Source organism: Rhipicephalus sanguineus, unplaced genomic scaffold, assembly GCF_013339695.2.
Source record: "Rhipicephalus sanguineus isolate Rsan-2018 unplaced genomic scaffold, BIME_Rsan_1.4 Seq365, whole genome shotgun sequence".
Classification (NCBI taxonomy): domain Eukaryota; kingdom Metazoa; phylum Arthropoda; class Arachnida; order Ixodida; family Ixodidae; genus Rhipicephalus; species Rhipicephalus sanguineus.
In genome coordinates, this window is record NW_023615108.1 from 47,268 (window position 1) to 119,356 (window position 72,089).

A 72,089-nucleotide genomic window follows, 5' to 3' on the forward strand; every position below is an offset into this window, starting at 1 on the left:
GACCTAGAAACTATCGAAGAATCCATTTGGCTAGAAACCAACCTTGAGCGCAGTGAAAAATTGTTGATTGGATGTTTCTATTTACCGCCCAGCATGTCCCCTGCCTCGTTTCATGATGTCATGTCTTCCATTGAACTTGTGGTATCTTCTCATAGTGGGCACAGAATTATTGTTCTTGGGGATTTCAATGCACCTGGAATTGACTGGAGCACGCTTACTTTTTCTCATTACAATCATTTCATAGAGAAAAAGTGCAGCCTGCTCTTGGACTTTCTGGCGTTTAATTCCCTACTGCAACATAACTCAGTCGTCAATTCCAGTGGCAACGTCTTAGACCTGTGTGTGTCAAACGATCAACCCCTTGAAGTTTCCCGCTCCGACATCTCTCTTGTACGTCCGGACAAATTTCCACCCACCACTTAACGTAAGATTATCCGCATCAGCCGAAACAACGAGCTTCAGCAGTTACGTAAACAAATCTCCGAGATTTGCCTTCAAGCGAGGTGATTACACGGGCCTCTATCATCACTTGTCCTACCGTTGAGTGGTCACAGGTTACTGACAAACCAAATGTTGATGAGCAGGTTGATCGGTTACGGAGCTTGTACTGAGCAGCATGCGTAATTTTATTCCCCAATATACCACCTAAACAACGTAAATATCCCCACTGGTTCTCATCTGAACTTATCAGTGCACTCTGAAGCATAAAGATCACGCACACAGGAAATCTAAATGTTCTCCATCCAGCGAGTGGAAGGAAGAGTTCAGCTTCCTTTCGAACTCTCTCTAAAACGCCATATAAACGGGATCATAGTTCGATATTGAATTCTTAGAAAAAAGCGCCTCTGACAGGCCGGCTGAGTTTTGGAAGTATGTACGTAAACGGTCCAGCAAAAGCGGAGAGTCCTTCAGACTACTGGACTCAAATGGGGTAGAAGTGCATGCCGTCGCTGACTGTTTTGCCACGCATTTCTCATCCGTTTATAAGGCCTCAGACTCTAGCACTGATATCAGACAACAGCCCAAGGCGGTTAGCTCATCCAGTGCTTTGTCGCTGGATGAAAATCTTATCTGCGAATGCATTAAGCGCTTAAAACCATCCTTATCATGTGGGCCAGATGGCATCCCCTCCGCCATACTAAAAGCTTATGGTAGTATATTTGTCCCAGTACTAACTACGATATTTAATAACTGCCTGGACACTTCCACATTTCCAAGCATGTGGAAAACTGCTCGTGTTTTTCCAGTATTTAAGTCGGGCTCTAAAACAGATGCTTCTAATTATCGCCCGATTTCTCTACTATGTGCCACATCAAAGATCTTCGAGCTGGCTCTTCACGACATATTGTCTTTTAGTGTGAAAAACTCATTGATTCCTAATCAACATGGTTTTCTCGCTGGCCGCTCAACTACCACAAATCTTGCTAGTTTCATGACGCAGATCTCCACACCTATTTCTCAGAGAGGACAGGTTGACGTAATTTACTGTGACCTGAGCAAGGCTTTTGACGTAGTCAGCCACACGCTGATTATGGTTAAACTTGCGCACTTTGATGTTGACTTGTCAGTTGTGAATCTCCTGCAGAGCTATCTGCTCAATAGATATTGTTATGTTGCCGTAAATGGCCAAACGTCTTCTTTGTATAAAGTGACTAGTGGGGTCCCTCAAGGGTCGGTATTAGGCCCACTCCTATTTTTAATTTACGTTAATGATGTTTCTTTTGCCATTCGTAATTCTTCTTTCCTCTTGTATGCCGATGACATCAAGATTTTTAAGGAAATTCATTCAGTTAACGACTGTCGCTTGCTGCAGTCAGACTTGCGCTCTTTCCGAATGGTGCGACGGTAATAACCTTTCTCTGAATACCTCGAAGACAAAATTCATGTCTATCACTCGCAAAACATCTAGCGTGTCATTTCAATACTCTGTCAATTCTGTGCCGTTATGCAAGGTTTATGAAATCAGTGATCTTGGTGTTGTTGTTGACAGCGCGTTAAAATTTCTTCTCACGTTAAGCGTGCTGCTATGCGGGGCCTTCGTTCTCTCGGATGTGTTTGTAGAATATCTCGAGAATTCAGGTCTCCCATGGCCCTACACAATTGTACACGGCAATATGTCTTCCGCACTTGAGTATGCGTCCGTGATTGGAATGGCATTGCTCAATCCAGCGGTAACACATTGAACGAGTCCAGAAAAATTCCTCAGCATATATAACCATCGCTTTGCTAAAATGACTCTGGATCTCGTTCCAAGTACTGCTGACTTATATCACTGCCATCACTTCACTGCCGACGAATCGGCTCTGATCTCTTATTTCTTTACAAGCTAGTCCACGGTATCATATCCTGCCCTGTACTTCTCAATTGTGTAAATTTTCGAATTCCGCGTAAGTTAACCAGAGAGAACAGACCGTTTCATGTACCCGCCTGCTTCTTCCAACACTCTACCGTTCACAGAATACAAAGTCTCTATAATGTTAATTTTCTTGATCTTGACGTTTTTCATAGCCCACAATCATTGTTTTTATCCGAGCTTTGCACTGTTTTGACATAGTGTGGCACAATGTACAAAGTCTTCCCTTCTCAGTCTTTCCACATAGTTGTATATATGCAATCTAATTTTTTATGCCCCGTCAATATTTCTCGTGTTGTCTTATTTTACTCCTCCCCTTTTGTGTTCATTTCTCTTTGTCTACGTGTTTTTGCTTTTTATTTCTGAAAACTGTCTGTATTGTATTGTTATTTTTATTGTTTTTTTTGCGTGCGCCAGCACAAAGACCTTACGGTTGTTCCTGGGCACGTTAAATAAATCATTGATTGATTGATTGATTGATTATTATTATTATTATATTATTATTATTATATTATTATTATTATTATTATTATTATTATTATTGGGGGTTGGGGTTCAACCCCCCCCGGAAAAAAATTTCTGGCTGCACCCCTAGAAGTTGAGACGGCCACTTGCCTGCACATTGCATAGATTGAGGTTGTGACTGTTTGATAGGTGCACCATTGAGTCGGATTACCCTGATGAACACGCTCGTTTGATTTCAAAGTGCGCGTGAGCCAGCCATCTTTGTCACTTGCTCAGAATGAGATGTCGTTCTATCTATCTGACTAACAAGCACGTTCTACCGCGCATGTACCCCGTCCCCCTTTCCTTTACCTGAGCAAGAGGCGTACTTATATGCCGCTTTAGGGAAATAAAATACTTGGGTGTTAGTCAGCGCCGTGGTTTCTCTTCTCTCCTTTGAGTGAGAAAAAAAGAGCGAGAGCGAGGGAAAGCTATTCTGAACCCAGTACTGAATTTTCAATAATATCAATTTCTGTCCATTGTAACCGATTGTAACGATGACAACTGCGACGCGAAAAGCACAGGGTTGACGAAGCAGCCAACAGGAAGTGCAGGAAGTGAGCAAACAATGCAAACTCTGAGCAGAGCACGGTGTCTTAGAAGTTATGTAGGTCATCTAGGTTGTCCGTTCCCTGCGCATTATGTGATGTCCCTGGTGTTGGTTGTACGGCATTGTACGGGCACATCGAACATCTAAGCTCGCATATTTTTTTGTGGTTCTGTTTGTGGATTTGATTAGCGTGAGGTACAAATTGCCTGTTTTGTTCCTAGCATCGCCATTTTCCAGAGGAGCACGCGCACGTCAAACGCTCTTCCGAGCGTACTGCATAGTGATCAAACATTGTGTCTACTCTGTTGCCATCTGTTCTGCTCTTGGCATTTCTTGTGTCAGGTGTGTGTCAGGTAAATTTGAAGGAACATGAGGCTCCAGCAGACGTTTTCGCAGTTGTCATCAACTGACGTGGAACTGAGTTGAATGTCTCATAAGTGCTTGTCAGCGCGCGTCGTTGATTTGAACACTTGTAACTCTCCCGCACATGCACGTTGCACACGTGTAACGACTGTTGTAGACGCTAATAGCTTTCCGATTTGCTGTTACAGAGATGACAATTTCAACAGCTCAAGGTGATCGAGTTCCACGCACTGTTTACATCATATTATATATCTTGTCATCGACCTCTTGGGATTTACCGTGATCCTGCCACTCTTGCCATCTTTATTGGATTACTACAGCCATCACGACAAGGTGCGTGTAATGTGTTCCGCGTTTACTGCACACTGCGTGTGCTTGCGTTAACTATAATTGACCTTTCGTACATTCAGCGCAGTTACCATTACTATGGTGCCATTTCACTTCGAATTACGCAGAGGTCTGATCTGGCGTTTTTTTTTTTGTACGCATACAGAAAAGTCAGATATGTGACGCAATGCTGGATGATTATTTTCCTTTATCGACTGTACCGTATTAATATCCGGACAGTGTAGGCTGTTTTGTTGTCTTTTACGCACCTTGCCCCAATATGTCATTTACCTTTAGCACATTTGTTGGCCATATATCAAGCTTCATACACGTGAAGGTTCCTGCATATTTAGTTTCAAACTTGACAAAAATGTAGTGTCAAATAGAAGCTATATGTGTGCACGTGTTCTGCGTTTAAATTTAGCACTTTTGAGGAACGAGGAATTTGGCATCGCAGCTTTATTGTCTTACCTGCATCTTTTATATCCATGTTTGTACTAAAAAAAAAAGAAAATACATCCATGTTATGTCACAAGATATTAGGTACTTTGAGTGGTAGCTTTCACATGCGCCTAAACTTCTATTTTTGCTACTGAAACATTAATTTGATGCATAGATGAAACATTCATACAGCTTTAGTTCTGCTGTCATTGGCTAATATCAGTGATTAGTGATAAAAAAAATTCAACTAGACGTACATTTTTTTTGTGATTTGTGTTGTTAAACATGACCTTCAGAACAATTGCATCTTGCAAAAGAAACTGTGCCAACTGCTCATTGTAGCTAGTTAAGCCGCAAGTGTGTGCTTCTCATGTAACAATCATAACTCTTTAAATTCTTTTAGCTATGATAATTTTGCTTTGAACTAGTTTATGCTTGCAACCATGCACTGTTTCGTGTCTGCATGTTTAATTTGAATTTGCAACCATTTGCTTTTGACGTGTGGGGTTTTACGAACATATATACAAGGGCTTATGCTGAATGCGCCCTGACTTGTGAATTTTTAAAAACAGGCATGAACCTAATTACTACTTCTGTTGATCCTGTGCGAAGACTAGTGTTTTTAGTTGTATCTTTTTATTCTTCCTTATTTTTCATATCTAACAGCCCAATCTGATATCAGGCATGTCATTTATAAGTTTCCATATTTCTTGGTGAGGGGTAGAACTAGATCGATTTGCTTCCACTGTGGTGGCTCGATGGTTACAGTAGATTAAGGGAGTAACAGCATGAACACACACCCACAAGAGAGACGACACGGACACACATGCGCTGTGTGTCCGTGTCATCTCTCTTGTGGGTGTGTGTTTGCACTGTTACTCCCTTAATCTACAATGAACCAACTCGCCCAAAAAGAAGTATTAATGAAATGGTTACAGTGCTTGGTCGTTGACCCCAAAAACACAGGCTCGATCCCGGCCGCAGCAGTCACATTTCATTGGAGGTGACATGCTGTAGGCCTTTGTACTGGGGGATGTCTGAGCACATTAAAGAATTCTGGGTAGTTGAAATGAGCCAGAGCCCGCCACTCAGCGTCTCTCATAGCCCAAATCTCTTTAGGATATTGACCCCCGTAAACCAACCTAAACCAGTTTGCTTTCAAATTAAAAGCTGGTCCAGAAAGCCTCAACTGATTATGTTATAATTTAAAGAATGTAAGTCTAGGTTTGTCGGTATTCCATTTAGCTATAAAGTTAAATGGAATGCCATTATGCCAAAATGGAACACTTTGTCGATGTATTTTACTTCCCATGCGTACTTTCTGCACTACAGTGTTAGGTATGTTGGTAAAACACATCTTATGTTCTCTTGTAGTGTACCAGTTTTAGTGCACCGTAGTATAAACCAAACTGGAAACTGCTGTTGGGTGACAAAAATCGAGCGCATAGGAAGTGTAGCTGTTCTTTCTCATTCCAGAAGAGATTATTACTTCTGCACATGACCCAGGTAGCAGCAAACTGCATTGCTTGCCAAACTATAGTCTCTTCTTTAGCAATGTCTGATGGATGGAGGCGAAAATGTTTGAGGCCCGTGTACTTAGATTTAGGTGCACGTTAAAGAACCCCAGGTGGTCGAAATTTCCGGAGCCCTCCACTACGGCGTCTCTCATAATCATGTCGTGGTTTTGGGACGTTAAACCCCAGATATATTATTAGCAATGTCTGATGATGAATTATTTCATATAGATTTGCTTTTCCAAGGCACTACATTTAAATACTTGTATTCACTTCGTATATTTGCAGAGTGGGGGGAGAAAATTTTATATTCAAGTAAATGTAAGTTTTTCCTAACCAAATAATGTGCTCTCAGTCTTCTTCATTGGTCTTTTCATAGTATTCTTTATTTTAAACAACTGGGGGTGGGGGGGGCTATTTTGTAAGCGTTCTGTCACAGAATGGAGGCGGTCCGTTCTATCGGGCTGCACGCGATTGGTGGAGGCTCGTTTGACGCACAAGACGTTAGAATTGGCTAGAATGGTCATAGAACGGTTTCAGGCTCTGTTCTATCGATAGAACGGACACAAAACGGTCTCCGGATGACTTGGATTGGATTGAAACATAAGCGCTGGGGCCGGATAATAGGAATTTTGATCCAATCCAAGTCGTCCGGAGACCGTTTTGTATCCAAGCTATCGATAAAACGGAGCCGGAGACCGTTCTATGACTGTTCTTGCCTATTCTCACGTCTTGACCGTCAAACTAGCCTCCACCAATCGCGTGCGGCCCAATAGAACGGACCGTCTCCGTTCTGTGACAGAACACTTACAGAATAGGCCCCCTGTGCTAGTTTTGAAAGTTAGCAGTCATGCTGCCTTTCAAAGTAGGGAGCTTGGTGTTGGTAAGTAATTTCCTACCATTGCTTTTTAATCAACAGGTAATAAGACAACCCTTAGCAACCATCATGATATGAATAACTATTTGTCTATTTATTTGGTTCACAATAAAAAGAACGAGAAGTTATGGAGGAACACTTTGTCTGTAACGACGCTTTGCATATGGTTTCTCGTAGCAATGACAGCAATGCTGCATTATTACTGTGCTTGTCTTTAACAGGATGGCTTGTATCCATGGCTAGAAGGCTGCATCCAGCATCTTCAGAATCTCATAGGAGCACCAAGCAGCCTCAACAAAGTCCTTTTTGGAGGTTAGTATGCAAACATCTCAAAATTATCTGCAACGTACTCTCTACTCACTGTCATTGACAGGCACCTGAGGCATTGCATTCAGGATTAAATTGTGGATACTTTGCTCATCATCATAATGTATACTGACATGAACACACGAAAAAGTTGAGATAATGCCTTTTTACTTTGTATTCCTGTAGCAAAAAATGGGATTGCTTTTCTCTTTTTTATTCACTCACACATATTATAAATAGGAAAAAAATGCAGGCTTCCCAATGGTTGGTTGTGAAAATCAAGTATTAAGTATTAATGTCAATATTGCATTGTTGCCATCCTCGTTATTATCCACACCAATGTCTACTACATGCTGCACACCCTGAGGATTTAAATAAGCTATTTCATGTTATCCAGTGAGAAAAAATGTTTTCACGTGTATTTTTTGCTGAACGTCGAACAAAACAGTAAACGCAGAAGTTACGCATGAAAGGCTTGCATCTTTTGAAAGGCCAAAAAAACTCAGTGCTTATGTTTGTTGTCATAGGCTATATGTGGAACGGTGTTTCTCAAGTGCATTTGGTTTTAGCTAGAACACTTGTGCATTATGCATTATGGTTTTTGTCTGTGTAGGCAGGACTTCTGGGTCTCTACGTCTTCAGTTAAATTAATCTTTCTTGCCTTTTCTTGACTGCAGGTTGCATTGGGCTTTGTACTCATTCCTTCAGTTTCTGACTGCACCTTTAATTGGCTCGTTGTCGGATGTCTATGGACGAAAATGGATGCTCACATTAACAACGGTATGTATCGTGGAATAACCTGTAATATTTATTACGAGTATTTATCATCTAGCCTCCTGAGTGTTTTTCACTGCCTTCTTCAATAGCAGTTAAAATAATTGTATGTATTGTAGCAAAGGTGCATGGGAAACAGTTCAGCAGATTTAGTATTGAAAACATGTGTTCAGTTTTCAAACATAACTGTGGTCATTCCATGCCAAACTTCCCAGCCGTTACGGCGGCCACTTCAATTTTTTTTAAATTGTGCTTGTTTACTACATTAATAACAGTTTGTTGCTAGAATATTTCGGACAAAAAAATATTTCTGGTTACGTGGGAGCCTTCCAACTTTTGCATAATACAGTCTCACTGATTCTCGTCAGAAAATTTATTCTGAGAGCATCGTTGGTTGTGCCAGTAACCATATTGGCTTACATATCATTCACCAAGCATATTCTTCATCATGTTTGAACTTGAATAATGATGTTGCAATTTTTCTGCTATGTATGCCTCCAGAATCAGCTAGAATGTGACATATTTTGTGTTTAAAATATTTTTCACCCACTGAAGTTTGCAATTCTTACGAAAAAAAGTATCACAAATTTGAGAAAATCTTCATTTTGTTCTGCATCGAGATGCAATTTATGCCATGTGGTGCCCCAATAAAAAATCTGCTTTATGCCTCCATTGCAGCACTATTTGGCTAGTTTATCATTACACCTTTTGTTTTAAGCAAGAAAATCTTTGAAATTCATCCTTGGTTGCAATCTTCCCATTTGTCAATATGGCATTGTGTTATTATTTGATTACATTGCATTTAATTATAAATTAATTATTTGTGTTTCAAGGGAGCCAAATACTTATCATTGCAGGTTTCAAAAAATTTGAGTCAATTTGGCCATTATAAAAAAATGCATATAAGTATGTGACATTATTTCAGGCTTTTTATTTTATTTTAATTTATTGCATTCATTATTTTTTGCACTTTAGCTACTTGCATTTGCTAAAGGCAAATGCACGTAGCTGCATTTGCATTTCACTTATACATGAAACTTGTGAAAACATATTTTGCTTGCCTTGTTGCATTATTTCGTGCATCCTACTTACATTTCATGCATCATACTTGGGAGTCGGGGCATTGTGGCCAGCCCTAATGTCTGCGCGTTTGCATGCTTCCTGCTTAGACTATGGTTACTTGATACGAGTACCGCCACAGCTGTGTCACTGTCACATTTCATCATGAATTAGCTGTTATGTAAATGTGATTTGATCATCTTCGTGTAAATTCATTTCTTGCTCTTTGCTTTGTTTTTTTCAGTGTGGAGTTGCACTCTCTTATGCCTTGTGGGCTGTGTCCAACAGCTTTGCACTGTTTGTGCTCTCACGCATCATTGGTGGCATCAGCAAGGGTAACATAAGCCTCAGCACGGCTGTTATTGCAGATGTCTGCAATTCCAAGCTCAGAGGCAAAGGGATGGTAAGCAGCTCCTACATTTTTTTAGTAGTTATGAACTTAACCAGAGTTAGCGTTAGCTGAGGTAGGCGCAGTAACAGTACTGTATATTCTTCAACTTCAAGCAGATGCTTTTGTCTTTTATATTACAGGGATAGAAGAGCCAGGGAATGTAATCAAATGTAAGCAATCGTATTGTGTCCAAATGTAGTCTGTGAACCCTTTAGCTGTTTTCACGGAGTATTGGAGAAGGGTTCTGTATCACAAGCAGGCTTAGCTGTGCTGAAAGTTTGTTACTCGATATTCAAGAAGTAGAATCAGCTGTTCAAGTGTGCAACGACATGCGAATGGGCACATTCAAGGAAGTTTGGTAACCCATGTCAGCGGTAGCTACCGTTTGGTTTTTATTAAAAAAAAAGCTACGGTTACCACCTGCATAAAGAAGTATAGTACAATTTTAACGATTGAGACTATGGTAGTATAAGGTGGGCTTTAGTTCCCACAATTGTATTATCTTTTTATACACAAGGCTATACACTGCTCAAGCTGTCTCTTTCATACCTACATTAAACCATGTCCTTTGAATCTGCACACTTGCATCCCTCAACTTCTTTCATCCATCTCTGACATATCCAGACAAGTTGAATCAAATGGGCTCATTGAGATTGTATGTTATCGAGCAGAACTTGTTATGGAGACGTGCAACATAGCGTGCACCCTGCACCTATGTTTGACCTGCTGAGTTCTACATTACAGCGGGTTCCTTGTATTGTACTGAGGTGAATGCAAAAAGAATGACAAAACTTGATGTGGCAAACAGATGTTATTAAACTTACAAATTTAAAATAAAAGCAGACAACAATAAAAGGCACACCCTTTCACATCTCACCAATCCAGTGAGGGCTAGCGCTTCATCCAATCAAACGCTGCTTTCATTGAGCAGTAATGAAACCAGTTGTTCATTGTGGCTTTTCTGTAGCCCCGTCATTATGATGGGCAATATACCTTAGTCAAGTACTGTTAATGATACTATCTGTTGTTTACTGAGGATTTCTTCAACTGCAACAACTGATAAACATTATGTTGTGTGATTGTTCTCGTAGAAGGGTGGAAAACAAATTAAACTCTAGTACATGCTAATGACTTTGGCTGCTGACAACTTGGCACTAGTAGAAAGTTAGAACTTGATCGTAATATTTATCTTCCGTGCTGTAGGAGACGTCAATGCCATGAGGTGGTGCCACCAGTGCCGTTGTGTACTACCAGACCCAGTGCAATGTGAAACTGCGCCAGAAATTTGTGTAAACTGCTGGGCATTGCGCAAGTAGTGTCATTTGTAATGGCTTTTATGTGTATTGCACATTGCTGAAAATTCTATGTGAAAAGACATTTTATAGTTAAAATTTGTGACTACTACTTAAGGCATTGCATTGCAAATATGTTAAGTATTGCCTCTGTGCCTAACCAATGGAAACAAACAACATAAGCCTTGACTTATGCCTCACATTCATTGCCTCAAGTTGTCGATGAACTATGGCGCTGGCGGCAAGAAAACCAATTTCTGGAGCAAATTAAAATATCATGTGATTTGTTATAGCAGAAGAGGGCAAGATACAGGGCAGTGAAATACACAGGACTCAATGCTTTGTTGTGTACTGTATTCAGCATTGTGTCCTATGTGTTTCATTGTGCCGTATTTTGCCCTGTTCTGCCATAATGTTCATGAGCCAACTAGCAAACCTAAGAACCCTGGTGCATCATGTGATTTGCTCTAGGCATTTTCACCTGTACTGAAGCATCATCTGACCCACCACGGGGGTCTAGTGGTTATGGTGCTTGACTGCCGACCAATAGGTCGTGGTATCGAATCCCGGCTGCAGCAGCCACAGTTCGATCGAAGCAAAATGCTAGAGGCTCGTGTGTTTAGATTTAGGGGCACATCAAACAACACGAGGTGGTTGAAATTTCCAGAGCCCTCCACTACGGCGTCTCTCATAATCATATGTTTAGGGACGTAAAACTCCAACAATTATTATTATTAAGTGCATCAGGTTCTGTAGTAAACAGAAGTAGAATAAAAACAATGTGCATAATTTGGGGTACTGGGTTCAGTAGTGGTTTTAATGTAGCAAAAGGCATGCACTGTATGAATGTTTTAATGCCGCAATTTTATCACTGTGAGAGGGGTCTGATGTAGGGCCTGATTGTGTCTGTACATTTCTTGTAGTTTCGATAGCATGCACTTAACTTCTGCCGCATCCACTTGCAGGCACTCATTGGTGTTGCCTTTTCCATTGGATTCATTGTGGGACCACTCATTGGTGCACAGTTTGCTGTGGCAAGTAAGGGCTCCACCGAGTTCTATGTTGGCCCTGCACTCTTTGCCCTTACACTTGCCCTCCTGGACATAGTGTTCCTGAGCATTATGTTTACCGAGTCATTACCTCGGGAGAAACGCGTGAGTATACTACTTGCATAGAGATTTTTGTAATGTTCCCTGTAGAATCTTTTGATAGCGCTTTCTTTTGCAGTTGCATAAACAGTACAGCATTCACATCCAAAGCATACTTAATTTGTGTATATGTGAATATTAGTGAATATTAGACGTGAAGGCTGATTAACCTGTGCATTTGTAATTAAGGTGTGGATGCAGTGCTGGAGTAGACACAGCAGGTATGGCTACTTGTAATCCCATCTGCTGTCCAGCTGGCCACATTCAACATAGCTTTTCTTGACTACCTACAAAACCTTCCTACAGATGCGCAGGCTGTCATTGGCACTGGCGTCTGAGTGATTTGTTCAGCCAAAAACATCGCGGCCCCTAACAGGTCACTGTACTCAAGACGTCAACCTCGTCACTCTCACGGCCAACAGAGTTTTTGAGAAACAAACCAAGCCGAGACTAGCCAGGTCGAGCCACCTAAATGCAAAGGCGATACGTTGGTCACACTGCTAAAAATTGGAGAATTTTAGTTTGTGGTTTCGGCTTATCGGAGTTACCGGAGCCGGTTGCAGAGCTAGTAGCGACATCCTGTGACATATTGTACAACTGCAACACTTTTGAATTTTTAACAGTTGCGTCAGTGTTCTCACCGAAGGAAAATTATGAAAGTACTGCGGGTTAATGATTATGTCACTGCAAGTGTTTTATACCAGCAGTCAAACAAAGCATGCAAGTCACAACAATATTAGCTTTGTGTATATCTGACTAAGCTCTACATCAGTGGTTCTCAGCCGTCGATGTGTCGGGGAACCCTTGTGGAGTGGTCGAAGTGATGGTGGACCCCTTGATGTGACGAACAGGGACGGGGGGGAGGGGGGTGGGCTGATGTAGCAGGCTTAGTTTTTAATTGAGGCGTTGGTGCAGCCGCGGCGATCTTGTTCAGAATGTTGCTGCAGTTCCTGGAGCAAGACCTGGAACTGGGAATAGGTTAAAACTCGTCTCCAAAAACTTTTTTTTTTTGCGGGTGATGGCATCGCGGAACCCCTAAGACGGCTCCGCAGAACCCCATTTGAGAACCACTGCTCTACATCATTGTCTGTCACAACCAGCACTGCGGTAACAATTTTGTATATGCCGCACCTTCGACACATACAAAAATCTTTTCGCCTTGTGTCAGCTTTGTCATATTAATTAGGTATATTTTAATGAAAATGTTTCATTTTATGTCACCATCTATGCTTGATTTAATATTTTAAAATATAAAAACGCAAACCAATCCCATACGTGACAAGGCGTTATGGCACTGCGAGCGTGTGCGACCCTCGTGCAGCTTGCGTATGCAACCCCCTCGTACACAAGCTATTGGAGCCCCTAGCACTTGCCTACCTGGCACTAAAACTTTCTAGTGCTTATGACCGCAGCAGTGCAGCAAAAATTTAAAATGATCCTCCACTTAACAACCTTTTATGCTCAATTAAATGCTGTTTTATACAAAGGCTTGTCTGCCCTACATAGAAGCAACCGCAGCCAAAAGGAACTTTGTACACTTTGCCTGTAGATCATTCTGGAAACTTGTTTGTGAGTTTTACAAAATACATCAAACCTTTCGTCACTCGCCTGCTCTTTCTTTCTCTGCACTGCCGTGCATAGCTTCTCTAACTTGCTGGCAGCCCTAACCACTATGTTAAAAGGGACACTAAAGGCAAATATTTAGGGATGGGCGAATATTCAGGCATTTCGAATATTCGAACGAATATTACAGTATTTGAATTCGCTTTGATATGAATTTAGCTTATTCTAAATTTCGAAGTATTCGAAATGAACGAATAGTATAGTATACATTTGACCGCACATAACCCCCTGTAAAGGTGGTTTCACTGCAGCGTCTAGTTGCTTTGCCGTGAAGCAACCTATCCAGGCGAAATCTGCACTGCCACGAAGCCACACTTTAAGGTTAAGTGTACATATTTTTTTAAGCTTAAAAGCGTGTTATATGGGCTTATATGTGCTAAGTATAGTAATTTTTAAATTGTAACGTCCACTTTTAACTTGCACCTTACTGCTATTCAAATCTTGATACTATTCAAGGCTGCAGGAAACTTGCGTTTGGCCTAGTTGGTGCTTACTGTTAGACGTATCGTCGTGTCGTCGTATCTCCCTCTGTCCTCGTCTTTTTTGTGCGGTCAAAATGTCTAACGTGTCGTCGTATCTCCCTCTGTCCTCGTCTTTTTTGTGCGGTCAAAATGTCTAACATATTCAAGGCTGCTTCATTTCAAACCAAAAAAGTGACATTCACTCATACCTAGTTCCAATCCTTAAAAATATTGTGCAAGGATCACGACAAAAATGCTCATTTTTCTTAATAATATGCGGTAAATACTATTCGAACTATTCCATTCGAAATTATTCGACCAAATCACTATTCGCTTCGGATTCGCTTCGAACCTCAAATTCACTATTCGCCCATCCCTACAAATATTAAGTCAACGTTGATTTTTGAACTAGCGGTCCAGAAACCTCGTAGTGCTACTTTTGTGCCAAGGAAGTGCTTATTTTTAAATAAAATCACGTTTTAGTAGTCCGCATCGCGTTAGCGCACTTCAAATCACCCACCTGAAAGCGGTCGTTCTGACGTCACTGCTGCCGTGCCCAACGTCACCTGCCATTACTGCGTGGCGGCGTGCACTGGAGGCGTGCACCATTCGGGCATCCGGCAACATCACATGCATGCGGCATTTTGTCGAACTTTCTGTCAGAGTGACTTTCACGAGCGCGCAAAACACCCGCGGCAGTACGCGATACCGAGACTACCACTGACACACGACTGCGTGAGCGAAGCAGGGCGCCGGGCGAAGCGCAGTTCGGCGAAAACGGAACCTTTGAACCACACGCGCCGTTCCCCATGGCAACGCCAAAGAGGTTCTTTTTTCCATTAATCAAACAGAAACAAACAAGCAACATTTTATTATGTCTGGTGATGCACGGAAGGTTCTTTTTTTATTGCAGCTAGTTTGATTATGAGTGATTATTTGTGGTTGGACTCTCTCACGTCGGGAACATTTCCAAAATGTCCTGCTCGTGGCGCTCATCGGGTGATACATTTAGCTTAATTTCTCGATAAGTAGGGCACTACTGTTGATAATATTGCCATTTTAGACGTCATACATTAAGCTTTCACTCTGACATAAATTGTTATTTGCCTTTAGTGTTCCTTTAACCCCATATGTACTTTAATTTTATCAAGCTTGTGTGACAATAGTTAAAAAGAGCACAAAATAAAACACGGGAAAGTAAGGACACAGGACAGTGTTAGCCCTGTGTCCTTACTTGTCCATATTTTACTTTGCATTGTTTTTTACTATGAATATGTACCAACTGACTTGCACTCCTACCCTATTGTGTCACAAGAAATGGGCGTACCTGCCATGAAAGCTTAGCAGCTAAGTTGTTGTACTGCTAACCTTGGGGATGCAGGTTCATTTCCTAGCAATAGTGACTGCATTTCAATGTGGGCGAAATGCAAAAACATCCACATACTTAGATTTATGTGCACGTTAAAGAACCCTGAGGGGTCAAAATTAATCCGGAGTGGCCCCTTATGGCGTGCCTCTTGAATCATATGGTTGTGGCTCGTAAAACCCTGGAATTTAATATTTTTAAGGAATACTCATTACTTTCTTGTTTTTATTTCTGTAACCTTGTGCAAACTGGAAGAAAATATTACCTTCTTCAAGCATTTATAAACAGTAGCTACTGCAACGCGAGAACACATCTCCTAATAAATATATAACTAGCGCACTTGAAGCTGGCACTCAACTTGTGTGCAGAGAATTTGGTGAGAGACGCTGTTAAATTTTTTGCAATCTTAGAGTGCTTGGAAGAAAACCTTGCCAATGTTATTCATGATATTGGAGAGTATCGCCAACACACTTGGTTATCCTGAAACTTCAAGGAAATGTCCAGAGGTTGTGTACATTACTTACTGAACCTCAGCCCTTAATTTTATACTTTGAATTGTTTGGTTACAGAGGTAACAACGGAGTCAAATCCATTCCTAGAACAAAAAAGTAAGTTTCGCCACGTGGGCGAAGCAATGAATGCGATATAGCAACAAATTGGAATGTAGAAGAAGTCTAGCAGCTAACTCCTTAAGATCCTATCTGGTATAACTCTACAAAATGCTAGCGTAAGGGAACACTGCTGCTGCAGCGAGTGAAGCTACCTTCGTGCTGTCTATCGCATCAATGCAAAGTGAGCAGTTAGAGCACAACATATACAAGGGTACGAGCCATCTGCTGATCTTTGTCGAAATTGCACATGGGTCACTGCATGCGACGCAGGCCCCCCTCTGGCATCTCTTTAAGCGCCTTAGCGCGATGGAGTCTCTCGGCCGGCACATTTCATCTCGACTTAAGGTGCGGTCATCGGAAGGCCTTGCATGCTTTCATGAAGCTCTTCATGGAGCATACAATGTGCTGAGGGATGTTGTCACTTTGGACTTCATATGGAACATGACAGCAACGGCAAAAATGTGCCTCAAATGTCCCATGTAATTGATAAAATCGAATAAGTGTCTGTGTAATGCATTATCAATCTTGCTAAAGTACAGAACTCCGAGTGTCAGTTTTGGTGCTTGCATGCACAATGAATTCTATGTGGAGCTTATTATTCAGTGTGTTATTTATGCTATTAATGTTCTGTTTTCATTTGGTGGTTATTTCAGGCACATTCGGTTGCTTCTAGTCTCTCCGGCGCACTTTCCTATGTCAACCCAGCGTCACTGTTCACATTTCAGCCAGTTCAAAAACTTCCTCTCAAAGGTAAGGGCTGCCCTATAATGACATGACACATTCCATTGTGTTACATTTTCATAGCGTCAACCCCTTCAGGATCTTTTTGTTTCTTTCGAACTATCATCATGGCTCATTTTCTGGCTTTATATGCGTCAATAACAGGGTTTGAACGTAGAAATATGTTTGCGGATATTGTGGGGAAGGCTCATTCAACAAAAGCAGCAATTAAGGAATGTAGAATGTCTGTTGCTGTGTATGTTTAAGACATAATTACAACTAAAAGCTACATTTGCATTAAAAAGAGTGAGTTGCATATTAGGCTCTCAAAAATTCAAACTCTATGGGCTCCAAAATTTTGCGTGAATTATCAGAACATTGAATGATCAGAAGTTCTCATAAATATGACTCAGCGCAACCACACCACTTGGGTTGTAATGAAACATTCATATATACATACCTGCCAATCTGGCGAAGTTGCAATTTGGGAGATTTGTAAAGTGTGTGTGTTAGGGTTGGACGCAACAAAAGAAAGCTGGGATTTTCAACCAAATGCATTTAAACCCCAGTATGATGAATTCAGTGTAACAAAATCTTCTGTGTAATGAATTATTCTACATTTTATAACTTGATCTACAGTATACTCATGGATTCAAACATGACATCAAAAGTTTTAGTATAACGACTTGTATGTGCAATTGCTCAAGATAACCACGTCATGTCGTGACGAATCTGGTCTCTAAAGACAATGCTGGCTCTGATATATGCGTTCGAGCGAAATTATGCCGATGACCCGAATGAAGATGGTGAAAAAGCATGTGCATTACTTAGCCTTAAATTGTCCTATTTCAATCCGTGAGTACTGTACATAGAACGCTGTGTATCTTTAGCGTGTTTTACAGTCGCCAACAGATTATTTTGTGGACTGCAAAAATTGGGCGAGGATATTATAGGCTTTTCAAATTTACCATCAAGGTTCCCATTAGGCTAATGCATTTTCATAATTGGTTTTTTAGGCTAATTTAAGCCTAAACTTGCATTTTTTAGGCTCGATACTAGTTTTAAGGTCTGCGACCCAGGCATCAAAGCCACCATGTTGGGATATTCCACTAATTTTGTGGCTTGGCCATGCTGGCATCAAGTGGGCCATCCTTCCCGTGGTTAGAAATGCTAGGAGACGCCACTTATTTGCTTTTTTTGGCTCATCAACTAGTAAGGGGCTTCATTCTAATGGCGCAGCCAAGCAGACTCGGCCGTACCTGGCTGCGTCTTGACAGTGGGATCAAATACACTGCAGGCCTCTTTACAGCTATAAATATGCTGGCCAGTGCATGGAAAGCCGTAAAGTCAGTGACATTCGCACAGTGCTTCATACTTTTGAGAATCAAATTTTTTCGCGAAATACAACACCATAAGTTTATTTCTTTTACTGCAGATTTAAAATCTTCAGTGGCCTATTTGAAAATAATTTCCCCAAATTTTTCTAGAGTGAATATAATTTAAGTTTTTGGTCTACTTGTATCCGATTCATTTAATAAATTAGCAGCAAATGTAGCGCATTGGCTCACGAGACCACATGTGTTTGGCACCCTTACTTGTTGATGTGGTACATTTCTGTTCTTAGATTTTTATTATGAGTTATAAAGAAGAGAAAGCACATTTCATCCAATAACTCCGCTAATGCTTAAAGGGGCCCTGCAACACTTTTTCGGCATAGTCACAAAGTGCTGCCGATTGGTAGTCGAGGCTCCTGAGAGCATGTGAGCCAAACATTATAGTGCAGAACGCAGCCTGGAATTTAGAATGAATTTTCACACTCAGCTAGAAATAGCTCTTTCTTCTCTCGGCAAATGATGCCATAAACTCAAATGACCGCGATATAAAACACAAAGACCGCGGCCATTGGCTGATTTGAGCATCGTGAGTGACGTAGTTACCGTAGCCGCCGCAGGATGCCGCGACTGCCCACGCCCTCACGCGTGATCGCAAAGTAAGCCACGTGTTCAAGGAAAAAAAGATGAAAAGAATGTGCTCAAGGTCATGACCTGTGCTGATGAACGGACATAGCTTCTTGCGTCTTCTCATCCCCCCCACCCTTTCATAGCTCAGCACGCTCGCTGGTATGAAAGGAGAGAGAAAGCGCTTAAAGCATGCGACAAATCCCTCTAACTCCGCTTACTTGATGGATTCTAAAAATTTTTATGGCAGTCGATTCATGAGGCAATGAACTCCTTTAATGAAGCCACTTGATGATTACTATGTAATCATTGAATCATAGATTACTTGTGTAATCAGCGAAGTGTTGAGGGCCCCTTTAATAAATTCAAAAAAGTCTTGCAGCGGTAGATTACTGTATGAGGCACAACATCCAATGGTAAGGTCATGTTAACTAGGGATTGCAGAACGCCATTAAAAAACCCTGGTGGTCAAAATTAACTTTATGTTCCATGATAATGTATATTTTGAAATGTAAAGCCCAGAATAATATTCTTTTGCAAATAGCTTTTGGGCGTCCAGAACCTCGGTTCACCTTGCTTGTCATTACTGCTCATTTCTGCTTTTCATTTCTCCTGCTTTACCAAATCAGTTCACTAATTGAAGAACTTAAAAACACGCTTAAATGACATACACAGAAGTATTCCCTTTAATGTATAGGTCTAATGAGTTAAATCTCTTCTGTATGTTCGTACCAGAAAACTGTTATCTAAAATGTGACAAGTAAGGCTGGATTGTTGAAAATTGCAGATCACCAGGTTCTCCGTCAGTGCGGTCTGGCTTACTTTTCATACTTGCTGTTCTACTCTGGCCTGGAATATTCGTTGTCCTTCTTAACGCACAGCAGATTTCAGTATACACGGTAAGTAATGTTGAGCAGTTGTTAGTCTTGCTTTGTGACATGTTTACTAGTTGTTTGGTGGCTTTACTTGTCTATACATTAGGTTCCGAGTGTGTAGGATGGTGCATTCTTTAGGTGTATATATTTTGGATGAGAGATTCTTATGTGCTCTGAAAGTTATGTACATTACCTTATTTACGCGATTGTAGGTTAGCTATTTTATCTAAACTTGAAATCTGAAGTTGGGGGGTGGGGTGGGGTCGACTTACACTCGAAACGGAACCTACTACTGCCAGTAACTGTACAACAATTGCAAAATTACGGACACTGTGTTACGGTTGCAAATTGTGTGTGCTTTCCAACCACGCACATGGTTTGAAAAAAAAAGCACCCCCCCTCCTTACCATGCCACTGTTAGCCGTCAGAAGTGTTGCTGCTGATTGGAGAGTGGCTCTTCTATCAATGATCTACACTCTCATTAATGTAGCATGCATGGCATTTTGAAGTGTCGATTGTTGATGGAAGAGTCGCTGTTCCAATCATGGTGGCACTTCTGATAGCGAATATAGTGGCCCAGTGGCGATTTGTTCGGGTGGCACTGCTGGTCGATGGAAGAGTTTCCCTCTCTTTCTCTCTCTGTCTCTCACTCACACCTCTTTTTTTGCAGCGTTTGGCAAGCAAGAGAATTTAATCTCGGCCATCCTGGCCCTACCTCCCCTTCTCGCAATGCTCTATCTACACTTTCTAGCCTTCAACTGTCCCACGTGTGCTTCGTGTGCCGGCATGCCTCTGCCCGCAGGAGCCGCCAACCAAAGTTTTATTATATACTGTGCGGAAGTTAGTGTAGGCCGATAAGCTATGCTACATTCACCGGCACTGCAACACTGTAGGCCTGGCCAGTTCGCGTGCTACTGTTGTGTTTGGTAATCGTGCTTCATTGTCATGAGTGCTCCAGGCCAAAAACTCTTTCAGCACTCATTCACTACAGCGTTCAAGAGGGCTGCCAGTGTCATTCTCCTTGCTCAAAATGAACAACTGCACGGCAGACGCAAGTTTGGGGTAGTTTCTTAGCAGGTGTTGTGGCAGTAGCAACTGCAGTGTGACCAAATTTTCACATGTGGCGCCGGCAGTTTCAGGGCTGAAGTCTGAATGCTTTCCAGAGGTTGCAGAACATGTAAACAAACTATGCAATTGGTCTCTGCTAGTGACATGCAAAATTGTGATGCAATAAGCCTGGAAACACAAATGAACGAGGATGCACTTCAGTGCCAGCAGGGCCGGGCCATCGAAGTTCATGAAGAGGGCTAGCTTGATGAGTGAGCATGTGTAGTTGGTCCAGTGACAACTTAAAATAAATTTCCATTATAGAATGTGCTCACATGTGGTGGTTTTGGGGGGGTCAAACTACATTCGAGTCAGCTTACAATCATGTAAATACGGTATCTGCATGGAGGAAAAACGCAGTAGGGGTGTGAAGCACGAAGGGCTCTTCGTGTAGCTCATTTAGTCATCCTGCATGATTGACCAATCCCCACCATCCAAGTTGACTAAGCTGACTTTTAGCCCCACCACGGTGGTCTAGTGGTTATGGCGCTCGACTGCTGACCCGAAGGTTGTGGGATCGAATCCCGGCCACGGCGGCTGCATTTTGATGGAGGCGGAAATGTTTGAGGCCCGTGTACTTAGATTTGGCGCACGTGAAAGAACCCCAGGTGGTCGAAATTTCCGGAGCCCTCCACTACGGCGTCTCTCATAATCATCGTGGTTTTGGGACGTTAAACCCCAGATATTATTATTAAGCTGGCCTTTAGTCATTATGCTTTGGTGTGCCACAGTGCAACACCTGCAAGAATTAGTGAACTGCATAATGCCCGTCATGAATTTCATACTCTTGAAACATTGAAGTAGCAGCCATTCCAGAAAAAGGTGTAGCCCAATATCTGGTTTGGGTACTGACCTGCTTTGACAATATTGGTGTCTTTACACCCTCTGTAGTCTCCATGACATCAATGTAGATAAGTTCTGACAGTCACAGTTAAGGAATCACAGGTGGCTCTGCAAAGGCCATGTGCGCTGTTCTTTTTTTATGCAACTGGTGTATTCTTTAAAGAGGTCTCCCATAGAAAGCAGCTTGGAAACAATGATATTTGGTGATGATAATTTACATTAACATAACCTTCATGTAATTCTACCTCATCTACAGTAGACTCTCGTTAAACGGAACCTGAAGGGACCAGGAAATTGTTCCATTTAAGAGGAGTTCCGTTTACTGATAGAGGAGCAGGGGTGCAGAATGCAAGTACGAAACCAATCATATTAGAGGAAGTTGTTCCATTTAAGCAGCAGTTCCGTTTAAGAGATTTCCGTTTACTGAGAGTCTGCTGTATCTGAATGTCGCTGAGCATCCAAAAATGTTTTTTAGTTGATGTTAATGAGCCTATATATTTTTCTACTGTGCCTTGCCTGCAAGTCTTGAAGTAGTCAAGAATAACAGAATGCAAAAACTGGTTTCTTTTTCATTTCTATTGCATAATAAGTACCTTTCCTCCATTTTGTATTGTAGCATGCAGCAAGGCAAGATGTACTTTATGGTTGGCCTTGTGATGGCTGCAGTTCAAGGTGGCTACGTCCACAGAGTTCCGCCAGGGAAGGAAATAAAGTTTGCCTTGTTGTAAGTGAAAGTGCACAGTTATTTTTACATTTTCGTATGACAATCACAGTTCTGGTCTAGACTTTGTACCAAGAGTAGTCGACTGTACCACAGGGGTTAATAACATTTCTATGTACTGGAGTACCATTCAAGCTTTTATTATATGTATACAGGTACTGTGTGAGTGACACTTACTATTGGTTGTGTTATAAACCCCTTGTTTCATCAACGATGCTTAGTGCCCTAGAGATATCTAAACAGTTCCAGGTTTTTGGGGTACCTGTAATGTTAAAGGGACTTCAACACGTTCCTCTTTGCATTCTCTCTTTAAATACTTTTAAACCCCTACTTGAGTCAATTTGACGTCTTTATATATAGGTGTTATTATCTAGGAGTACATATTTTTTGCTGGTTGGTTCATTGCAGTAGTTGAGGTCATAGCACTGAAGTGACACGGACAACAAAAGTCACAGGATGTGCACTATCAACCTTTGGTTAATAGTCAGCGAACATCCTCTTGTCTTGTCTGCATCATTTCAGTGTTATGACCTCAGTTAACGTATTGTTAGCCCCTTAGCCCCTGGAACAATTCAGGTTTGCAAGAATAAAATTTTCTCGGGTTGCTCTTGAAAAAAAATCATTACTACCGCATTGTGAGGAACTTTTAGCCACAGGAGAGTGGAATGCCAACACACGTACATTGGTGCAGTATGACGTGTCAAAGGCAAATAGAAATAGCCCTGTTGTCAAATTTCAACCATTGTTTTCATTCCCTGCAGGGGATTATGATGATCATACCATCATTCATCATCATTGGTGTATCCTGGAGTCCATATGTCTTATACTGCGGGCTCCTGTTGTACGCCTTCTGTAAGTGCAACCACTTTGATTTGAATGAGCTTGATGCTCACAAGCATTCAGACATGCACACGCACACATAAATCAGCAATAATTGCCACATATTGCTGTTAACCCATATATGCCCAGAGTCCTACATATAGGACGCTTATTTTATGCACTCTAACATCGCTATTTCTTTAGCTGATGACTAGCGCCACCTACAGCACATCAAGCAGGCCTCATTCTCAACGTGTGCAAGCCTAGACAGTGCTTTGCTTTTCATGCTGCCACGTGCCGACCGCTTTCTCCGGGCAAACGCGTACTTTGTGTGAAAGACGCCATGGCGAGGAAGAAGTGCACGTGAAATGTCGACCGCTTTCTCCGGCCAAACGGTGTTTTGTATGAAATACGTCATGGAGAGGAAGAAGTGCACTGTCAGTGTACAGGTGAAATGTTTCCAGGCTTACCACACCTGCACATAGCACCCCTAATGCCCAGTGTCCTTTATGTATAGGACGGCTTGAAAACAGTGTTGCGTTACCTGGCAGTAAATAAGAACTTGTGCTTTCTTTTGAGGGTAGAAGTACACTTTTTGTGAAAAAAATATTTGCTTTGTCATTTTTCCCGAGTTTGGGCATATATGGGTTAATGTTCTTCATTATTGACCAACACCATTAGAACTGGGATTTCTACTTTAAACAACGTAGGCATTTCCATCAAGCGCTCCTTGTTCATGGTTGTAGTAGTATTACTTATGCATAATTTTGATATACGACAGCCTAAGTTGCAGTTTTGCTATAACACTCTGCTCTGTTCTAAGCATGATTCTGGACCTGCTTGAAAGCACGAGGACGACGGCACAGCCTGCTTTCTTGTGCAATAGTCTGAAAAATATGTGCTTAGACTTAAAGGGGCCCTGCAACACTTTTCCAAGTACAGTAGGCTCCTCATAATTGAAGCTCAAGGGGACCTCAGTATTTTTTTGAATTATCAGAAGTTCTCATAAATATGACTGTGGACAACATACCAACTTATGTTGTAATGTAATTATTGTTTCATAGGGCCGCTGCAACATCATAGACAGCTATGACAGATTGCCAGAAAGTACTATTCATCAGTGATCATACTGGTGTGCACACCTGTCTGATTAAGGGACATATGTGATGTGTCCTGTGACAGCTGATAGCCCCTTCCCAACCTTAGTACACTTTTTTGCATGGCACCAGTGTGGAGCGAAAGTGACTTAGGACTCAGGGTAGAGTTGAATTTTTTTTTAATCAAAATTTGGTTTTTGCTTGTTTGGAATGATAAGGCCTTCCTTAACAATATCCACTGCCCCATACATATTTGCGCGTTTTGATTGAGCCAAAAGGACCAGGTTTTCGAGAGTAACTGACGAGCCGCCAAGCCCCCTTTTCTCGTGCACAATGTGAGCTTTTCTGCCTCAAGTAAACTTTTGAAAAATCGAAACTGGTAGTTTCTCTGAGCTTAGCGAGTTTATAAAAAATGTTCTGGCTACTTAAAGGCACATGGTGCAGTTTGGCATTGAACGAGTTCACTTGCCTTGTGCGTGAGACCCGCATGGAGACGGGGTTCTGTGCATTTATTTTGAGTTTAGTTGCGTCTTTGTTGATTTTGTTGCACTGGCAAAAGATATTCCTATGTTGACAAATCGAAGAAACTGTTTAGAAAGCACAGTATAATTGGAAATCGATGCGCTTCAACTACTGACAAAAATGAGACCTAGAGCACTCGTGCGAGCACTTCAGCAAATAAGCTTTGTCCTCATTCTGCGTTGCCGCAAGGACAAAATGTTATCTGTAGTGACAATGGTTACGCTTTGATTTATGTATGTGGATTTTCTACAAACCTGATTACGAGTAACTGTGTCTGCACAGAATGCGGAGGAACCGTGGCACTCGTAGAGAACACAATGGATCGTGTTCCTTGGAATGGAAACCCTCAGAACTGCCACCTTTGAAACCGATCTAGCTTTCAGAAAGGCCTACATGGCCTGAGTAACTTTCTGAAGGCTGTTTGGCATATCACCGAGGCACAACGCTGCGATATAGTTAGGTTAGATCAACCGCCATCGACAGTATTTTGCAATAGAGAGAAAGAAGAAATGACAAAACAAGCCAGGAAACCAAGGAAACAAGAAAAGTGAAAAGCTGATTCGTGTGATGACTCTATGGCATGTTGCTGTAAATTAAATTGTTCAGCACATCTTCTTTTGAACAAGACATGAAGTAAACTTGTTTTTCCTCTTTAACTCACAATATCTCGAAATCAACTTTTTTGTTACATTATCAAAGCAACTTGAAAAATCAGAAAGCTGGTTTTTACCCAGAATAAACGACACATCAATACAAAGCTACTGAACTAGAATGGTGTATGTATGCGGAATAGTTTTCATTTTTTTGGCAGTTTATTTAATTAAAAATAATGGCAACAACTACCTGCTTTTCTAAAAAAATTACAAAATCTCAACACTTGAAATACAATTGTAATTCTAGTTCCATTGCAAGCAGAGATGCCGAGGAATAAAATGAAAAACCCGAACGTTTACATAATAGTTCTGAGAAAATGGGTCTTAAAGAAGCCTTAAAATACATGGGAGGTACAGGGCCTATCTCGTGCTCTTAAGCAATCCATACAAATCACCAAGGCCAGACCTGATAGTCCCTTCACAATCTCAGTACACCTTTCCGTAGGACACCAGTGTGCGGTGAAAGCGACTTAAACAATCCGCACACAGTAGATCAAGGCCACAGCGTCGTTTGTTTTTCTTTTTTTCTTTTTCTTCTTCTTACTCAATCAATACATGATTGTTGGTGCACACAGTTTGGCTAGTTTGGCTGTTTTTTGGGCAGGCAGTCAGCTTTATTTGTCACTGGCAGTAATACAAAAACGCAAGGTTCAGCTAGAAATGGCAACAGCAGCAGATGTTTTCAGGCACGGACAAGCGGAAAGTATGAATTAGCCGAATTCACACAGTGGAGTAGATTGAATGAAGTGGCTTTAAAATACATTGCAAACGTAGCAGGCCAATGAAAAACATTAAAGGACCCCTGACAGCAAAATTTTTGTTGGTGACTTTTTTGCTGTAATTTGTAGCTTTGGGTCTTGTAATCTCTAAATTAAATCGTGAATGCTCTAGCGTATCGTACAACTAATTCTAGCGTAGTGATTGTGACCACTTTAGCATTACTTCAAAACGCCCGCCTAAAAACCACAAGAAACTGGCGCCCCATGCGGGGGAGCGTCAAAGACCACGTGCACTCAAGCTGTGGTGACGTTGAAAGCGCGCTTTTCAAATCAGTATGTGGGTGCCTCGGTATATGTTAAACCTGTTAAGCGCGTGTCCCCTCACGAAAACTACCTCCAGAGCAGCCCGACAACAGAGCGAGAGGGGTGCGGAACAGTCGTATTGTGCACTTGCACCCTGCAAACCTTCTGTGACGTCCACAATACTTGCTTTACTCGTGGAACGTCACGCGGGGCCTCTATCTACGTCATACCAGGATGTCGCAAGGTGCAGCCAACTCAAGTGAGCACTCACGCTTACTTTAAAACCAAATTAAGATATCTTACAGGCAACGTTCGTCACTAATAATCGGTCAGATGTGCCCCAGTATACAGGAAAGTCAAACAACACAAAGATCTCGAGGTTTCAATTTTGGTGTCAGGGGTCCTTTAAGTTGCTTGAATTAGCTGAGAGTTTGAATTACTGAGAATCTACTGTCGAATGATCTCGCTATCAGAAATTATTGCCTCACAAATCGTTTGCCGCAAAAATTTTTTTGAATCTGTCATGTACGAGCAGAGTTACAGGGATTTGTCACACTTTGAGTGCTTTTTCTCTCCTTTCGACACAACGAGCGTGCTGCCACTGTGTAATTATAGCACACTGCAGAATGCAGTGCCGGCATGTGGCAGCACTCTGTGGCGACCAACACTACCATGCAGCACAAGGCTGCTGAAATCAGCCAATGGGCCCTCAGTAACATAGTCACGCTTTTTGATGACATAATTTGCTGAGATAGTTGTCTTTGAAACATAATTGTAAATTCCCTAGAGTATCCCCTTCAGGTGCGAATTATGAATCAACTGTTTCCAAATGTGTCAAATTCATGCAACTAATTCTAAGGTACTCCATATTGCATTCCAAGAAAGAAGATGAAGTAATATGCTGTTTTGTGTCAGTTTGAGTAATTAATTCTAATTAGCATGTAATTAAATATTTAATTATGTAGTCATTCATGTTCTATTTTTACATAAAACGAATCAAATTGTAGGCTCAAAATGAATATGCAATTTGTTTTTAATTGTATTCATTTAAAGCAAATAAAAATAATACTCTTGATGTTGGTTTTGGAACGTGGCATGTTGACCGAGGTGTTGAACATCGCAGTGTCTTCACCAAAGTGTTTGGCTGCAGTCATATGCAGCACATTGAGGCTAAGAAAAGACACAGTGGTCATGCAGAAGGTTCAATTCATTGTATGTGCAATGTATCTTGCTCTGTCTTCGCCACAACTTGTTTTTGCCTGTTCAAAGAACTGGCAAAAAACAGTTGCGTCCACATATGTGGACGTTGAACCTTAAGGGGATATGCAGCTCACACGTTCACACAGGCTTTGACTACAGATCGGCTGCATTTTCTGACCATGTTTAAAATGTGTTGCAGGGCCCCTTTGATTGTTTTAAAGGGGAGAGAGAGAAAGAGGTATCCAGACATAGCCTTTGTGTTCGTACAGAAGTACAGGACGTTTGAATTTTTAGACATGGGCCTTTTTAGACATTTAGACAATTTTTAGACATGGGTCTAGGGCAGTGGTTCTCAACCATGGGTGTTTCGGGGACCGTTTGTGGACCGGTGAAAGCGATGAGTGACCCCTTGCAGTGAGAGGAAGGGGGGGGGGTCATAACTTAACACACCATGCAGTGTGAAGTGTGAAATAGGCCCCTTTTATTTCTCCCTGGCAAAGAATGGTCAAACTAAAGTGCTATGCCAATTCAATCTCAACAGCTTGTGAATAAGTTGTGCATTCTGCAGCCACATTGAATCTGTTTCTAGCTATGTTTGCTCTTCAAATATGCAAGCCTAGAAAAAGTATGCTCACATGCATATTTCGTAGAAAGCTGCCATGAGATGGCTTTACAGCCATCTCATGGAAGAAAAAACATAGGGCAGCTCCGCCGTAATGCAAAGGTGTCACGCGGTGAAGCATACTAAAAATCGGAAGGGGTCGCTGTAATGCGTTTCACGGACCCCCATTTGGAACTACTGCTCTAGGGGCTCTCAATTTGATTAGAAATTTGTTATAGATTGCATTGAAAGTATGCAATTCGGCGCTTGGCACTGCTGCCATTTCTTATTCTGTTTTCCACATTACCATTGTGCCTGAGAGATGCATGTCACATAGTGCACACACCATTTCTGAGAGATGTGAAATGTATGCAGTGCTGCTGTTGCTGCCAGCAGTTTAGGGTGCTATCGGAAATGTTTTTTACCTTAAACTTTCAAACTCGGGTATTGCATTAGGTGATGGTAATGGAGAGAAAACGGCAGTGTTTGAGGGTTGTTCTCATGAGCACGCCTGTCATTTGTCTACTCTTGACTGTCCAGTTTGACTGTTGTTTGTTTGACAATTTCATTTTTTTCCTGATTTGTCACCCCTGTATAATATTTGACATTGGCTTATGCTTACTTTTTATTAAATAAATGCGCTGTCTACTGATGCAGCTTCCGGGACTGTTGTACCATGCCTGACGACGCTAGTCTCCAAATATGGCGCCCCAACTCAAAAAGGAACAATCCTGGGTATCTTTCGGTCTTTGGGTGCTCTGGCTCGTGCTTTGGGCCATTGCTGTCAGCTACAGGTGAGTGATAAGTTAGTGGGGCTGCATGGTACCTCTACTGCACAAGGTTCCAACCATCCTCAGAACTATGTAGGAAGCATTTGTCTATTTCCACTAGGGGTCAAGAGCAGCTAAAGCAATGTGATTTGCATGATATCATCTGTGACATGCAACAGATTTATTTGTTTAATGTGCTAGAAGCTGCCTTATACCGGTGTCACAAAGAGCCTTTTAAGGCCTTTGAATGGCAGTCTATTGATTGAGCAGCAATGTAGGTGCTTCTGCACACTACGTGGGCAGCTTACTGTTGAGTCAACAGCCTATCAAGTCAGCGGTGTTGTACGGAATTCTTTTGAATTCTTGAAGGCCTCTGAGCATTGGGCCCATCCACCTTCCTGAGCACTCTCTCTAATAGGCTTGTGCAAATATTTATTATTCTGGTTTAAAGTGAATTGAGTGAGTAGTAAAGGGGAATAGTTCTGGTTGTTTTATAAAGGTTTCATGTCCATCCTATAACTTTTAGAAATTTGCAGATATCTAAAGAAGGAGGCCTTTACTTACTAAAGTAGAAACATTTAATATCTGGAAGCAGTTCACTGTGCCCACCAACAGACACCAGGTATTTAATTCGGCATCGAAATTTAATTTAGTATAATTGCTCAGTACCGAAGGTGGATGTATATGAAATGTTAAATATAATCAAGTTAAAAAAAAGAAATGTTGACAGTTGCACAAGGCCTCTGATTATTCGCATGTGTGGACTATGAGTCATGTCAATGACAGTGCACTAGGATCACTGAAACCACTGATAGATGACAGTACAGTCACATTCTACTACAACGCGATTGACGGGGATTGCAAATAAGTTAGTTGTCACGAAATTTCGTTGCAGCGAAATTTAACGTATAGACCTCAAAAGTTAGGAAGATCTGATGATTTTGACTCGACCTCTGCTCCTGGCAAGCGTATGCATTACCTTTTGCATCGAACTCTAACTGAGATGAATTTGGCCACACATGGAGTTACTGAACTTTCTGGTGTGTAACACGCACAAAATATACAGAAAATTCGGAGCTGAAGTCAGGATGTGGGTTATACGCAAATTTCAGTGCACAAGTTGGCTTTTGACGTGGCTTCACAGTAATGCAAGGCAGGAAGTCACAGGAGTTGCAGATGAATTGTGTGCCTTTTCCCATGAGAGGTGCAACACACAATGAAGGTAGCCAGAAAGCTTGCACAGGGGGGAGGGTGTGAAGTCCACAATCGGATGCATGGGGACACCCGGCTTATGAATCTTCGGCAGGCGCCAAACCGTAGTGGCAGAGAAGCGAGTATTGCAGAGACTTCTTGGAAGACTTCGATAAGAAACTTCTGTGTATCCTTTCCACTTTGAGTGTGGGATTCCATTTAAGGTCAGCGTATGTGCCATTGTCTTCAAGAAGGGTGATCATTCTGCTTTCATAGTCACCTTTGTTTATTATGGCAGTGGCATTACCCTTGTCAGAAGGTAGAATGACGATGTTAAAGGGCCAGTAAACAGGCTCCGATTTTTTTTTTACACCCCCCAACAAGCTCGCCAATTTGACAGTAGGCTGCAGTGATTACATTTTCCGAATATTACAACGCTGCGTGCCGCGCAGACCCTTCATTTCGAAAAACAATTCCCGCGCCTCTTTCCTTTGCCTGACCAATCCCCCTCGTACGCGCAGTGATACAAACTTGCCCATGGGCAACTTCACATACCACTGAGCTCGTCGATTGGTCTAAACGAGGTCTCAACAAGTTAATGTCAGTTCCTGTTCCCACCCACCGCTATGAAACTGCACCTTGTTCTTGGCCCTGCGGTGATGCGGTTTCGGTCACGCAGTTGGCGTGCGTATATTCCTCGCACTGCATGGCACCTGCACGCACTTCGCCTTCGACATGAGCAAACACGTAGAGGAAGCGTTGTTCAGTTGTCGGCTGCAAATCGAGCGGAGAGAGGGTGAATCTCCAGTAGCTCAGACGAGGCGCATGTGGTTCTCCACGTTTGTCTCTCGTCATCTCTCATTTCTCTTGTCGTCATGGAAAGCAAGCACGCACTTCTGAGCACTGCATTGTGAGCACTACGTGTGACAATGTAAACAATAAACAACCAGGAGCCGTAGCAAGCGGAAGCGCATTGCGATTGATCAAGCTTGTCGATGACTTCAATTGCTGTCGTCGTGTCACATTGCGAAGAGGGCGAAGTCACGACAACGGCCTACACCTTCCTCTCACTGTGGCGGAGAAGGTGGCGAGGCCACGCGAAAATTTGAAACCTGCTGAAACGAATGTTCTAACCCCTGTAACTTCCTTATTATAGCACATTCACTAAATTAGATCAGCGCTTGTGTCGTCCTTTTTTTCGTGTTTTGTGTTTCTGTCTTAACCCGGTGTGTGCTGCCGTTTATCGTGAATATGATCAACAAACTAGCCCACAAGTACGTGTTAAGCAAGTTTATTATAGCACGTACTTGCAAAATTCTTGCGGCAGCATGTTCACATAGCAAAAGTGCGCATATTTATCTTATTACAATTTTTGTACCTCGAGGCTGTTTACTGGCCCTTTAAGGATCCTGCAAAGGCTCTTTACAGCATTACTCTGCTCGGGTGGGAGGGCATTTGAGGCATATAGTGGAAGCCTTGCAGGGATGCTTATGGCATGGGTGTGAGCTTCTTCCTGCCTGGAGTGGTTAATGTGGTCAATTGCATTGCGTGATTACATGACGGCGAACAAGTGAGGCCTTATCAATCAAGCCTGTGTTGCGGTGGTTCGTGCTTGCGCACTGTGGTACTATGCATGTGTGTGCACGCTGCACGCTTGCATCGCAGAATTTTTGAATGGCATGTTCCCGCGCTTCTCTTGTTTATCTGGCAATCACCATGTGGTTTAAGTATTTTGTTTTATGTTTGTGCACGAAATAAATTTCAGTTGAGAGTCGGCGCTCGTGTTGTGCGTTTCTTGTCCATCGTCCGTGCCGCGCTGCACATTTTCCCAAAGATGTTGCATCGCAGCTTTTCAGCTCGACTAGTTACCGCACTGGCAGTACTGCTTCTCAGTGTCAACTTCTTTTACCTAGTGATAAGCATGAAATAACGCAGAGACAGCTCCTTATCTACAGACTAATTTTTAAGCACGAATTTGGTGTGCCTAAGCAACAGCAGGCTAGTAGAGCAATTCGAACAACTCCTTTGCGGAATTCCAAGGCTTGTCAACCAGGCAGCACGACATACAGATTTTTCTGATTTTCAAATGCAATTTAAAAATGCTACAAATCCTGTTTAAATCATGAAAAGAAAGCTTGATTCTGTCCCATAATTCACAGTCTTCCCATTTCTGCCTGGATCTAATTGCACATTCTGGCCAGTTGTCAGTCCCTTTAACATGCACCTATATTTACTAAGTACTGCATGGGTGTTCTGAAATTTGCACCCATCGACCTTTGAAAACATTTCAAAATTTTGCTAAAATATTAACACATACGATATTTTCAACAGCTGCAGATGAGTGTCTAGGTAAGGTGTGTCCACTAGGCATTGACATTGTGAGAAGCTGTGTCGGAGTTGTTGTGTTTTCATTTATCCATACTTTCATTGTTCAAGGTTCAACTCTTGTCATCTGTGCACACTTCTTTCCCTTTTGACTGTGGTGGCTGCATTGCGATCCAGAAACACTGACTGGGTGCATGTTAAGAAAGTTCACTGTGGTCAGAGCTAATCCAGAATTTCTCACTGCATTATGGCTTCATAATCAGATTGTTCATTCGTCAGATAAAATCACGCAAATAATTGATTTCTTTCAATTTAAGTAAATCTTTTCTCTTCCCAAGTAGGTGAGGTATGCTTTCATTTGAAGACTTCTGTAACCATTCTTCATGTCAGAAAAAATAACTGCCCTTATTTAACATGCTTTAAGAAACTACGCAAATCACCTTTCCCTCTTGGAGCCACATTTACTTTCCTCATCGTCTTCTGTCCTTGTGCTCGAACTGGCAGGCCTTGACAAAGTATTGTGTGCAGCTGAGCTTTCCTGGTCATAAGCCATACTAATAGCAATGGGGTTTGGCTGCATGAGCAGGTCTTCCATGACAATAACCTTAGCTGTGTTGCTCACCTTTCTGCTCGGAGAGGGCAGACGTTTGCGCATTTGGCCAATGAATGCTGTGGAGTCCACAGAGGTGGCTCTGACCGTGGAGGCAGCATCCTGTTGCTGATATCTGGAGACAGGTCAGGTGCCTGGAGTGGTATAAAGTACAAGAGGAGCCAGTGTATTCATGCACCCAAGTGATGGCAAGCTTGGGTGCCATGTCGTCAACTTCTGTGCCTGTGTGGTGGTCTTGGCCTCTGGTAATGCTCTTGTGCCAGGCACTGACACAGAGGTCGAGACCTGCAGCAGAGAACGTAGCCTGTGGCTAAGTCTTATGGCGGGACAGTCCATGCACTCCCTGTCAAGGGGCTGCAGGGTAGAGCTGTAGTTGAGGTGGTGACCCTAACGAGCCCAGTTCATGGTAGAGGTCTGGTCCGACTTGCCAGAAGTATGAGAAATCCAGCCGAAAGGAACTATTAGCACCAAAATTCATTCATGCCTGCATCGTTGCCTCATACCCTTGTATACTCGTGCCATGCTTTGGCAGCACCACAAAGTTAGTTTATTGCAATGGGCCATTGTGGTCTGGACAGCACTGAGCAGGTTAGATGTCCTCACCCTAAAAGCAGCGGCATCCTTGAAGCTGTGGAACTCCAATAGTCTTTGAAGAGCCAGCAATAGTGAGGTTGCACATGTGAACCCAGAGGTTGCTAAAGCAGCATATTCTAGTGAGATGATGACCTGCATGACATCTGTGAGGCTATCTAGGGAGCCACCTGAGGAGCCAGGGGTGGTGTTTGCTAAGAATACCATGGCTGCAGCACTCGCGACAGCTGGAATAATGACGAAGAGAGTGTGAACGTAGCAGCTCAGATCTTAAAGCCCTGAGTAAGAGATCCATGCCATGAAATTCGTATACGGCATTCCCAGGCAAGACAAGCCTGTGCGTTGTCTTGGTGTGACGTGGTACTGTGGCACTAGTCTAATCCTGCACTGCAATCACCAAGGAATCCGGGAAGCTGTTCCCAGATGAGGGAAACATATGGCATTTCTTGGCAGGAAGGACCTGGAATGTCAAGGGTCCACGAGGACACACGGCTTGTATCTCATGACTTGGTTTTTTTGTCGGCTTCATCATTCTAAGGAAGAAACCAGGCAAAGCATCATTCCCTCTGAGCGCTGCCTTTAATCTCTTCGTCATCTTCTCTCCCTGTGATCTCCATACGAGTCCAAGCTCAAATGTACCTCTTTGGCTTCCTTGCAAGTGTTTAGCAGAAGTATTTAAGTAAGGCAAAGCCTAGGCTAAATCCCTTGAGTACATTGTGTACTTTAAGTACCAGCAGTTTTAATGAGTATTTTTAATTGGACCACACTAATTTGTTCACCCGAAAGTAAATTCAAAGGTTAACATCATATGTTGCTAGGATGGGCAAAGCTTGCACGGTGTGATGCAGCGATTGTGTAATGACGACTGCTTTGGTCAAACTCAATTAACCGAAACGAAGCCTTGTTTCATGTCACTAATCTAAAGAAAATAAGCACACACATTCACGAGCATGACGATGATGCACTGCTGATTTATTCTGAATATGGAAGATGTAACAAGGCAAAAGAACCCAAAACGTACTAAGCTGAGGAGACACTAATGCCCATTGTGTCACAATCTTCTGTCCAATGCCGCATCTGTGGAACGATGTAAAACACACAGTATGCCTGAGGCATTTGGGAGCAGTGAACAGATGGGCAAAATGAGCCTTGCGAAGCTATTTAGCTTACCTTATTGCAATCCACAGATGTGACAGATGTTCTGTGCTTCAACAGGGTGGAATTTCTCTCCTGCAGCTTGGGGTGATGAGAGACGATGCTTTTGCTGCTGGCTTAATCCTTGCTTACCAGGATTGTGGCTTTGGCTTGTTCAAGCACACTGGCAGTCGTTCGAACAGCCTAGAAACGATGCCAGGACACAGCTTAGCCTTGTCGCGTTGCAAGGACACAGCATCTCCTTTCACTACGAACTCGTCGCTTCGAACGTCTGTGGCATGAAAATGTTCTTCGCATCTTGGACATGTTCAGAGTGAAAGGTAAAGCCACCAGCTTGCTGTCGCAGTGTATTGCACATTTCCACATCTCCCGCTCATTGGCATCACTTCGTAAACAAAACGAGACGTTTTCGCTTGTACCTCTGTAGCCGGAGTGACAACCCAGTACACAGCAAGTTTTAGGCATTGTGCTTATGTGCACCATCCTTGTGCCCTCATGCACAATGCTCGAAGCCGTCAGATCTAGAAGTTATGAGAAATTGGGAAAACTAAATGTTGATGCTGCCGGATTCCTTGGGTGTCTAGCTCTCCGAATGCGGTGCACAGCTCTTGTCTAGCCATCACCATGCTCCCAGCACTGCTGCACAACATAATGGCACTCTCCCATAGATAGCATTATGGCATAGTTTCATGACAAGAAAAGCATTGAAGGACTCTGCTTGCACTAATGAAAACCTTGCCATGATGGCAAGGTTTTGATTAAAACAGCTGCCATGATGGTGAGGTTATTACACTGGAGTCGCAGTTACTAAGCTGGGAGACACCACTAGTACTGATCAAAATGAAACAAAGGGTTCACAGGGTTTTGGGTCTGCCACAGTGATATCCGGATGTTCAATACTTTAAAGGAAACAAAATGTTTTCCTTTTTTTATTCCAGTCTACTGGTGGGCAGGTCCTGTGGTCTGCTACTGTATTGGTGGCTGCCTGTTCATCTTTCCACTGCTCATCCTCAGGAACCTGTACAGAACAGTTGGGGACATGGTCAAATAAGATCATTTCTCCACTGATGTAGATTAGAGACAACTATAGTGATTGTGCAGTGTTTGGAAAGTTGTCTTTCAAAAGTGTGGCAACGTGTGTTGTTTGCTCAGATTATTATTCAGTGTGATGAAGTTGTCTTCATAACACCTAATCACAAGGCCACTAACCATGTGATTATCTTGTTGCCATTTTACTCCATAGCAGCTTCCTTTTTCTTCTGTAAGAGATTGTTTTCACATTTTTTGGTTTGCTGTCTGTACATTATAGATGTATAATTTGTATTAAGATATTGTGCGAATTTATAAGTGATACCATTTGCATTTAGAACCAGTGTGAATGTTGTGAAATGCCTACTGTTGGCCTTCTGTAAGCATTTGTTTTGAACATTGAGCATTTATTGTAGTAACAAATGAAGATTCTGATTTTGTCTTTTGCTTGTTTGCTCGTTTGAACGTTGTAATTCCTCAGCACCAGTTCTCACTATTGAAATTTTATGGTGCGTTAGCGTAATGCAAAACAGTATTTATTGCCCTAGCGTCAAAACATATTAAAGTCCTTCTACCTTTTTTTCTAAATATTATTGTCTCTCATGAAATGGCACATTGCATCAGATTATTCCCAAAGAAATTATTCTTGCTGCAGTCTGTTACTATACTCCGAGCATTTATTTTTCTCTGTGTTTGTATGTGTTCCAATGTATGTGCTTGCATGTTCTGTAGTTGACTGAATATTAACTCACTGAAATTCAAGAAACACCAAGATGTGCCTAGATCAACATAAGCGCAGAAAGCAGATGCATATCAGTTAATGGTAGTTTATCAAGAAACTATGACACTTCTGCACAAGTTGACTTTGCTTGACACCAAGTACCTACGTAAGCCTTCGATTTAAAAAACTTGGTTGAAAAGGAGGAGTCATCGAACATTGGGGGTAGAAATTTCGGAAGAGGCAAAATCTAGCTACGTGATCATTTACATTTATTTTAAGCTTAGTTACACTGCAGGTTACTGGAGCAATTTGTTGAAAGTATATGTCATAGCTGGGTTTTGAATAAATTCCAGTGCAGTAGAAAGGGTAATCAGATGAACATCCCAAATGGCCCTGCATATTCCAGTTATGGACAATGAGTGTTATGTAAGCTAGCAGTTTAGTATGAGGGGAGGCCATGTCAGGTTCCGCCCTAAGAAACCGCGGACACAGTTCATTTCATTGATCATGTTCATTGGCCAATTGAAATCATTGGTGAGCAGAGTGCTTAAAATATTTTGACACAATTGATAGCATACATTCCGACATGCAAGAGTAACTGCAATGAAAGGCAATCGGAGGTTCGCACTGTGTTTGGGGACACTATCTGATATGTGCACCAAGAATAAATATTATTAAAGTCAGACTGAAGGATATTAAACGTCTTTAGAATTAGTAATATGGCAGTAAATTATGCAATTGTAGGTGCATGACGAAGCGCATGGTATTAGGGAAGCTGGGTAATCAAAACAAGCGGATCAATATTCAGAGGTGACAGTTTTAGAAACGACAGTCTATTCGAAACCTCATGCAGTGCTTCTTGAAAACCTAAGCACCAAGTTTTGATGGGTATTTCATTCGTGCTAATGGTCAAATCACTTACAAAAGCCCTACGTGGGTCGCATGATGTGTTTCTGGGAGAACCCTACTGATTGTTATGAAAGAAGTTAGCAGAAACAGAAATTATATGTGGGTTTACTGAGACCACTATAGTCTAATTAAAGTAGAACATTTCGATATGCCAAAGGTATGTTTCTACGTACATTTTCAAGATTTGTGCATCAGATCATTTTAGAACATATACTATGTGTCTGGTGGTTACTGATGCTAGCTGCTTTAGTGCCTATCAAATGACCCATGAAAAAGCTTTCTCGGTGTAAAATTGAGGTGCAATTTCACATGCTAAATGGTACATTTAGCATCTGTACTTTAGATAGCACAGAAAACCTGTTTTATTCTGTATTGTAATGTTTCATAGCAAATCCTCTGGTAGTTATTGTTATTACTTCTCCTGGCTTGTGATGTTTATTAGCTAAAAACACAAAATATGTGCGCATCCCTTTCTGTAGTTATGATTGCTGAGTCATATACTTGTCAAGAGGAAGCCAATCTAGTTGGGAACTTTGGGCTAGCACAAAAACATTCGTGGGTTCCGATATAATACACGTGGGATAGATTGTACAGTTAGTGTTGGAGCACCAGTAAGCAAGACACTATTTTCAATAGGTTACACATCAGGTTGTCAGGCTTGGGAGATGTGCTATGGTCTTTCATCTCATTCCGCACTTTGAGGCACATTCAATATATTTGTTGATAGCCAAGTTAAAACTGGACAACTGGAAAGACACATTGTGTGCTCAGTATCAGTGCTACATAATTGCCAAAACAGCACACATTCATGCATTCACCAAAATTCGAAGGCTTTGTAATCACGTACAGTCACTGAAAGCCAGGGTATGGCTATGGTCTAGCCTTGCTGCAGCCTCAATTAAGCAGCTTGCAGTGAAGAACTCCATAACACAGTTGTGGCTATTGGCACTGCGAGCATGTGCATTTGTGTGGCCAAAGTTACTTCAGAGAACTGCTCACTGCACCAGGAAATAACATAGTGAAACCGGAATTTAAAAACCTTGTTGCAAAATGCACGAGTAAATGAATGGCAGCACAAGACAGGTCCTATGTACTCGTATCAGAATTTTCCATGGCATGGCGAGGTCAGAGTGTAATTTTATTTCCTGGATCTTCTTCAAAATACGACCTTAGCCTAGAAGCTATGCCATGTCTATTTGTGTCAGCAATTCAACTTGAAAATCATAGGGATCTCAATACTCCCCTGCCACTCCCTCGTCCCTTCTTTTTTTTTTTTTTTTTTTAACATGAAAAAAAAAATGTGGGATCAAGGGCTAAACATATTGTGATGTTTTGTGTGGCACAACTGTGCTAGTGCATTTGTGGAGCATTTGTTTACCATAGTCTATTTATTATTGTTATTACTATTACTTATTACTTTCGTAAGTACCCTGCAGCCCATTGTATGTCATAGGTTCTAGAGTGAGCTATTGGGCAGTCATCATTTCGTCTGGGCTCAGTCTTGCGATTGAATTCACATGTTGTAAAGTTGCATTTGGCTCATGCAAAGGCACGTAAGTTCCCCACGTTGTGCTGAATCAATTGGAATTTTGTTCCTCAACAAAGCATGAGGGGAAAGTGGGTAAGTGAGAAGTGTGACTTGTTTCCAAACATGTGATTGCTATCAATACTGCTCAGCCTCATTGAAGATGTGCTAGTATTTTTTGTCTGTTATGGTGCAACTTCAAGGTTGCCCATGTATAACTTGCAGCGCCAGCTCATACAGTTGTACTAAAGCGCCATTTCCTGTTGTCATGCACGAATATTTTATAATATAGCCACCCAAGATCAGTTATAGCATTTTTGTAACTGACCTTCAGGTTGACGGCTTCTAACTACTACGTATTGATAGCCTTATAATGTAACTGGAAATTTTTCCTAGCTTATTTAATGCACCACATATGCAATATGAATACAAGATAAACAGCGTTCTTGCAATGTTTAGATGTTCTTAAGACGCCTGAGGCAGATTCTTTTTGGATAGGGGCAGTTACAAACAGATACCCCCTCTACCTGCTTCATTCAGCTGCTTTCAAGAATGCAAGGAAGTGCCTTGTAGAGTCTGTTCTAATATCTGGAGCTTTCCTTCAAACTTTGTGAATATGTACATCCCAGTGAAATGTATTACTCTACCAAAGTACAAAAAGCTTTTTTTTTTCAGCCAGCTTCTTGTAAGATACATTGCTTCTGCCTCATTTCCCAGTCAAAGCTTTTGAAATTTATTTGACACCACTGGCAACTGCTGCTCATCACGTGTAAAAATGACACATGTCCCCAACACAAGTGCAAGCTTAAGTTATTGAATTGTTTTTGTTTCCCAGCACTGGGTCCAGATCAGAAATGATGGTGTATCCAACCATGTTTCATTTAAGGCCTGAAATCTTACAAGGCTTGTGCTGTGATTGACAGTATGTAGTACTGTGAACAACTTCATTTTTATCATTATTCTTGCAATTTTTGCATCACATGGTGCAAACTTTGCAGTGTATATTGCTTTCTTAATATTGGCAGTGCATATTCTTTAAATTTACAAAATTTCGTGGCCAAAAATTTTTCTCAATACCTCAGATTGAGCCTAAAATGCAGTGTATTGACCCACTGATAAAACACCACTCACAGTGCTACTTTGCACATTTTTTCCACAATCAATGTATTTCCTAGTTTGCAACTTAGCACACATGCTGCTTAACACCAAAAGTGAGGTTTGCTGCCTCTAAGACAAAAGTTTGGCGAATTGATCATGTAATGGTCGTTTGTTTGTAACATAACCTGGACAAGATTTGGTGGGACGAGTTGTAGTGTTGTATATGTGTCTTTGTCAGGAAGGGATGCTTTGAGACATCTGTTGGCCTACTTTGCCGAGATACTACTTGACACCATCTCCTCACTGGTGCTCATGGGCTATACTTTTTTCATTTAGAGCGAAGGTGTGCACAGCAGTTACGAGCCTGTGTCGGGGGTTCCCATGGTTCTTGTGTGCCTTTTTTTTTGGTGGCGAGTGTTTGATCTGTGTGCACAAAGAATGAAGGCACTGTGGATACTGGCCCTTACTAGTAGCCACGTGTTAAAAGAAAGGTCAAGTTACCGTGGGGATCAACTGTTCAAAGTAAAGTTGAGTGGGAATGTACTATACAATTATTCTGATTCTGTAGCTGTATGTTAGATATTGCAGTTTGGAACTTTTGGAGCTTTGAATTATACATCTTTAAATTTTCTGGAACAGCCACTGAGAGGTTCTAAAAAACGTGGAAGCTCTTTAGGTTTTTTTTGTCAACTCTAATTTCACACTTAGACAAAGGAGCTACGTAATATGGACTGAAGGTATTTACAATGCTTTTCCCTCATGAATGTTGTCCTTAAATTTATTTACATTTGTTTAATAAGTTTGGGATTTTCACAGAAGTATCAGGTGCCTTTCCATTTTATGTTGAGCCATTCACTTACTTAATTTTTGCCCTGTGACAGTAGCTAAAACCAGTGGCTAAGGATCAGTATATGAATTGGAGCGTTTAAACAAATAAATATGTTATAGGTGTGTGAATATTTTAAAAATGGGAATAACAAGTCTAATAGTTTATATTCGTAAATACATATATTTTTCCAATAGGGTACGAATATTTAAAAACGTCCACATCACTTAATTTAAAATAAGTTTACAGCAAAAGTATGATAAATTTTATACCCGTTGGCATCAAATACGTATAAAACGAGATAGCTTGTGTATTAGAGCAGGCCATGACTTTTGGGGAGCCATATCCTACCGGCTATACCTTGATTGCCTGCACTCAGAAGATTCATGTGCATTCATAGAAACTGATTATTTATTCTTGATGCTCAAGTTTTGATTTTGATGAAAACTTTATGAATACAAAATAGGATGTTAATGTCATTTTGATTGTGAAGATAGCTGTTAATATTTCAAAATTATTCTGTATTCGATGTGATAAGTTTTTGCACGCAATTCAGAGTAATATTACCATTCAAAGATGCCTAAAGTACAGCCTTTACTTTCACATTTCTTGCAACGCTTCTTTGATCATTTTTTCATGTACTTAGAATGAGCATGTGATTCGAACAAAAAGTCTGTAGTGTAAGGAAGGTTATAGGATTTCAGGAACATAAATGAAAACTTGAACTTGGACTTAATATCAAGCAGAATTTGTCATTTTGTGGTGTCACAACCTGACAGATTTTGTGAATTTTCTTGTGCTAGTATGCCAGCATGTTTCACTGTTTAGCATCACTCAATGTCTTTTTTTTTTCCCGCTGGTTTCATGGGCACAATTTGGGTAATTGACTGACATCCATCTGTTTTGTGTTTTACCTGTGTTTGACTCTTGGTGATCAGCTATATATGGTTAGTCACTACAATTGAGGAAGGGCCAGCAAATTGTTCATGACAAACATCCAAATAATGACACATACCTTGTGTGATTGAACCACTTGTAGCACTATGCCATTGTGACGTGCAAAGTATGGCTAACATTTTAGGAGCATTTTATTTGCACTTATATCCTCATAATCTTTGTTTTGAAAAAGCCCTATTTAGCACTTATATTTTTGTTAGGGGGTGCTTGTCACTGTTTCTATACCAATGGGATAGCGATTTTGCCTCCCTTGGTTCAGCTTCTTTTTTTTTTTTTTTGCGTAAAACTCAGTGGCAACCGGGGTGTTGGTGTTCTGTTACTAACGAAAATCCTACTTGTGCTTCCATGATAATACTCTTCAACTTCGGGAATATGGGGTGTGCAGTTTGTGACGCTCAGAGGGCTGTAGAGCTCTAGCTTTTTTTGTTATTTCAAAGGACTGGTAACGGGACTGTCTGTTAGGTTTTTGTCAAGTGCTCCATTTATGACATATCAGTTCCATGGAAACGCATGAGTAGATTGGCATTAATGGAACAGAATATTTTAACCAGACAGGCATTCCAGCTACATTGTTGATTTTGAGTGGATGAAACTGTTCTCTTTCAAGATATTGATGTGAGCTCAAGGCTGTGTCATCTTGATAGTGTAATTGTGGATGTGTAGCGAGATTTATTTGTGCCGTGAGGCTGACCTTGGAGAGCTGAGACACTATTTACAGATTCTTCCCATTGTGTACTCAACTTTTCTTGCACCAAGCTTAATAGCAGGTGTGCAGGATTATCACCAAATGCTTGAGGGCCTGTACTTGGGCCACATTTTGGCTGGGCTTTTCTCAAAAATTTCACTATTGTTTCTCTGGAGCGAGAACAAATTTGCAACCAAAGGTCTTTTTTTTTCTCTCTTTTTCCATCGTGAACAAATTAAACTATTTTATAAGGACAAGAATAAGTTGCCCAAACATTATGGAATGTGTTCATCTAACTATGGCTTATAATTATCATTCTGCACTGCCATGGCATCGTTTATGGTAGACATTGTCTTCCGGATCAAAGTGTGTATGTGATGGTGCTGCCTTAATTATCATGAGGTTGGCGGTTTATGCTGTGCTTTCACACGCTCATACATTATTGTATTAGTCCTACATCCATGCCACATGATAGTGTGTGTGCTTGTGAACAGCTTGTAGAGCTAGGACTCCTGATTTATGAAGAAGCGTTACTGTTTTGAAACAAGCCTTGCAGCAGTGCATTTTGCACTGGAATCCACTGTGATGCACAGTCACACATGCAACATTCAAGTGTGGTTGTTTGAGCAAATTTTGTATTTACATGCTGAAAAACTGAGGAATATGCAATAAGAATAAGCAGTAAGTTTAAGTATTGTAGTTGTATCTTCAGTTTCTCTTGTCATGGAAAGCTGCTCCATTGACCAAGGAGAATTGTGTAACATCTTGTATGAACTGCTTGTTTAAAGGTGTAAGCACAGGCATAGACAGAGGGTTAGAGGAATGGGAGGTTGGGATGGTCTCAATGCCTTCGATATTTCTTTTGTGCATTATTATATGCAAATGTACAAACACCATATGCACATAAATGTAGAAATGAGAAGACACTAAGACCTCATCGCTTCGGCTGTACAGGCAAAACTACATATCTCATCGTATCCATAGCCATGGTAATATTCCATGGTAAGACATTCCTGCTTGAAGAAAGATTTAACTCGAAACTGAAAACAGGAACGTGACAAATGTGACTTGCGGCAGATGCCTTTGCTTCTCGTAAGGGATGCCCCTCCATAGGTGGTGTCATTTACATCGACTGAATCGAAGCATCTCTGTGGCTTATCGTTGTCGGAGTTTGGGGGCAGGCAGGTGTCGCACGCCGTTTTATTCCGGGTATCCTGGTACAGAAAATTCAAGGGTGAACTAAGTGGGTGGGCAGTGCCTGGTATGTCTACTCCCCCTGGCAGTACCCCTTGTAGAAGCCAGAACAATCATCAAAAACAAAATAACTCATCTAATTCTAAATTGAGCTTTTTTAAGAGCAAAAATTGGAGTCTGAACAGAAAGTTGGAAGGTATCAGCAAGTTCAGAACTGAACGAGGATTGGGCGCGAAGGTTGGTTGGTTGGTTGATCAAGGTTATGGGCTCGCGCTTCCCAACGGCGGCGTGTTTTGGTTTCGTATGGTTCTTTTTAACAAAAAATAATCGCTGTCATTTACGATATTATAATGTTAAATGTGAGCGCAGCTGTTCGCGTGTTTTAAGCGAAACTCTTAAATGCATCATGAACCACTTTTTCAAGTAATCATCGAATGACCTCAGTATCGGAGTTTATTGCCTGACGAATCTATTGCCGCAAAACTTTCTCTAATCAGTCAAGAACGATCGGAGTTGCAGCGGTTTGTCGCGCGCTTTCAGCGCTTTTTCTCTTCTCTCATCTCGATGAACGTGGGAAGCTACGGAAACGGTTGACACGGCGGAAAGGAGTTACGTCAGCGCACGTCATGGCCTTGAGCGCTCTCCCGTTGTGATTCCAGTGCTCTAGTGTAGCTCACTGTGTAATGTTAGCAGACTGGAGCGCTTCGCCGGCATGTGGCGGCACCTCGGGGCAAGAAACACATCTGATCCAAACTACGCTCTTGATTTATGTCGGTTACTGGCCAATAGCACTGCCGTAGCCAGGGGGGGGGGGGGGGGGCGACATTTTTCAGTTTTGCGAGTGTACGTATACACGCACACACGCACGAGCATACAAAAAGAATGTATGAACCCCCGCTCCAAAAAAAAATATTTCTGGCTACACCCCTGGCCAAGAGCATGCTAGCTGCTGTTGGACGTCAAACATCAGACACTGGCAGCTCTGAAGAGAGTGACCACAGGGCTCTGTATATAAAAGAGGGCTCCTGAGAAAATGACAACTTCGCGCTCCGCTTGTAAACTCCTTGCCCCGCACAACTGCAAAATTTGGCTGAGATGTTCATAGCAGATGTGTTTTCTCACCAAGCCCGAGGGGTGATTCATCACAACCAAGGATGTTATTTAAAAAGTGCTGGAGTGGAAGCTCTCGTAACGCATACCGGCAAAGGTGACGCTACGGTTTGTTTCGGAATCGTGCTCTTTTCACGTTAATGTAAGTGTTAGACTAACTGTAAAATAAGATGTTGTTGCCGGCGAAAGAAACTCATCGAGATGATTATTGACGAGTGGATCTCCGTTAAAATTTGCCCAGACTTCGGGGCTTCTTAAGGAAACTTGTAACACAAATGCACACGTCGGGCACTATCTGTCCTAAAAATTACCCACATCAAAATGGTATATGGAGTGTGAGGAAAGCGCTACTTTTTCTTCGCTACACGCTAACGTTTTATCTTGCCACTGATAAGATGGCGTTCTTGGCTTCACTTTCGAGGCATAACCCAGCTAGCACAAACGCGATATAAAACTGCTACGGAGCGGATTGACCAATCCGAAACGAACGTGTTCCAACGGGTGCTTATAATCCGTTCATCCCAGGGGCGTAGCCGGGGGGGGGTGAACCCCCCGCCCCCCCCCCCCCCGAAATTTTTCGATTTTGCATGTTATATACAAGCACACATACAAACACACGCACGAACATAAAAAAAAGGATGGTTGAACCACCCCCGAAAAAAATTTCTGGCTACGCTTCTGGTTCATCCGACTGTATACGCGATGCGCAGCAGAGGGACTTTAATAGGGGCGCCACTGAAAGCCGCGTAGCGGCGGCCGTTGGAACCGCTGGCGGGTCGCGTAGCAGACGCCTCCTTTCACTGCAAGCATGACGGAAGTGCGCGCGTGCGATTTGCCGCTTGTGCGCGTCCCAAATAATTACTTTCGCGGCGATAGTGTGCGCAAAGGAGGCGCACTTTATAATAGTGGACATGTGTCCGATGTCACAGCTGTGTTGGACAACAATGTCACCGTACGCGCCAAGTGTTTGCCACGGACAAGCGTCAACAAGCTTCCCTACAATTTGGAGCTCATCGTAAGTACACCGCTTTCTTTATAACGTCCCGATCACTAATGCCTGCACTAGTTGACGCATGAACCAGCGTTTTTTCTCGACACAGTAGCTTCGTTTACGTGCCGTGTGTTTATATAGTAGAGTTTGAGGGAGCGCTGTCGCACCGGCGCATGGATTTCACGGGTGCGGCCCGCGAAGGGTCAGCGTTGGTAAAACTTTGAAACCAGCACGATAAACTTGTGAAAGAATATCTCAGCAGCTTGCGCTAGTGGCGCGGGACTGAGTCACTGCGGAGCTGGTGGTCACCTAGCTTGTCATAGCAGCTTGGCTACGATTTGCTGGGTGTGTTCAGGTAAGAACGTCGGTGCATGTCCGTCGACCCCCTGAAATTTCGCTTAAAAAAAGATATTTTGTTGTCTATAAGTGAAAGCAGGCGTTCTCTTAATATTTCGACCTTTCTTAAGCGAATTGAGCTGTTTCTTGTTCTTCCTTTTTTTTTTTTCAGGGAGCGGGCGAGCGCGGTCGGGCTGCAGAAGCGCCGCTTGCGCCGCCACGCAGCGTCTGCGTTATCACGTTACCGACGTGCCATGGTATCCTCTCCAGCCACCTCCTTTGTGAGCCGTACGCAGGCACTGGTGATCGCATTCCAGTGCCATCATTAGGTAGAATTAGGGGCGTAGCCAGGGGGGGGGGTTCAACCTCCCCCCCCCCCCGAAATTTTTCAGTTTTGCTTGCGTATATACACGCACACATGCAAACGCACATACATAAAGTATGGTTGAACCCCCCACCCCGAAAAAATTTCTGGCTACGCCCCTGGGTAGAATGCAGCCGATTTCGTGCAGCACACGTGTGATTCCACGGCGCTTTTGTAAGAGACGTCGCGTGCCCCACATTCTCTGGCATTGCGCTTCGCGCCATTCGTTTTTCAAGAGAGCCTAGGCATCGCGTCTTATCAGTAATAACAGCCTCATGTGCATTGTAGCGTCTACAATGCAGGCGAGGCGACCAAGTGTAAACGTAGTAGCGTTCGCTGAAGACGTAGCGACATAAATGGAGAAATAAAAACACGGTAATCGTTTAACACTGCCGTAAACAAAGCGCGATAGCTTACATTCTACGTCGTACAGCCGCAATCCACCGCCGCCGTCGCTCATGAAATAGCACCGGAAACCTGTAGAATTGCGTTCCTGGCGACTTTTTCTGTGTGTTTGAGCAGCCGACAACGCAGCAGTTATTTTTCGACATCGCTGAGGCCCGACAGAGTCGTTAAATCACGATGAAAACACACCGTGCACTCGACACTCGCGGGAACACTGCTCGCCGGGACCCATCAGCGCTTCCGAGCCGTGGCGGCAGATGCGTCGTCGGCGCTTTGCGCATCGTCTATATAGGTCGTATTTCTCCGCTAACGAGGTTCTGAAATCCTGCTTTTCAAAGGCCCCAAAAATCCGTTCTTCTAAGGAGATACTCAACGACCACCGCAAGCCTTGAAAAGTTCGAATAGAAACCTTTCACAATCTGGATTGTAATGCCCGTTTTCGTCTTTCTTTTTTATGCCCCGTCTCCTTACTCACCTTGTTTCCCTTTCCCATGCTCCTAGTTTTTTCGTTCCGATCCCCCGAATATGCACTCTCTTTCTCGTATATATTCGGGGGAGGAGAACGAGAGGTTATGACGGGGAGACACAAGTACAGCGACAATATTTTATTATCTCGCAAGTAAAAGTACAAGAACGGCCATCAAAAACACTCAAGACTCGTGGGGCCAGTGTTTACAGCAGATCAGAGCTGCCTTGATTTATACATATTGTAATAAGCTCGTATGCAGACTGTTGTATAAAAGTGAGATGTCTCGAGTAGCAAGGGAGCATGAGCTTATATTTAAACTCAATGGCTAAGGTTTATCTCAAATGTCCGTACACAGCTGTTTGTTCACACGCAGTAAATGCGCAAAAGTGACAGTCAACAAGAAACCAGTTGCTTAACAGTGCTCCCATAATATATTCCAGTTTGATAGAACACAATATTAATTACAGCTATCAGACAATAGTGGCAAGGAAGGTATAGGGGATGTTATTTGTACTAATTAGGATATAAATGTGAAGAAAGTAACGTGAACGAAAAGATAACTTTTCGCCGGCAGGGACCGAACCTGCGACCTTCGAAAAATTGCACCATTTCCCGCTAACGGGACCATGAGGCGATGCGAAGCCGGAGCACTTGCACGATCGCGTTCCGTTGGCGTTCGCTGGGCATGCTACCGACCTCGCGTCTTGCAACGCGAAGAGGAACGCTACGCGCGTCTTGTCTTCTCTCTAGCCTGGCCGTTAATTCTCACAGGGCGAGCGGGGAACGCGGTCGACAGGCGCGCGAGAGGGCGGCAGCGTAGGAGAGGAGAGAGAGGGGAGGGTACGCACATGCCCTGGTGTTCATCGCGGCGTTGCGCAGGAGAGAATTTCGGCATGTCTAGCCTGCGTTTCAAAGATTGGAGAGGGAGAGGGAAACGGGAGAGGGGTAGAGGAGAGGAGGTGGGGAGAGGAGGGTGGAGAGGGAAAGTGGTGAGGGGAAATGGGAGAGGGGAAGGAGAGGAGTGGAGGAGGTGTGTGGAGAGGGTATGCGCATGCGCAGTAAGGGTGGTCACGCCGCACACCACACCACCGGATTGAACTCCGCTATAAGATATTCACATCTAATAGATGCTCTACCACTGAGCTACGGCGGCGGTCATCCCCCCGTCCACTTTATGGGGCAGCGGCGTAGCCGGGTAGGGGGGGCGGGCCACAGGCCCGTACCCCCCCCCTGAAATTTTTTTTTGCCATAGCATACAGAGCAGAAAATGACACTCGACCACATCTGCCTGCCCGGCCCCCTCTACAGATCAAGGAGGTGCCCCCCCCCCCCCGAAAAAATTCTTGCCTACGCCCCTGCTATGGGGTATATATGTGCACTTAAACCTAGGAGTGTTAGTCAGCGCCGATCGCAGCCATGACGGCGAGTGTGGAACACTCTTTTTCTGCCTGTTGGCGTCACGTAGCACGTGATCTTTTTACGAGCTGGCAGCTGGCCAATAATCTCACGCATACTACCTGAAGGCATCAAGTGCTACAGAGAACTTTTCGATCATTTTGCTGACAGGTGCCGGGCTAGGAGAAGGTTAACCGAGAAGGGAAAATATAACCCACAAGTTCCAACGCGCGCGTCGAGACAGTAAAGGCAAGGTGTCATTATACACTGAGAAAATGCCGAACTCCCCCTCAAAACGCGCCTTTGACTATCATGCCCTCAGAAATTCGAAACTAATAGAAAAGTGCGCCCAGGCTCTCGTCACGTGCATATAGTACTGTGCGAAAAACGATGAACTAGTACATTGTCATCATGAAGAGTCTCTTATCAACAAATCTGTTGCAGTGACACGAGAAAGCACGTGATACATGTGTAGCTTCTCCGAGTTTTTTACGTGGCACACGCAAATTTATATTTTCAAACTAGCGCCATCAAGCAGCCAATAAACATCATATACGGTCAGTTTACTGAAATCAGGTCAAGTCAGCTGGTCAAGTAATAAAAATAGTTCCGTTCATGTGCGTTCAAACATAAATTTATGTTTGAACAGCTTCATCATTTGTTCTGTATGAATTCCGCAGTCGCGCATTCCTAACATGTCGCACATGTATTTGTGATGCACGCAACACAGTTTCTTTGTTCATTTTTTTATGGATCTCAAAAACCCAGTGTACGCCAACGAAATTAACTTACCTTAAAAATGACAGAAGCTGTGGTTTAAATAAAATCCGTAAATCCAAAGAAATGTAATCGTACATCACGGTGCCCGTGTCCTCTATCCATATTTAAGAAGGAAGTTGCGAGAGCACTTCGCACGCAAGGAGGCGTGCAATTTCTCCGCAGGGAATCTTACGGGACAAAGCCTAACCGTCGTCAAGCGTAACAGCCGCTCACAGAAACACACTTGCATTCGGGCCCATCACTTGCACATGCAGCGAAGTACAAGCTTCTTCAAGCTGCGTCCATATCCCTACGAATCAAGACACAAGCACAAAATAATTAAAGATGACATCCCGCACATGCTAAAACGACGGGCTTAACTGACTTGCGACAGAAGCGCTGCGCGGATGGATACAAGATCCCACTCGTGAGGAATTAAGTTAAACGGTTATCACTGCCAGCAAATTACGTAAGATTGCTGGTTAACGAACGTTGGAAGCCTTCATGATTGCTGACGCAATGTGAACGCCACACGCCTTATCCCTTTTGAGCGTTACTTTCTTTATCGCAATAAGAGATGGCGTGCGCAGGCTCGAGTTCAAATTTCAGTTCGCGGCGGTCCTGCATGCCCGCGCATTGCACTGACCAAATGACCGGTGATCTGCTGCTTGGCGAGAAAACGGGCTTAAAAAACCGTCTTATAGCGGGATTTCAAGTTGTTTATATCTATTGAAGTTGACTTCTTTCAATTCGCATTGCTGGCACCTAAGGAAATATATTCGTAAACAATAAATTGCAAAGAACGAGGCGCTTGTAAGTTCTCTATAAGTCCGCTTTAGTAGCAACATTTCGGTCTTGATTAAATTTGTCCTGAGCTAACTTCTTTAATTTGGCGTGCTGAGTTCCATGATATTTCATCACACGACACCGGGATAGTCAAGGATGCCGATGTCGTGCGAAGTGCAGCGCCACGTGAGGTGCAAACCTTGATTATATATGCGTATGTGGATGTGGCGTGCCAACTTGCGCCTAGTTACTTAATTATACGAACTATCAACAGTCCACAGCAAGTTATACTACGCAAGGAAAGGACCCAGACAGATGACGATTACTGTTTTCTGAGAAGGGTCTTAAAGCAAAATCGCACCATCGTTCTCTCTCGACTCAGCCAGAATCGCGCTAATCGCCTTCTTTCGATCTGTTGGATCCACAGATCTCACTCCGCGGTGAGTCGCACCTGGGACAATTCCGCTTTTTTCTAAGACCCCACCGTATCACACACATACCTGTCTTCGGGATCGGCCAGAAATATCCCTCTTTTGGCTCCGCCATGAATCGCACCATCGCTCTCTTTCGGATTATGCGTCTTTATCGCTTCCCGCAGTCAGCAATCGCCGATTCTCTCGTCTGCGGTGACCTCGGCGGAAAGCAAAGCTGCCACAGACTGCGCAAGGAATTACCGCGCTGGCTCCGTAGTAATCCCAGCCGAACGCGAAGCTCCTACAACAGAAGATAAGGTGGCTGCTCTGGCCATGCCATCGGCGGCACCTTTTGACGCTATGACGGCATTCGGCGCCCATTTTACGTTTATCGGGCTCTACCTTTAAAGCAATATCAAAAAGGCGCGTATATAGATGCATCCAGACTATATCCATTCCATACTTATCAAACGCACTTGGCGGAAACGAAAGGGAAGCTATTCTTCCTGAATTTAACGCTCAAAAGCAGCAGCGCCAATGACTTCAATCGGATTGTTCCGAGTACTATGCGTCTTTTCTTCTATTCTTTTCTGATGGTGCGCTAATAAAACCATATATTAAGTTTAGCTTAGTATAACTTGGGAAATTGTTCGAGTTGTGCAGTCACACGTGACCATAATAAAATCATACTTATGGGCCCGAATGTATATAGTATATACTATCCGCCACTGGCGTAGCCAGGGGGGGGGATTAAGACCCCCCCAACATTGAAAAATTTGCATGCATATATATATATATATATATTGTAGCGATGCTGAAGCACAGAGACAGCCAAACAAACGTATTTATTAAGGGCGAACCTGTGCCCACACTCTAAGTGGCTGCGGTCGTAAAACTGCGACTCAGTCGAACACCATAGAGAACATCCCCTGTCTTCCTCTTTCTCTTCATCCGAAGTCCCGAGCGCGTGGCGCATGCGAGCCGGCTCCGACCAGGTGCGCGTGCCACGATGGTCTTTGCGCGGCAACGACAATACGGCGCGCATGCGTGTCCTGTATGCGCATGGATGGGCGCGTTATTTGAATGCGGCTAAGATGACGCGGCATTATCCCCTCCTCATACGCATCGTCCCGATGCGTCAGACAATAAAAGGATTCCTGGTGGGCTCAATCGTTTTCCGGTGATCTTTCATAGTAGGGCTTCATGCGGACTACGTGTACCACCTCCGTGGATTGCGTCGTCTTGGGCTGCCGTGTCCAGCGGACTTGACTTCGTAGTGACGTCGCTTACACGATGGATACTTCGTAAGGGCCGAAGTATCGGCTGAGAAGCTTTTCAGAAAGTCCACGGCGGCGCACTGGGGTCCATATCCACACTTTGTCACCGGGCTCATAAAGCGCCTCAGTATGTCGCTGGTTGTACCGACTGGAATCGACGCGCTGTTGGCGGCGTATTCTGTATCTGCCATCCGTCGTGCTTCCTCGGCTCTTTGCAAGAAATCGTCTAGGTCAGGTGGATAGCTGCTTTCGTCATCTAGTGGCAACATGGCATCCAATGGAGTAGTTACTCTTCGGCCGAATACAAGTTCGAATGGCGCACTCGAGTTGTTTCTTGAACGGCTGTATTATATGCGAAGGTTATGTACACTCTAAGCCACAAAGGTGCGAAATGGGAGTAAGTGCTGCATTTCGTCCCCGCAACCGGTAGTTCGTCCCCGCAGGATTAACTGCAAGACGAGGGTGCCGTGTGCAAAGTGAGGGAGGAACTGTTAGACCACAGGGAGCAACGTTTACTCCCTGGAACTTTCCGGCGCAGTGGCGACCTCGAACGAATGGTCAGCATGCGCGTATTCAAAGGTCCGCTAAAGAATGAACTGTTAACAGTTTAAGTGTAAAGGTCTTGTCAACTGCGGCAGAAGTAAAGTAATATCGTTCATATGGCATAATAATAACAAATTTGAAAAAGCTTTCCACACAACCCACAAAAAATGTGCTCGCGCCCAAGCTGTATCAATGCGCTGCGTGGTGTTCTCGTCGTATGCACGGCAAGCTAGGACTCGGCGGTTTTGCGGTGTGTTTGTGGATGTTGTTCTCGTTTCGTGGTTGCGATTGCTGTCACTTGTGGTGCACTGAATCATCTTCGCGTTGTGGTAAACGTGATCTGCTACTGGAATGAAGTGCTACCCTATCGAAATGCTACGCGCCGACTGGGACATCGCCTGAGAGGTGAGTGTAAACAAGGCTGCCATCACTCCGCGTGATTTTACCTGTGTGCAGTTGATATGTAAAGATCACCGCTTGTTTAACATCCACGTTCTGCGCGAACAAAACACGCATGATTGATGAGCTCGCGCGATACAGCGTCGCGAGTGCGCCCCGCCTGCTATAGAATTACAAGCATGATGGTTGGGCCATCGAAACATGGTAACCTCGGTGAAGGCTCAACATTAGCTGTAGCAGTACAGCTGTTCAAAAATAGCTTTGTTTTCAGTGCTGCCCAATAAGCGTTGTTTATCAGAAATATTCGCGACTTTTTAAAAGAACATTCACGTAAACTCCGCACGATATCTTCTATAGCAATGTAAACAAGTCATTTGGGAAGATTGGCTGTTAAAATAATATGTCTAGCTAAAGGCTTAGCACCGCTAACACGGGCAGTCGGCGACGGCATCGGCGATTTCGCTCGTTTGTAGCGATGCTAGGAATCATTTATTTTTATATCTCTCAAATGAAGAGCAAGCTTCATTGATAATAAGTGGGCCCACTAGCGTGTCGCTGTGAAAGCGTGAAACGTTAAACTCCCCCCCCCCCCCCCCCCCCCCCCGAGGACGGGTTTTTCGAACTTCATAACACATTCTGAACTGTTCCATTGCACTATATGGCAGGTTTTGTGAAAGAGCAGTTTTCGTCTAATTGTTACGCATGCAGCATTTCTAACAGACGCCTTGTGACGTAACTGCAAGTGCACGAACAGTTCTGCCGGAAATATTAATGCTTCTGCAATTACTTTTCAGGAAATCGATGAATGAGAGCGTTGCGCCTCCTGAGAAACGTCTTCAACATCTTGCTGCTATGAACACGCTCTCAGCAGCTGTCGATTGTGCTGTTGCACTTCCTGACGTCGGCTGGACATCCATTCGGATAAAACATTGCACTTTTCATTGTCTCTTCTATAATGCAGAGAAGCCATCCTATCTCCTGCATTCAACAAAGTTTCAATGTATGTGTACACACGATGCTGCAGAATTGACACGAGTCGTTGAATAAACTTGGTTGTTTCTTTAGACGTTTTCGTTTTTTTGTCATTAAACAGACATTTTCACTGAACGATATAACCAACCGCGTTCTGTACAGTGAGAAGCGAGCAAACTTGGTTCGTCGACGGAGCATACATGAGACCGTTTTATATACATACATTCATCAAGCGCCCAAATTCGCTCGAAACACGCGCGCAGAAAAACCAATCCAACGCATTTTACAATTTAATGAACGTGATCACCGAATGGTTTGCTTGCGAAACACTGAAGGCTGAAGTCTAATAATATAAGGAATCTTGCTACTTTGACTAACATGGCAGAACGCGCAGCTTCCAGACGGTGCCTGTACATATATAGCCCCGGTAATATTCACTCTGCTGCGTACTGGCATGTGGTATAGTGGTTAGCGTACGTGACTGCTGATTCAATGGTCACGAGTTCGAATCCTGTGTGTTTGTTGTGAATTTTCTGTAGTTTACTTCTGAATTTATTTCTGTATATTAATTGTGTATGTCGTCAATGCGTCTATCAACCTCCAAATTCTCGGTAATTCAACCAGAAACTGTAATAAATTGATTTTTTTTATCCAGAAGGAGCAACTGTTAGTCCCATCAGGGGTAACAGTTCGTCCCTACGCAGCTACCATGCAATAAATCAGTTACTCCCTAAAGGGGTAACTTTTACACCCCGACATTTCGTCCCTCAAAACAACTGAGGACTAACAGTTCGTCCCCTGGCAGTTACTCCCTAAAGGACGAATCGTTCATCCTTTAGGGAGTAATGGTTGTGGCAGTGCAGTTACCCCCCAAAAGGACGAACCACAGACCCTTTTTCGTCCTTTGCGCTTAGAGTGTAGGGCAATTTCCCACAGTCTATGTTGAACATCGACATACATTGAAAGCATGTCAGTTAGAGTTCTGTTCAGGCGTTCCGTTAATCCATTCGTTTGAGGGTGGTATGCCGTAGTTCTTCTATGATCTGTATGTGTCATTCGCATCAGACATTTCATTAGGTCTGCAGTAAAAGCTGTTCCACGATCCGTAATAACTGCGATGGGCGCACCATGCCTGAGGACTATGTTGTTGACGAAGAACTTGGCAACTTCAAGAGCTGTTGCACTGTACAGAGAATCAGTCTCAGCGTAACGGGTCAGATAGTCTGTGGCTACAACGATCCACTTCTTGCCTGTAGATGATGTCGGAAAAGGTCCTAAGAGATCCATCCCAACTTGTTGGAATGGGGCATCCGGCGGGTCGATTGGCTGGAGAAGGCCTGCTGGTTTCACGGATGGAGTTTTGCGCCTCTGACATTCACGACAAGTTTTGACGTAGTGCCGCACTGATGCTATCAACTTAGGCCAATAGTATTTCCGACGAATTCTGGCGAATGTACGGCTCACACCCATATGTCCAGAAGTCGGTTCGTCGTGACATGCGTGCAGAATTTCTTCTCGCATAGCTGTAGGTACGACCAGTAAAAACTTTTCGCCGTTGGGCTCGAAGTTCCTCTTGTAAAGGACACTTCCTCGAAGGCAGAACGAAGGAAGACTTCTGGAGAAAATGCGCGGAACTTGAACGTCGAGTCCCTGGAGGCGTTGTATAAGCGACAGCAAATCTGGGTCATCTCGTTGTTGTTGAGCGATTTCCGATGCGTCGACGATGCCTAGGAACGGGAAGTCTTCGTCCTCTGGCACACTTGTGTCGACTGGTGCGCGTGAAAGGCAGTCGGCATCGCTGTGTTTTCTCCCGGATTTGTACACCACAGTAATATCATACTCCTGCAGCCTAAGGCTCCATCTTGCTAGTCTGCCTGACGGATCCTTGAGATTTGCCAGCCAGCACAGGGAATGGTGGTCACTGACTGCTTTGAATGGTCTACCATAGAGGTAAGGTCGAAATTTACTTATTGCCCAGATGACCGCGAGACACTCTTTTTCGGTGGCAGAGTAGTTTGTCTCAGCTTTCGAGAGTTTGCGGCTGGCATAGGCTAACACTTTCTCTTCACCGTTTTGGCACTGGACTAGGATGGCGCCGAGGCCGACATTACTCGCATCGTATGAACTTCAGTGTCCGCTGTCTCATCGAAATGGGCAAGGATTGGAGAACTTGTAGGCGTTTCCTTAACTCGTCAAAGGCTTCCTGTTGTTCGACTTCCCACATAAGGGCACGTCGTCTCTTGTTAGATTGTAGAGGTTCGGCAATCTTGGAAAAGTTTTCCACAAATCGCCTATAGTACGCGCATAAACCCAAAAAACGACGTACTGATTTTTTGTCTTTGGGTGTCGGGAACCTCGCGACAGCAGCTGTTTTTTCGGGATCTGGACGAACGCCTTCAGAACTACGACGTGTCCAAGGAATCGCAGCTCTTCAAAGCCGAAGTGGCATTTTTCTGGTTTAATTGTCAACTGTGCTGAGCGGATGGCTTCGAATACTATGCGCAGTCGCTCTAGATGTTGGTCAAATGTTGCGGAAAACACTACAACATCATCCAAATACACCAACATGACTGCCATTTCAATCCCGCGAGGACAGCGTCCTCATTCTCTGAAACGTCGCTGGCGCGGTACACAGGCCAAATGGGAGCGCTTTAATTCGTAGAGGCCGTCTGGGGTTTACGAATGCCGTCTTTTCACGGTCCCGCTCATCCACCTCTATCTGCCAATATCCGCTCTTGAGATCCAGGGAGGAAAAAATTTTGCACATCGCAGCCGATCTAGCGTATCATCGATACGCGGCAGAGGGTATACATCCCGTTTAGTTACGCTGTTCAGTTTTCGATAGTCGACACAGAATCGAAGTGTGTTGTCTTTCTTCTTAACAAGCACTACGGGAGACGCCCATGGGCTGTTGGAAGGCTGGATGACGTCATCTGAAAGCATCTCCTCGACTTGCTTCTTGATGATTTCTCTTTCCTTTTGTGATACTCTATGGGTGCTGGCATATCGGTCTCGTAGCGTCTTCTGTTATAATCCTGTGCCTCGCAATAGGTGTGCGTCGCACCTTCGAGGAAGTGGAGAAACAGTCAGAGAATTCCTTTATAAGGGCATATATCCGTGTCTTTTGAGTTTCTGGGGGTTATGGTTCACGGTAACTGATGTTTCGACGTTGCAGGTCCCTGGTAGAGCGGTTGGCATTGTTGCTAAGCTGCATAGTTCAGTCGCCATGCAGAACTCGTGGAAATAGGCGATAGCCGTACCTTGTGCGATGTGCTGACATTCGTTCCCGAAATTAGTAAGTAGGACATCTGCGCGCCATTGGTTAAGTGTACAAGACCCCGCGCCACACAAATTCCTTTGTTCAGAAACAGCCCTACGTTTCCGTCCGCTATTCCTTCGCGGTCGTGAAATGCCTCATTCGCCACAAGCACCATTACACTGCAACGTGGCGGCACAGTGACATCATCATCAACAACGCGCAGAGCATAAGGCGTCGCTCCACCGATTCCTCCGCAGACATAGCTTGTTCGTCGAAAATGACACACTGGACCTACGCAGGTTAATTATGGCGCCGTTAGCTTGTAGAAAATCCATTCCTAATATGAGCTCCCTTGAACATTCCGGCAGTACAATGAAGTCGGCAACGTAAGTAAAGCCTCTTATTTCGAGCCTTGCGATGCATCTGCCAGGGGCGTAATAACGTGACCACCTGCTGTCCGTATCTGCGATCCACTCCATTAGTCACAACTTTTTTTAGTTTCTTTGCCAATTTGGACTTATTACCGAATATCAGCGCCGGTGTCAACTAAGGCGTTCAGCTCGTATCCGTCTATTTTCAACCGCAAATCTGAAGTAATCTTTGCACTGCTACTCTCATCTGCTGGAGACATAGCCTCGTCCCCTGGAACCATGATGGAGGATCTTTGTAACTGTGGTTATCAGCGGCCTCACCTCCACAGGTCGATTGCTTCAGTTTTCCGGGTGTGGGCTTGGAGAACGACGCCCAGGCAGTCTGGGAGATGTACGTGGGCTCGGTGAACGGTAGCGGATGGGCGACGGTGACCTTGGCTGATGTTGGCGTGGAGCAAGTGGACTCTGGCGCGTGGACAGGTACTCTTCTATCTCTGCTGGTCGTTCACCGTTTCGAGGCATGGTGCATACAAGGAAGCCCCTTAATCCAGCCTGTCGGTAAGGACAGAACCTATACAGGTGACCCGCTTCTCCGCAATGGAAGCACAAAGGCCTACTCTCGTGGTCACGCCAGACTCTCTTTTCCGGGGCCTTTGCTCCCCATAGCGAGCAGACGGCACTTGTCGTGCTGGAGGCATGTAGGTAGGCGCTGGTTCAGGCGGACGAGGTGCGTTGCGTGCTGCGGGTGGGTATGGAGTTGCCATCGCAACTTCTGCATTGCTGTACACCACGGGTCGCCTGAGTACCTCGAGTACATTGGGGTGCGTCGAATTGGTTGCGGCGCACGCTCCGGCTCCCGTATGACCTGCCTCAGTTCGTCCCGCACAACGTCGACGACTGATAGCGCAGCTGTAGTCTGAGGTGTTTGCAACTTACTCAGCTCTTCCCTGATCACTGATCTGATGAGCTCTCGCAGGGCTTCGATGTCGTTCCGCAGGCTTCCGGAGAAGACATGTGCAGGTGCACAGTTTATGTCCCGGTTGTACTGCCGAGCCCGCTGCTCCAGCGTTCTTTCGATGGCTGTCGCCTCCGAATGGAACTCAGCAACTGTGTGAGGTGGGTTGCGGACGAGAACAGCGAATAGCTCTTGCTTCACTCCCCGCATAAGATGTCGTAGCTTCTTGTCTTCGCTCATGTTCGTATCCGCACGCTTGAATAGGCGGGTCATGTCCTCGATGTACATTGCCACGCTCTCGTTTGTGAGCTGGTTCCTCGTTTGAAGAGCAGCCTCCGCCTTTTTCTTGCGGTCTGTGCTGACGTAAGTAGACAGCAATTGCCGTCGAAATTCCTCCCACGTAGAAAAGAGGACTCATGGTTCTCAAACCATGTCTTTGCAAAGTCTTCCAAAGCAAAGTATACACGACGAAGCTTCTCCCTCTCGTCCCATCCATTCAAGTTCGCCACTCTCTCGAAGAGGTCCAACCAGTCCTCCACGTCTTCGAACGAGTCGCCATGGAATACTGGCGGCTTGTGAGGTTGATTCACGACCACTTGTGACGGTGTTGCCTGACTAGTCATAACGGTGGCGTCCGTCGTCTGAGTTCCCCTTGGCGTGAAGTGTAGAGTACTGAACTCAGGCGAGTCACCTCGAAGACGACGGCTGGCCCTCTGGTGCACAGGTGTCAGCTCCACGCGATCGACTCGTTGTTGGTCGGGGCTAAGCTCTCTTGCGTTCGTGGGGGTTCGATTCATACCCCGCACCTCCACCAGAAATGTAGCGATGCTGAAGCACAGAGACTAGCCAAACAACGTATTTATTAAGGGCGAACCTGTGCCCACAACTCTAAGTGGCTGCGGTCGTAAAAACTGCGACTCAGTCGAACACCATAGAGAACATCCCACTGTCTTCCTCTTTCTCTTCATCCGAAGTCCCGAGCGCGTGGCGCATGCGAGCCGGCAACATTTCTGGCTACGTTACAGCTTCTGACTACGCTACGAGGACGCGCAGGAACCGCGGCCTCGCGGTTACATAAGACCGGAACTACACGTGTCAAGGAAGTGAAGCAATTCGGCAATCATTCTGAAATATACAGAAGTAGACATCTTATTATTTGGTGCGATCTGTGACGCTTATCTGTTCCTTTCATATAAACTACAAAAAGGCGCGAAAACTATTTCGCATGTCTGCAAGAAGATGCGCCGCAGTGGCTGCTCCAGAGTTTTGCGTTTTTCAGACAAAGAAAACGTTGATATTGCGCTTTTCTTTCGCACAGCTCGAAAGACACATATACGGACCAACCACCGCACGCAAAGGTAAGGCGATCTGCTGGCGAAAGTGAGATGACTTGCCGCTTTTCAAGAAAAACAGCCACGACGCGGCTTCATTCAAATTCCGTCACTCACTTGTCGCGGGAATTTCCGGTCTGTCACGCGTTTCGTGCGCACCGGCCGCGATCAGTTTCGATATCGCCCTTGAAGTTCAATGATGAATATCTCATTACGCGCAACTTTTGTGATTTCTAAAAAAAAAAACGGGTATGCTAAAGATTGTCATTCACTACAACTTTCTAATATAAACAACTGCCCTCAAGTCAATAATTAAACGTTAATTAGCGAGCTTTCTTTTGTCAATTAGTCATAACAGTGCCATTTCAGCTGGAGCAAAGTATTCCCCCACGACGTAGAGTTCGTGTGCGAAAGCACAGCATAGGCGTGCGCGGGGGGGGGGGGGGGGGGGGGGGGCGGAGGTCTTTTAATCACCTAAGAGGGGGGGGGGCGAAGTCTGCATGCCCCATATAGTTTTACTCAGTCGGACCTGTCCGTCTAAAGAGAAGGTTATGGCCACGCTGGTTTTTGACGATAATGGCGGCCGAAGGCCCCTGATGTTGCATTCCAAGAACTGTTTACTTCCCGTCTTTACTCCTGGAAACCCAGGGACCAAAGGCAGGTCATTGTGAAAAGCATGTCATCGCTCCATTTTCATTTTTTCATCCATTGTGCAGCATGTCGTCTTTCGGACTCAACCAATGGGGAGGGGGGAGGGGCGCTGCGATGAACCTTCGCACCGGGGAACCCTGCGCACGCCTATGCCTGTAGCTACTGTTTCGAAAGAACGTCGCCGGAGACGATGGGCAATTAAAGCTGGCACCGAAGTGTGCAAGCACTATTTGTGACTTGTATAAGTGAGCGTCACTACACAAACAAGTGCCTCCTATCCAAACTCATCCGTGCTGGCGTCACAGCTGTTCTTCATACTTTCTATCCTCGCCTTAGCTGTGCGAGACGCATGCTGCGTCTACACGGAGCAACACTTGGTTCAAACAGAAAAAAAGAGGCAAACATGCTGGGTTCAGCTGCAACATTAGTGAGACTGTAATGCGATGCATTGCTATAGGATCCAGCCCACATACGCCATTTGGCTGAATGGCGACTTTGTGATCGGTCCGCAAAGCGAATTAGTCAAAGCTTTGCGCAGGGTCACGTATCGTTTACTGCATTTTCATCACCATCACCATCATGAACAACAAAACAGTCTATTTATACCCACTCCGAAGGGCCTCGTCACAGAACGGCTATACATTGCCCAGTGCCAGCGAACACGATCTTCCAAATTTCCTAATTTCATCCCAACTTGTACCTATAGTTCTCTGTCGTCCCCGATGCGCTTCTCTTTTCCCGACACCAATTTTCTACCTCTAATAGACCACTAGTTATCTGTCGCATGTGTTAGAATGCAGCCATTATGCACTTTTATTTCACTTATAGCGGTAAGCACCCGATCATGATTTCGTGATGCCTATATTATACCCACTTTTATCCTTCTGTAAATTTGCTCCGCTTGAGAAGGGTCCCATAGCTGTGGCTCGGGGGTTTCACGGGGGTTTACGTGCCACAGCCACGATATGATTATGAGGCAGCACGCCGTAGGGGAGGGCTCCGGAAGTTTCTACCGTCTAATGTTCTTTAACGGGCAATGACATCACACAGTACACGGGCATTTCGTCTCCATCAAAATGAGACCGCCACGGCCGGAATCGGACACGCGACCCCCCTCCCCGGAATATTGGAATTGTGCATGTGTATATATATATATATATATATATTATGGGAGCGCCAGCCGCGAGCGCGCCGATCGTAGGTAGAAGAGAACGATGACCGCGGGTGCGCTCGCAGCTCGCGCTCAGCAGCTGCTGGCAGCAGGCAGTTGCGGCCGAGGCTCGGACCAGTAAAGATGTGTCCGCTGTTGTCTTGGTCTCCTTCCTGAGGGGTTCTGGGCTCCGAAACCCCTACAATATATATATATATATATATATATATATATATATATATATATTATTATAATGAAACTAACAGACAATAATGCCAAGGAAAGTATAGGGGATGTTTTTAGTAATAAATGTAAGGTAATTGTGAAGAAAGGAAAGTGGACGAAAAGATAGCTTGCCGCGGGCAGGGACCGAACCTGCGACCTTCGAATAACGCGTCCGATGCTCTACCAACTGAGCTACCGCGGCGGCCATCCCCCCGTCCACTTTATAGGGTATATGTGTGCATTTAAACGTGGGAGCGTCAGTCAGCGCCGCCAGTAGCCATGACGGCGAGTGTGGAACACTCTTTTTCTGCCTTGTTGGCGTGTTTATATATATATATATATATACACGCGCGCGCACATACAAATACACGCACAAACATACATAAAGTATAGCCGGACCCCCCGACCCGAAACAAATTTCTGGTTACGCCATGCAGCTGTGGCTAAATTCACTTAAATAAACGTGCTCTTCAACAATTTTCAGGTGCTGACTGCTATTATGAATTCGCATCATGTTGTCAAGATGGGCATACTAAGTCCTCACCCACTATTGATTACACTGTCACCGTGTCCGGCTCTATTTAGTCGGAAAGAGAGAAGGACGCCAAAACGGAGAAGAGAGTAAATTTCGTTTTCGATAAGTTATACAAGTCCAGTGCACATGCTGGAACCTACACGAGGCATGGCGAGCTAGCATCTCCAGCACAATTACCACAGTTGTGAAACAGTCCAATACAGCATGGCAGTGCATTTGCTATACCCAAGTTTGCTCACTAAAATTGAATTGGTGCACTCCTAAATCAATGGGTCGATACTTGGATGACGGACTAACCGACGGCGCACGAATGTGCGAAGCGGAATATTTCGTGATGACTCACGCAGTAACCGAGCGGCTACATATAATGCGTATTTCTTACAAGCTATTAGAAAGCACAGAACATCTACATATTCATAGGCTGGAGCTGCAGCTAAATATTATACAACAAATGCACCTCATGAATATGTAATTTCGTGCAATATTTAGGCTTATGCACTGCACTGTGCGCATGCTATGCCGAAATGCAGTCACTAAATCAGGCGAATATTCACTATGAATCGTCTACGCAGCAATTTCACGAGGTCGAACGTGATGTACGATGTTTGTATAGGGAAGATATGTGGTGATGGATGTGCTCAGAGAAGAAAAATCCCTGCATCTCCCCTAATGTGAATCATGACGAGTGGCGAAGCACTGGGTATCGTACCGGTATGTCACCGCACGTCACCCGCGCGTTGCCACTGCGAATGTAAATGGAGTGACATAAAGTGTATTTATATACAAATGTATTTATTTGGTTCCTCTTTAATGCTCTTCTATTTCAATCCTCTTGTTATAATTCGTATATCGTCTTCAGTTCTGGATTTAACTTTCCCTTCATTATTACTGCTTTGTGGTCTGTGAAATGGAGAGCCAATGGTTAAACTGTCAGGCACGACACCTTTCACATCCCACTGCCCACATCCTTCAGAATTGTGATAGCCAGATTTGTTGATTTCGGAAACATAGTGCATTTAATTATTATTCGATTTCATTTTTATGAAGATATTTCAGGAGTGTTTTAAGTGCTGCATATGACTATTATCTGAGACTTCATAATCGTAATCGTAATCTCAACTTATAATTCGTGTATCGTCTTGAGTTCTGGATTCCGTTTTCCCTTCATTTCGTTTTCGTTTTTCGTTGTGCAGGTGTTCAGTTTCGGTTTCGGTTTTGTGTAGCGTGACGGACGCCGACAAGGCTAGGCTCTAAGGAGCTTCGCCCCTAAACGTGTTTGCGCTAGCGCTGAGAATGTATGCACAAAGGAGAACGACACAAATCTAATTACTGTTATGTCCTCCATATTCCTATACATTTTCACAGTTGCACACATCCGTGCAAAGCAGTGGCATATGTGCCGACTGCATATATCGACTGTCTGTCGAAATGCACACTGCAACTTTATTGTTTGCGTTGTTTACTTCGGACTTCCATTCACGTGCACGCTCACCTTTTTTTCTACGATATGTACCGCAGGGCACAGTGAAGAGTTTCGCGGTTGTTTTCTGCATTAGTATGAATAACGGAAAGAAGCGTTTTTTCTTGCACGGTTCCATCTGTTTTCCTTTCTTTTTCTTTATAGGTTCGAGCAAATATTTGACGCTTTCGAATGTTCATTAGAATATTATGATGTTCGATATTCGCTCCGGCTTGAATGTTATTATTCGAAGTATTCCAAGTGAACTAGAAGCATAGGCATTTTTGCGCGTGTCACTCGCCTGAAGGTGGGGTTTCACGGCAGCGTAGGTCATGCTGCCGTGAAGCCACTTCTTCAAAGGGAACTTTCGCTGCCGTGAAGCCACACCTGAAGGCGAGATTCGCATATTGCTCGTACCCTGGTTAACATTGTTTTTGTTTTTTTTTTTAGTTTAGAGATGGTTATATGTGCAAGCTGTGGTTAGCTTTAAAACGAACTGCATTTTGCCGCGTATAACTCGCCCTTCCAAATACAACAGACCGGTAAAAACAAAACTGTGTGCACTGACCCTTCTCGCGGAATTATTCGTGGTTATTAGGGGCTACATCGTGCTTTCGGCCTCTACGTCATACATTGCCTCAAACGATCGTACGAGAACGCGAAACTTTGCCGCTGCTACCATGGATCATCTGTCAGATATACTGTGATCCATTCAGCTACCAAATGTGGATGGTGGAGGAAAGACATAAGCAGGGGAAAAAAAGGTGTGTGCGTGTGGTGACGTGGGGGGGGGGGGGGGGGGGGGGGGGGGGGGGATATGAATACCGCATATTCAAAAGCCAGCGGCTCAGACGTTACCAGATATTGATCATTTTGATAATTTGGCTCAAATCGAGAGAACAAAATACACTTGAACACTACCACACAATTCGAATCGCAGCTGCAGTTCAGGTGTAGTATGTTGCATTAATTTTGGCAATCATTTCCAACGGATATCAAAGCTGGAACTGTTCAAGTTCCTCAGTCGCAGTCCCAACTATGCCCTAGAATCGAGACCAGCAGACCATAATTCTTTTGCTAAGGCGACTTTTCGTCCAAGGTTGTCAATAAGAAAACTCCTTGGGCCTCTGCTCTCTGCAAGATGCGCCATAGGGTTTCTGCCGTGCATGTATTTGTAGATTTGTATCTTCTTCCAGTATACGACGACTATTTCACACACTTATAGCTCCCATTTGCAGATGCCGCTACTCCCCGTTTCAGCTGAAGCTGCCAACATACAAGCTTTCGGATCATTTGGTTGAAATGAAAGCGCCCTCGTCGGATTCACGATGACGATGGACAAGCTTCAAAAGGTTTGAAGTCACGCGGTTGTAAGTTCGGTGGTTCAAGCATTTGCTGAAGTGGCTGCATACTGTGAGCTACACGCATTTCTATCTATATTTACAAAAGCCAAACTAATCATAAGTACCCAAAATGTAGCCAAATAGCCAAGCCAAATTTTTCCCGCCAAGAGCCTCAAAAAATAGCCAATATGGCGCAAAGTAGCCAAACCTGGCAACCCTGCCCTCCACGTACTAACTGTTAAAGAAATAAACTGTAATTTTGCATTTTTGCTGCAGATTTTTAAAAAATTGAGGTGGGTGAGATTAGATCATTTAGCAGAAAATAAAAACTATTTACGCTAAAAGCAAATTCGTATACGGTGAAGTAAAAAAATTGTGATCCATTCCAGTCTGTAGAGGTGGACGCCCAGCGAAGCTGCTTAGCACACGGCACAACGGTGACGCACAGAATTTCGAGCCATATATAGCCGATCACACAGCCTGCAATAATATAGGTCCGGGATGCCTGTAAAGAAAGAGATGAAAAAGGAAGGCCGGGAGGTTAACCAGATATTAGCATCTGGTTTGCTACCGCACTGGGGGGGAATAGGGGCAAGAAAGGGGTGTAGAGAGAGAGAGAGGGAGGGGGAAAAAGACGAGAAAAAAAAAAACGCACGTGCACACACAGGATAAAAAAACAACACACACAGGAAGGGCGTTCTGTTTACAATCGTTCAGAAAGGCCGGTCGATCGCAAGAAGCGCAGTAGCGCTTGCATGGCCTTCTTCTGCGACGTTACGTCCTGTCGATGGCGTAGAATTCTTTCCTCCGACAAAGGTCGGTCATCCAACTTTTTGAGCGCGTTGCAAAGGGATCGTCGTTGTGCACTATACTGTGGGCAGTCGCAAAAAATATGTCCAATTGTCTCTGCGTTGCCACAGTGGCCACAGTCACAGGCTGCGGTGTTGGCCATACCAATGCGGAAAGCATAGGCGTTGGTAAACGCAACGGCCAACCACAGCCTACACAAAAAGGTCGCGTCTACTCAGCGAAGCCTCGATGGCACTTGAAGACTTAAGGTAGGGTCAAATGAGTGCAATCGAGCATGTTTGAGGTTCGGCTCATTCCACTGTGACGTGGTGTGTTGGCGAGCATGACAGTCCCTTTTGAATTCGGCGTGTGCTCCTTCAATGTTTCCCATTTGAGCAGCATGGTACTTGCGTCTTTTTGCCGCCTTTTCGCGACTCGTGTTGTCTGGCTTGCCGCATTCGCTTGGCGTTTTGTGCACAATCTTAATTGGTGCTTGCAGCCCGGTGTTCCCTTCTTTATTTTAACGCAGTAGCGTTAAAGAGCTCGTTTCGCAGAAATTCCGTGTCGGCGGCGTTCGTTGTGAGCGAAAAATTGAGAAAGATGCAAAAAATAACTAATAAAAATCTCCTGGTTCTTAGTGAGAATCGAACCCAGGCTGTCTGCGTGGCGAGCAGGTGCTCTACCACAAGGACACGCTATTTTTTTTTCCTTTACTGCCTGGCTTAGGTACACAACATACAATAAGACACGCTATTTCTTGAATCTTTTTTGGACATATTTAATCTAAGACATATTTAACCATCATCATCAGCAAAAGCATCAACAAAATGAACAGCTGCGTAGGTTCGCGTGTAGCCTTACGGACGCGTAGTGGGCCCTTCGCTGATTCGCAAAAAAAAAATAATAATAATAATAATGGCGTAGCGGCATTCCATTCTTGGATACTTTGAAACGGCCAATGTTACGCGCACAGACGTTCGTTTCCTTACAGCACGGTTGAGGCATGCACCTAGAACCGAAGCCGAGCTAGCAATTGAGAAAGGCGATGCGCATGGAGCCCGATTACGCTATCGCGTTCTACCCTTGAAGGCGAAGCTCAAGCGTCCTCCAGGGTTTTTTAGTGGACCGGTGCTGAGGGTGGGGTTGCCCAATTCGTGCCGCACATAAGTTTCTGTTGACGAACAGGAAAAATACGCAGAATCCTATAGCCTTATGCAGCTTCGCCGTAATACTTACTAGCCGATTAAACTTCATTAAACAAATATGAGCTCATTAAAAGACTGATTAAGGTATCACGAAAGCAACTGAGTTATTGTTAAAATGTAACCAATAACCTGTGGGCCCTCTCGGTGCGTCTTATGCAGCCCTTCACGCATCCTTTCTAGATCTTCACCGTAACAGTCTGTCTTTAATATTTTGGTCCGTCATCCTCCTTCGTTTTCTTGTAAATACCGTTGGAGTCGAGGCTGAAAACTTGCCCAATATACGCGGTGCAGGGAAGGCTGTTGTTACAACACATAGTAAACGTCGCAGTCCAGACTATTATTTATTTATTAACCGTGTATACCGTTGTATCGCACGTTGTGGTGTTATCTGCTAGAGCCCATGCGACACCACTAATTATGTCAAGCGTCTCGATATCAGAATAACGGAAAGGTGGGCGAGTTGGTTAGGGTTCATAGTGTAATGTATGGGGCAGCGCTAGAACGAATACAAGGACGAGAAAAGACAGGACACAGTGCGTGTCCTGTCTTTTCTCGTCCTTGTATTCGTTCTAGCGCTGCCCCATACTTACGTCTCGATATCGCCGGTCGTCGATTAATAGCGAATCATGCAATAGATTCGTTGCGAAAGGGTTGGTATATATGTACGAGGTATACGTCCCGAGTGTATATCAGTAAGTCAGTAAATAAGTGGTATATGGCCTGGTGTCGCCACGCTCTTTCTCGCTCTCTCCAGTTGAAACGACTCAGTTGTCCTATGTCGGATTGCTGCATGAAGAGGCAGAACTTTATGCGGATACTTTTTGCGTAACCCATCTTTGGGTTTCGTCGAACCAAGGACTATTGTCAAATTTCTCGTGAAACAGGGGAGGAATTAAGGGTGTACAGATGCAGCAAACGTTGCTAAAGCTTGCGGAAATTAATCGATAACGGAAAGACGTGTGTTTAAGTTTGTGCAGCGTTTCTGGGAAAGCGGCGAAGGCACGTAGGGGGACGGCCTTCCCCTCGTCTGAAGTTGGATACATCGACGGTGAGCGTAGTGGTTTTGTTGTGCCTCTACACATGGCTCATACCCACACTAGGGGATTGGCCAAGAATTGTTGATATGAAGTTTTAAATATGTGTGCGTTTAGCGTCTCTTTTTCCTTCTTCTTCTTCTTTTTTTTTGTGCTCAGTGACCGCTACATATCTGTTAGAATGATAGCAAACTTACCCTGTTTGGGAAACTCGGCCATTCGCGGGATTTTACTAAATTCGGTAAACGAAAAAGGCTTGCACGAACATGGCATCGGAATCGCTTGCTTCAAAGCAAAAGTTGCGGCGACAGAAAGTTCTTTAGATGTTAAAACGGGCAGACGCGAGGTGTTTGGAACGGATTTAATGCTTTACTAATCCAGACCACACACAGAGTGACACAAGTTAAGTCTGAATGTTGATGATGTCAATGGTAAGCAGCTTTCCGGTGATCAGTTGCACGCTTTCAATAATTCTTTCACGAATGTAGCTGGTGACAAAGCCTCGTCCGATATATCCGTTTATTTAGGGCAACCAATTGAGAAGTCTTTGTCATTTCATCGTGTAGCTTCAACTGAGATTTTGACCATAAGTAGAAGTTTGCATTACTAGTGATATTGATGGTATCCGGATACGGCCGTTGAAATGTGTTGTCGATATTTTAGCACCAATTCATGTGCACAAATACCCTTCCTCTTTACCTTTTTCCGTCTCTCCGAGTAAAATTCAGATTGCGAAAGTAGTAATCTTGTATGAAAAGAGCGACCGTAATGAAGTAGGAAATTAAGTATGCGCATCTCTCCTGCCAATGTTTGCGAAAGTTTTTGAGAAGGTAATGCATATCAGGATATCTAATATTGTTGAAAAATGCAAGCTGAAAAATGGGAAAAAAAAGTGCCCATTCGGTTGATAGATAAGCTTAGGGAACTGGCATTACTTTTTACAAAAAAGAGTATGCATTCTAAGACAGTTTTAAAAGAAATTCATAACGGTTGAATTTCTCGTTGATCACACTAAGACATTTGATTTATTTAACCACAAACAAGTATTGAAAGAGAGAGAGAGAGAGAGAGAAATAGATGAAAATTAAAGGCGGGAGGTTACTGTGGTACTAGTAACCGGTTTGCTACCCTGCGCAGGGGTGAGGAAATAGAGGTCAGAAAGAGGATATTATAATATATATTATATATAGCCTTCTTCTGTGACGTTAAGTCCTGTCGATGGCGCAGGATTCTTTCTTCCGAAAGAGTTCGGCCGTCCACTTATCGAGCGTGTTGCAACTGTCTCTGTGAACAGTACTGTGGGCACTCGCACAGAATATGTTGAATCGTTTCATCGCTGCCGCAGTGGTCACATGCTGCGGTGTCGGCATTCCTATGCGGAACGCGTACGAATAGGTAAATGTGACGCCCAACCATAACCTACACAGAAGGGTATACCGTCACCTCGGCGAAGTCATGGAGGAATTCGAAGGTTGAGAGTGGGGTCTAGGGAATAGGTGTGCGTCCTTGAAGTGCGGCTCGTTCCGTTGCGACGTGGTCCATTGGCGAGCAAGCACGTGGAGCTCCCGTGCAGCGTCAGTCCTGGAGAGCGGTATTAGTATTTGATTGCTTTCTGTATGGGCGGGACGGACAGCTTGATCGGCCCGTTCATTGCTGATAATCCCACAGTGATTTGTAAGCCATTGAGAAGTTATTTCATGTCCATTCTCATTTAACTGGTGCGTCTCTTCCGCAATCTCGAATACCAGTTGCTCGTGTGGGCCATGGCGTAAAGGTGACAGAAGGGACTGCAGTGCCGCCTTTGAGTCACTGAACATAGCACATTTTTGTGCCCGTTCATCACTAATGAAATGCAATGCGATACGAAGCACTGCGAGCTCTGCTACCGTCGTTGTCGTAAGGTGGGAGGTCTTGAACTTGATTGTTGTGGCTTTTATCGGTATCAGGACAGCTGCGGTATGAGCTGTTCGGCAAAGCGGAGCCGTCGGTGTGTACGTGTATAGAGCCTTGGTACTTCTCATAGAGCAGGAGTAAGCATAATCATTATGTCTTACGGGGTTGTACACTTGTGCTAATAAAATCATGCCTATGCCATCGGCAACGAAGCGTCAAAGTAAATAGGCAAAAAACAAAGGCTAAGGAGGTACAGTAAACCGATTCTTTAAGAGTACGTACTACGCGAGCGCCGACGGCGAGTGCGCACCAAGTTCACTGGAAGCGGAAGTCTCGTCTTCTAGGCTCTTTCCACCAGCAAGGTCCCGGCTCGATTAGATTGGTGCAAGCTTACAGGCTTATCGGAGAAAGTAAGAGTTATATCCGATAAGCAAGTTTCCACTAAGTTAATCTTGACAGGGGCGGTGTAATATGCCTGTTGCATCAGAGCGTACGAACGTCGCCATGTCGTCGGCTTCCGTTGCCACTACGGTGTCAATGACACTGGGACGTCGGCATCACCACGACACTGGTTAGCGACGTTTCTTGTTTTCTTTTTCTTAAAAACTTCATGTAGCGTGTTGACAAATTTCACTTTTGACTCGCTAAAAAGCGACTCAGTTCACTCATGTACGTCCCTCCATTGAAGCGTAAAAAAGCACTTTAGATATGTTCGCGGGCCACGGGAACCGTCTCCTTCATTCAGGAACTCATGCCCTGCCTTGGAAAAGGTGAATATTTGTAGGCTGCCCTACATCGACATTGTTAGCCCGGACGTGATCCGAACACGAAACTGTCTCCCCGAAAGAAATTTTGACAAGAATGAACTCGGCACTAGCCATTGGACCTGCGAGTTCAAACAAGGCTGAGCATATATTCATTGTGCTTGTTATATAAAACTTGAATTTAATTATTTTAATGTTCTCACATCAAAAGATACTCAATAGGGTGACGCCATGATTTTATTTGAACTTGCCTCATTTGCCTCTTCCTTTTAACAGCGAAGCTGTCCTTAGTCGAGGCTTTCATATCTGGGGCCGTGGTAACACCGATCATAAACGGGTACGTGCCACAGAAATTGGATAAATCCCACTACTCACCACTGGTCCATTAAAAATAAAGAAGGCAACAGTTGAAGCTTCTTTGTAAACCTGTGAATAAGAGCTGTATGATCAAGATGCAATAAAACTATACCACCACCTCAAAGCTTAACGAAGGATCTTTAATAAAGAGCAGCGATACAATATATCTGAACACTTGCAAAACATAGAAGTGAGTTAGCCTGACGAAGGGAAGGCCTCCAGCTTCGCTGTTTCATCAGTGTCCGCGAAGCGGAGCTGGTTGAATTTTTTAATTCTCCTTCAGCTTTGTCGCTACCGCAATTTATATTCATTTTTCTTCGAGATGACATTGAACTAGATTGTCGATAGTAGTCATTTCACCTGTTCCACAAGGTTCCTCATAATGTGCATGTCTTCAGAATTTGCTTGTTACGCTTGACAACCAGAAACACCGCTTGGGAACGGTGCCTTCGAGCACTGTATGCTCTTCCGAACTATCTATTGGCGAATTCCATTGAGAGAACAGGAGTAGGGGCGCCGTGCAGTGAGGAGTGGGGCAGAGCACTGAGAGCAGTGTCACTCGATCTGCCACTGGAATGCAGCACGCTTCCAGAGAGCAGGTGGGAGGGAGTAAAAAGAAATGAGTGAGGAGAAATGTTATGCATCCTAGCATGCTCTGCTGCGAAGCACGTGTGATCTGAGCCGGCCAGCCGGGGGTCGTGAAAGCACATGTGGCAGTGATCGGTAGGACGCACTCGCTTGCTCGCCATCCTGCAAAGTTGCCGCCTCCTACTATTACATAATAGAATCGCAAGCTCTGCGCATCCTGCTTTCTTTGATGCAACGTCAGCCACCGTCTACTACAGAAGTTAAAGTGAATTTGATT

At 43.9% G+C, this 72,089-nt stretch overlaps 1 pseudogene; it reads left to right on the top strand.

Moving 5' to 3' along the window:
• The first annotated feature begins 3,991 nt into the window (after positions 1-3,991).
• Positions 3,992-33,646, top strand: LOC119377140 (major facilitator superfamily domain-containing protein 10-like; annotated as a pseudogene).
• The last annotated feature ends 38,443 nt before the right edge of the window (positions 33,647-72,089 follow it).